The following is a 71,214-nucleotide window of genomic DNA, read 5'->3' as shown; positions in this document are numbered from 1 at the left end:
CAGCGGCTTCCGGCGACATCAGCACGATTTTCGGTGACCAGAGGTGCGGTGGCACAGCTTGTGACAACGGCGGAGGCGTACCAGCTCCCCCTCCTTGCGAGACTCTCCTCTCTCTAGCCATTGTGTTGTTTCTCTCTCCTCTGCGAGCTCCTCTCTCTCTCTCTTCGAAGCCACATACCTACAGCCGCGACGGCAACAACGAAGCTCCCCTTCCAGCGGCAGGGACGGTCTCCAGGGGCGATGGCGAGGACGGCGGGACAGCACCTCCTCTCTCGCGCCTCTTCCTTTCTCCTTCCTCCATTCCCTATTTCGAACTCCTTCTCCCTCTCCCTACCTGATCCGTGGCAACGACGGCAACGTCCAACTTCACCGGTGTCACCTCCTTAGCTTCTCCCCCTCTTCTTCCTTTCTTCTCCCTTTCTATTTTTTCTTGCTATTTTTCTTTCTTTCATTCTCAGCAGGGTGTGTGTATGTTAGGAGAGGGTTAGGGTTTAGAAAAAGGGATAAAGGGTAGTTTAGATATTTTGATAAAATTAGAGAGTATATGTAAAATGTTTCAAAAAAATTTTAGATGTTACAAATATAATAATAATAATTGTGATGAAAAATACTAGAGAATTATTAAAATTTATTATTTTTTCATCAATTAGTCATCAATATTTAAAAATATGGGATAAAATATGTTATTAAGTTATTAAGCTAAAGAAATTGAGTTAATGACTAAATAATGATAAAAATAATAAATTCGGATGGCTCCTAATATTTTTTATTATGAAAATTAGAATGAGACCCACACGATGACGGGAAAATAAATTATTTATACTATATAGTATTTTTTAATAAGTATTATATTATTTAAAAATTGATTAGATAATATATAAATTACTGTTAAATTAGAGTATTTTATATTAAAAATATTTTGCATAAAATTTATTTAAAAATCTGCAATATAATTATTCAACTAAAATGTAATACATTGAAATTTATATTATTTTAAGAGTTTAAATTTATTTATTTTTAAAAAGGCCATAGGTTATTTATATTAGAGTTATACAAAATTATATCTTTATTTTTTATTTTTATTTTTAATTTTTTTTACTTGCTATATTTTGTCTTCTAATGCAATTTTCTTTGGTTTGCAAATAACTAAAGAAAAATAAGTGAATGAGAATGAAAAAAAAATAAAAATGTAATTTGAAATTATGAATTAATCTTATAATCATAATATATTTGAATGTATCTAATAATAAGATATGCTAAATTTAAACTTATTTGAAAAAAATGTTTACAATTAATATTAAAGATTGAAAAATAAAATATAATAAAAAATTTATCCAATATGTATAAATAAACCAAATAGTATAATAATAAGAATCTTAATTTGTTTAAATTATAAAATTTAAATATTTGTAATTAAAATTTTTTATAATTATTATTATTATAAAATTTTTAATATATATTTTTATTATATTTAATTAATATTTTATATTTCAATTGAATAATAATAAATAAAAAGTTTTTGTTTTAACATCCACCTACTAAAATTCCATACAAATTTTCTCTTACTTTCAATTAAAGAGTACTAAAATTCCAAACTAACTTTGGAGCATCAAATTGCGTGCCAGATAGATAGGAAGGGCAGGGAAGTCAAGTCAGTTTCTCACAAAGCAACTTGGTGGAAAGTAGCTGCATAATTATCGAACATGTTTTTAATTTGGTCGACTTATTATTTATTATTTATTAATGACTTACAACTAGCAATACTTTACCTGCTTGACTCACCAAGTCAATGTATGAAGAAAAATCAAAACTATAGTTGATGCTTTACTTGGTTTATTCACTTTATACCTAATTGCTTGTAGTTAAGCATTTTAATTCTCACAGATGTGAAACTCTGCAAGGACCATTATCATATTATCATGACGGATCATGATGCAGAATCCTGCTCCTCACAATTCATATACGATGTTTTTCTGAGCTTTAGAGGCTCCACAAGATGTGGATTCAAGGATAATCTCTACACCGCTTTGACCAATAAAGGAATCACTACCTTTAGAGATGATGAGAATCTTAGAGTTGTTGATAGAATCAGAGATACTCTTCTTGAAGCCATTAAAAGATCCAGGATGTCCATTGCTGTGGTGTGTCAGAACTACGCCTCTTCAGCATGGTGCTTGGATGAACTTGTCCAAATCATGGAGTGCTCTAACAAGGGAACAAAACAACCAGTTTTCCCAATTTTTTACCATGTGGATCCATCAGATATAAGGCATCAGAAGAATCAATATGACCAAGACATGAAGAAGCATGAAAGCAGATATGGCAAAGACTCGCACAAGGTACAAGCATGGAGGTTGGCTTTGTATGAAGTTAGCAATCTAAGCGGAAAGCATTGTAAAGTGAATCGGTGAGTAACCTTTAGTTCAGAAATTAATCTCTAAATGGATAACACAATGGTAAAGCGCAGATAAATGGATGCATGGTGTGATGTCTATAAATGTGGACCTGTGAAGATCAGAGACCTACAAAACGCAGATAACGTTTTGCAGGAACAAGAAACAGAAAACAAAACGCAGGCTGCGATTGGCGGAGAAATGGAACAAGAAATTGAAACATGTCCTGCATGCCGACAGGACCAAAGCTTGACCAACTTCGAACTGAGCAAAACGCAGAATGCGTTTGTCAGTGACCAGAGCAAAACGCTGGATGCGTTTTGCAGGCTCCATACATGCATGCGTACTACCTGTTTTGGGAGGGGGTTCAGTTGGGTCCTTATAAGTGAGAAACGCAGATTGAAGTAGAAGCATAGTTACTGAAGCAAAATAGTTACTAAAGATACATTTTAAGGGAGAGTGAGTGTAGGAGCTGTGAAAGAGCTCGGTGAAGAAGAGCTACATGGTATAAGGAAAAAAATGGTTGCGATTATACCAAACTAGAAGATCATATTATTGAGTATTTGGATCATCCCCAATTCGTAAGTAAATTTTTTTAATATTTAACAATAAATATATAAATTTATTTGAATTTTTTTTATTTGTGTTGTAATTAGTAGTATTGAGGTTATTAATATTATTATAATTAATATTTTGTTATTAGTAATTTTGCGTTGCGTTTTAAATTTTTTTAATACTGTTATTATTATTATTATAGTGGATCTGTTAATGAAAATAATTTATTAATAATATTTAATAAGAATAATGTGTAATAAATTATTATTTTTTAGTGATTTACTATTATTTTTTATGATAGTAATAATAATAATAATACTGTCATCAACAGTAAACGGTTTTGTTAATAATGTTTACGTTGGAAAAAAATTTATTATTACAGATATTATAATAAATGATTTTTTTCAGTAATATTTTGTAATAATAATTAATACTGTATGTTAATAATAACAAATCTTGTAGGTTATAGTTATTATAATAAATGGTTATTATTATTGTTATTATTGTTATATTTGGATAACTATTATTATAATTAGAGTGTTATTATGATTATTTTATAATACTAGTTATGATAGTGAGAATAAGTTATTATTAATTTTTAATAATTAATAATACTGTTTAATAAATAATAGATAAATATTCGTATTTTTTAACAATTTATTATTATTATTATGTTTTAACCGGTATTATTTAGAATTTAATAATTATCATTTTTTTTTCAGGCTATCAGAAATTTGTTGCCCAGAAAACTGGATCCGCCAGATACGTTGAATGAGGTAGTTGCAGCGACATTGGCATTGACTGGTTTCAACACATTTCGCGAGTGGGCGAAATGAGAGGTCATTCTGCACTACTGAGTGCTTTGGTGGAACGCTGGAGGCCGGAGACTCACACGTTTCATCTTCCGGTCGGTGAAGTGACGGTAACACTGGAAGATGTGAGCTATATTCTTGGTCTCCCGATTAATGGGGATACTGTTACGGGTAGATCAGATAGCAGCCACCAGTTTTTGGTGGAGAACTGCATTGCGTGTTTTGGTCGGGAGCCCGGTCCGGACGATCACGTGTTGGGAAAGGTTAATATTGCTTGGGTCCAGCGGTGCAGAGACACCGAGCCGTGTGATACTCAGGAGTCTCTCGAGCGGTACGTCCGAGCGCACATTTTCTGCATGCTCGGTACAATTGTGTTTCCGGATAAGTCGACCGTTTCACTGAACTCGAAGTTTCTACCGCTACTTAGGGATTTTTACCGGATTTCAGGGTATAGTTGGGGAGCAGCCAGTCTGGCACACCTATACAGATCGTTGTGTCGTGCCTCACGATACAACTGCAAGGAAATGGATGGCCCACTGATACTGCTTTTTGTTTGGGCGTGGGAGCGTATGCCGTTCCTGGCACCTATACCCCGCGATCAACTCGGCAATATTGATGTTCCACTAGCGCGACGGTATTGGCTTTTAGCGTTGTTGTTATTGTTATTATTATTATTAAGCTTATTCATATTATTATTATTATTATTATTATTATTATTTTGTTCTTCTTATTAATAATGTTATTATGTTTTCGTTAGGTGGAGTCATTGGCGCCGACATATGAGATATATACGGCGGCCCACTACGCATTTTAGGCGAGGTCTCAACGACATGGGAATTGACGACGTAAGTTGTACCATTAATGTCCAATGTTTTTATTCAGAAGAATAGTTTTTCTAATCGACCTCTTGGTAACTATTATGCAGTTTATATGGCGGCCATATATGGGAGTGGGGATTCCGGATGGCCTCGAACCCCATATGTTCATGTGCTCCACTCAGTCGCCTTTAGTGTCATTCGAGTGCATAGAATGGCACGCGACAGATCGGGTTAGACGACAGTTCGGGATGCAGCAGCTACCACCAGGCCCCGCGTTCAACCTTGGTCGTGATTACTGCAAGCGGCTGACAGGAGCACAGAACCATGACTGGGGACAGATTTACAGTCAATGGGTTAACAGATGGACATTTGACCGCTATAACACATTGCAGCTAGGCGAGGAGATTATTGACTTCCATCCTCTCCCAGTGTACTACGACTGGTACACGCAGCAGTATGGGATTCACCTGCGGCTGTCAGATAAAGTTCCAGGCGGAGAGTTTGGCGCCGATGAACCACAGCAGCAACAGGAAGAACCAGCTGGCCCTCACCAGGGAGTCCCGCCTCATGAGCAACAGGAACGTGTATTGTTTTTAATTCCTAGTATTATGGTTATTAGGTTTATAAATAGCTATCAGTAATTAGTATTAATTGTATTTACTTGTTAATTAGGTGCCGGCATATGAGCACCAGCTTGGACCTGCGCACTGAGGACATCGGCTGTGGCTATGTCCCTCGCGTCCACATATAATGCACCGGCGAGGACCACGCATCTCACGTGAATCCATCTCATTCAAGTAGCGGGTGGACCTCGGTCTTCCTTTCGTCGCGCGCCTCAATGTCCAGTTGGCGATCACCTTCGCTCCTTCGTATCTATCCCATGTAGATGGGTCACCCATCAGAACAAACTCGCCTCTGTAAACCTTGCAAATTTCAGACATCTTGTACACATCGTTTACATACACTTGCCAATCGAGACGCTGATTGGCGCAACATGCAAGCACGTGGCGACATGGAAGTCGCTCGACCTGGAAATGGCCACAGTCGCAGTGTCGTTGCGCAAGGTTGACCATGTAAATGGTACCATCTTGCATTTCGCGAACCTCAAACATCTCATTGCGCCTGTCAAACCGGTTGACCACAACGTTTCCTGCACGTCGGAAGCTTTCTTCAACTCTCTTTGTTGCGAACTCTGAATACGTAAATCCGTTGCGGAGACGCTCATGAGCCTCGGTACTCTTCCGAGTGAACAACTCATTCAGCCGATAGAAAGTTGACCGGACCAAGGCAGTCACAGGAAGGTTGCGTGCCCCCTTCAGGACAGAATTTATGCACTCTACCAAGTTTGTCGTCATATGTCCCCAACGATGACCACCATCGAATGCCAACACCCATCTCTCAACATCGATCTCATCGCACCATTGAGTATATGCCTCACCCCGCTCTTTAAGCATTTGGTAGTTTTTGTTGTACTCCTGCTCCGTTCTAGAATAGCCTGTTGAACAAACCATTTAGTCGTAAGCAGATGTCACAAATTTACTCTGAATAGAACCATAATAGCGAGTTGATATACCTGTGTTCACCACGAGTTTATGCAAATATGGAGTCTTGAACCTCCTTAAGAAGTTGGAGCCGATGTGCCTGATGCAGTACATGTGCCACGCCCTTGGTGGTGACCATGCACCGTTACTGTGAGCTATTGCAGCGTCGATGGAGGTATGGCAATCAGAAATAATGCCCACCCCATCAATGGTGACAACATATCTCCACAAATTTGTTAGGAAAAACTCCCATGTGTCTGCCGTCTCACCCTCGACTATGGCAAAAGCAATAGGCACAATGTTTTGATTCCCGTCTTATGCAACCGCTACCAGAAGTGCACCTTTATATTTTCCATACAGGTGCGTGCCATCAACTTGCACCAGTGGCTTGCAGTGTCTAAATGCTACAATACATGGATAGAAGCTCCAAAAAATGCGATGCAGAACTCTTACACCTTGAACCTCCTCAGTCTCACGGTAAACGGGGAGCGTTTTGATTTGAACACGAGACCTTGGCATTTTTACCGTCATTGCTTTCAACCATACTGGCAGGGTCTGGTAAAAAACTTTCCAATCACCGAAAACCTTGGCAACGGCTTTCTGCTTTGCCAACCAAGCCTTGCGGTAACTGACATTGTAGTTGAACCTGGATTGAACTTCTGCAATTACAGACTTCACCTTTATCGAGGGGTCTGATTCGACCAACGGCCTAATGACATCTGCAATTGTGTCCGAGTCCAACTTGGCATGATCTTGTGATATCGTTCCCACGGTGCACGTGTGCTTGCCATTGTATCTCCTGATCTCCCAACAAGCTTTCTTTTGAATCAAGCTAGCCCGGATTAGCCAATCGCACCCTGCACCATACCCCTTGCATTTCGCATAGAATGTTTGCGGCTCAGACTCATACACAGTGTAATCAACCCCTCTAGAGATAGTGTAGCTTTTGATTGCAGATATCACCGACTCTCTCGATCCAAATTCCATGCCAACACTAAACTCGCCATCTTCCGCCGCAGCGTTGCCTTCACCTACGACATGCGCACCACCATCAGTCAAACGAGGCATATAAAATAAACACTATAGGAAACTTGAGTTAATAATCATAACATACCCGTATTCGCATACTCAGGAAATTCTGGGTCATGCATGGCTTCCAGATCTAGAGTCCTCATAAAAGACGGAACACCAAACGGGTGCTGGCTTATAATCGTATTCGCTTCATTTGGCACCTCCGGATTGCCTGCCAAGTCTCCGTCATCGTTCTCGTCATTGACTTCATAGTTAGCTTCGAACTCCTCTTCACTGTCATTATTTTCTTCTTCCCAATCTATATCACCAAGCTCATCAACATTGATCTCCTCGCCGACCGCGCCCGACCCTGACTGCTGCTCAAACTCAACGTACAACTCTATCATCGGCACGTGAAATCGGGTTTGTTGATAAATACAGAACATCTGCTGCATACTGGCATCGTCAGTAATGGGCATTAATTGAAACTGTACTAGCCCACCAAATACTTGCACAGGACTTCTGTATAAAAGGTTGCTCACCCTTTTCAAAATGTGGCTTTGAATGTTATTACAAAGCCCATTTTGCAAATCGACAAAGCTCATGGTACATGGAACAGCAAATGATAACGGACATTCACAAACAAAAGTCACTCATTCATGTGTGTTTGGTATAACTTCACCGTTATAATATACTCGCAAATTTGCAATATTTTCCATAACTTCAACCTCACGTACTCCGATTTTTTTGACACAGCTAACTGCAAAAAAAAAAAACTAACAACTACAACATATGTATTTGAAAGAGAAGAATGATGAGTAGAATGGGAGTGAGGCCGTTGCGCTGAGGAGTGCTTCGTATTTATAGGCAGGTCTCTTCAAGAAAAAATTTTTTTTCAACAGACGCGACCTGCGTTTTTCAAAAAGCAATCTGACAAAGCGAAAAAACGCTGCTTACGTTTTGCGTTTTCCAAAAAAAAGAGCTGGCCCTCAGCTTACATAAAAAAAATTAATTTGGCCCAACACAAAACGCAGGCCACATTTGGATTAAAACCAGTTTAAAAAAATTTTGAAAATCCTGCACCAACCAAAACGCAGGCCACGTTTCTTTCCTTTCCTGCACAACAAAAAAAACCAAAACAGACCAAAAGTAAAACGCATCTTACGTTTTACACCTGTCATCATAGCAGGGAAAATTTTCTCCATGCATCCATTACGTTGAATATCACCAGGCTTTAATCCATATAAAAAAAAGACCCCCTTTAGTTCATGAAGTCACCTCAATGTTATATCGTTAGCTTCTATTGGTGAGTTTTAGCCTGAGCCTTGACTAATGAGGTGCAGCATTAGCCTCGTCCTTTTGGGTTTGCTGTCACGTGGAGAGTGTAACGCATGGATCGCTTTATTCACACCTGTGAATAAGTGACGTATTCATCGTCAAAGGAGAGTCTGCGTTTGGGGAATAATTCATAATTACCCAAATTATATATGCTAAAATTTGTTTTTCATGGGATAGGTTTTTGGAGGAATGAAATTTGGGCTTTTGATGTAAGCTTCAGAAAATAAGGACCACATCGTTATTGTTACTTAAAAAAAGACCAACCATTATAAACAATGGTTCTAGACAAAAAAAAAAACAACTATTATTTCAGGCCCTCAAAATTGAAAATAAAAATAAGATGCATTTCTATTATTATTATAAAGGATTATCAAGTGTGAAATTTTAAATCGTCTTGTTAAGTTAGAATGACTTTCACAAAAAAAAAATTATTAGCAGAATCATAATATCATAATCATAAAGTAAAACTAAATAACTAATATCCATCTACAAACATATTTTTTTCAAATTTTTAATGAATAACTAAAGAAATATGCATTTTAGAATAAAGCTATAAGCCTATAACACCTAATATAATATATTAATTTGGACGGATAAAAATATTTTTACATTCTATTTTAGTGATTTCATATTATTTAATTACTTGTATGTATCTTTTATGAGGATTTTTTATTTAAATGAATATAAAAAAATAAATTTTAATTTTAACAATTTAATTATGACTATTAATCTAATTATAATTTACTTATGTTTGTAATTGAATGATTAATTTACAGTTTTTTTTTCAAATCATTATTTCACAAAATGAAAAGTCTTATTATCTGGACATTTTTTTGGTGATTAATATCTAGGCTTGTAGATCTAAATATGTCGTGGGCCTGTTATTTTTTGAAGGAAAATTTTTGTGAATGAACTTTGCCGTTGTTGTATACCAAAAAATTGATTGTACTAGCTCCCCGCTCTGGTTTGCCGTGCTCCTCTGGTAGCGAGGTAGATCTCCGAGCATGAAGTTTGGCTACTGGGTAGAGGTTTTCGATTCATCAACAAAACCATGGCCTTCCTCCGTGCTAGCGATGACAGACGTGTTTTCCTCCGAAGTTGCAGGAATCGAAGACGCGCAACACAGCGCAGCGAATAGGAGTGCAAGCCGAGTGAGCGGCGGCGGCGGTGCAAGCCAAGCGAGGCCGGAACAACCATCTATATCTCTCCGAAGAGCAGGGAGCAGCGGCGATGATTGACTCGGATCCAACGAACGATGGTATTCATCCTTTTATGGGTGTGGGTTTTTTAGTCTAAGTCTCAATGTTTGTTTTATTTATAATTTAACCAGCATTCAAGCAATGTTTTGCCCCATCACTTAATTAGTTGTGTGGACCTTTTATCATCTTTGTCTTTTTGGTTTGTTTGTTCTCAGCTTCAAAAGCAATGCATGGAATGAATGGGCCCATCAACACAAAAAAGGGAAAGAAATGAAATTCATCTCACTTGAAAGATTACAACATCATATTTAACATTAGATAGGGTCAAAATGAAATTTTAAAGAAGACCCACAAACAAAGCAGCAACCTCTGCCAGAGAGGACAGGCTAATACTGTGCTTCATTGTGACAGGCACTTCCTAAAACTCACCGCTTCTATTTTCACAGCTTCATTACAAGGTTTTGAGCAATTATAGCAACTTTGTTTCATTTATTGTTGGTGTATGTATATAGTTCTTTATATAAAATGAGTACATCTTGAAGAGATATTTCTTGCAGCTATGAAAGTGAGATTATCAAGAGTATTGTTGAAGAGGTCTCGGCAAAGCTTCCTCCTGAACCACTATATATTAAGCATCCAATTGGTTTTGATTCTCACTTTGAAGCGGTGGAATCACTTTGGAATATCAAATCTCATAATACCATTTGCATGTTGGTCATTTATGGAGATGGTAACAAGACCACATTTGTTGGAGAGTTGTTTAACAAGTTCCGGCATCAATTTGAAGCTGCGATATTTCTTGATAAAGTCTCTGAAAAATCAAGAAGTGTTGATGGCCTAGAAAACCTCCAAGTAGCACTTTTGTATGAGATGGGTGTGCATAAAATGAAAATAATGTGATTAAGTGTAATTTATTTAGATGTAATTAAAAAATAATTGAATACTATGTACAGTAAAAAATTAATATTATTAAAAGATAAAATTAAATTAAAATTTATTTTTATATATCGTTTTTGTCCCTAACGTTTTTGTTCTATTTAAGTTCCTAATATTTTAAAATCGTCTCAATTTTGTCCCGCCGTCAATTCTGTTAATGTATCCCTAACGGCAGGACAACATTGAGTCAATTTTGAAACGTTAGGGACTTAAATAGGACGATTGAAACGTTAGGGACAACTTTGGGATTTACCCCAAACGTTGGGGACAAAAATGATACTTTACTATATATATATATATATATATATATATATATATATGGACGTACTCTTTATGAGTTTTTTTGTAAGTTGTATGGTATCTATGGATGTACATTATCGAACGAAAGTATTTTTGAATCGGTATTGCGGTTTAAAGTTTTAAACAGGCTCATATTTTAGAATTAAATAGTATAAAAGTCGTTGTAATGTCCGAGCTATCAGAGTCGCGTAGCTAGAAGCGTGAGCTTTGGTAGTTAGGGTGTTACAATTATCAAAACAGATGCAAGATATAAGAAATAAAAGCTCAAAGATAGAGTTACCTCCCTTTTCATCATCTTCTAGGCTACGTAGAGCATCGTCTCCAACATCAAACTCAGAGTAGTTGCTTGTCCTCAAGCAATAATAAAAGACAGTGGTGATGGAATTATGAATAATCATGATTAGCTAGTAAATCAAATAAGTGATTCAGAAACTTATTCAAATAAAATAAACAAAATTGAAAACAAAATAAAACAAAATTAAAGACAAACAAGAAGGTTACCGACGGTTGTGTTGGCTCCCAACAAGCGCTTCTTTAACGTCATTAGCTTGACGGTTGATGCTTGCTACTTGAATCCTCTTTCTCTTCTTCCAATTGGTTAAGAGAAAAGACTTTAATCAATAAGAGGAGAAAAAGGATACCATCCGATATGAGTTCCTCCCAACAAGCGTTTTTTTACGGTCATTAGCTTGATTCAGATCACTTTTTAGGATAGAGGCTAGGTTGATTTTTGTTGGATGTCTCCTTCTCACGGATATTGTCTTTTGTTTCTTGACCACGATCCTTCTTTCCGGGATTTCCTCGATTGCCTTCACCTCTTCTAGCTCTTCTTCTTTTTTGGGACTTAAGTGTTGTGTAGTGTTTAGAAGGATCCTTTTATCAAGAACTTCTTGAATTAATAGGTCAATTAAATCAACTTCCATGTAGCTCTCTGATTTACTGGAGTATGGACTCCTTTGATTGATTCTCTCACTTTTTTTGTAATGTTTTGCATTGTTTCTCTTAGGAAGAAATTTGCTTGTTCCTCTGTCACCTACTCAATAATCAATTTCACATGTTTTTCCAAATTGTTGATGGAGATTTCTTGGCTTTTAAAATTGATTCTTGTTTCATGTGTGCAACCTTGATTGTATCGAGCAATCAGCAGTGGGTTGAGACAACTCAAACGGTGTTCTCTAGTTTTTCTAAGGCAAGCTCCAGAGGTGATGGTTCTGGATATGAATAATTAAGAGGTGAGGTTGAAATTCTTGCATAAATTTAGCAAGGAATTGCTCTAGTTTTCCATAGCAAGCTCTAGAGGTGATGGTTCTTGATATGAATAATTAAGAGATGAGGTTGAAATTTTTTGCATAAATTAGCAAGGAATTGCTCTAGTTTTTCCATGGAAAGATCAAGAGACGATGGTTCTTGAGGGATGAGATTTGGAACATTGAAGTTTTCTTGTTCTTGACTTTTCCAACCAAAATCTGAATAGTTCCTCCATCCACAGAAATTTGAATCATTCCTTAGGTGTGAGTAGTAACTCATGTGATCTCTATTATTTTCCTGGGCATAAAATAGGTAGCGCATGCATTTGTCCAGAGTTTAGACACCTGATCGATGGTGTTGAAGATGCAAATTCTTTTAGCCTCAATGCTCACAAATGGTTTCTAACGAACTTGAATTGTTATTGCCTTTGGGTTAAAGATTCGATTTCTTTGATTAAATCGCTCTCAACTAACCGTTTGTATTTGCATAATGCTTCCAAATCAAAGCGAGTTGTGGATTATAAACATTGGCAAATTATGTTGAGTAGAAGGTTTCTTGCACTCAAAGTGTGGCTCGTTCTTCGAAGCTACGACATTTCGAATCTCAAAATCTTCTTAAGGAGCCATGTTGAGATGACAAAGACCTTTAAGGAGCTGGTGAAGTTGCACAAGAGGTTTGAAATTGTGGTTCCTAAAAATTTTGCTATGGTTTGTTTTAGGGTAGTACCCTCAGTTGCGAAGATCGCTAATGGTGATGCAAATCAAATCAACAGAAAATTGTTGGATTCGATCAATGATTTTGGATGAGAGTACACGAGCCATGCTATGGTGGAAAGAATCTTTGTGATTCAGTGTGCTGTTGGCGCAACTTTGTAACAAGAACACGTGATTATGGCTTGAAAGGTGGTGCAAGAGCATGCAAATGCAATTCTAAATAAAATTACTAGTGGCTACTTGGAATAATACTATATTATTATATCCAAATTATTATTCGTGTATTTAAAATTTAAAATAAAAATAAATCAAAGTTGCGACAACAGTACATCGAATCACAAAGATTCCTTCCACCACAACATGGCTCGTGTACTATCATCCAGCAATATTCGCAACTAAGGGTATAACCCTAAAGCAAACCCTAGCGAGGTTTCTAGTAACTACGATCTCGTACCTCTTGTCCAACATCACCAGCTCCTCACAAGGTTTTTCCCATCCCAACATGGCTCCTTAAGAAGTTTCTGAGATTAAAAACGCCGTGGCTTTGAAGAACAAGCCACACTTTGAGCGCACGGAACCTTCTGCTCAGCGTAATTTGTCAATCTTTGTAATCTACAACTCGCATTGATTCGGAAGCGTTGTTATGCAAATACGAAGGGTTAGTTGAGAGCGATTTGATCAAAGAATTCAGATCTAAAGGCAACAATAATCTAAATTGGTTAGAAACCATTTGTGAGTGTTGAGGCTAAAAGAATTTGCATCTTCAACGCTACAAGCATACGCGCTACCTGCATACGCAGCATCCACGTAGATCAACATCTCGTAATCTTTTGCCACATGGCATAGCACTCCTACTGGATTGATGGCCATTGTAAAAGTCGTTCCGACGGTTACGTAGCATGGAACCAATCGGTTACGGAGATCCTTCTGAACGGTTGTCAACAGCGATTGTGATAACAACAAGAATTAACTCGATATCGAAGTCTTAATGGCTCTAAAGTTGTTTGGATCAAACCCTGCAATATGAGCCGTACACTAAGAGCTTTCCGATATTGTTTCTTCCTATCTGATTTAGCATTTTGTTTTTGGTGGCCACAAGTGTTGCCAATATTGCCTCGTGCTTAACATGACACCACCGTTCTAACCCTGAAGAGGAATTTTCTTGGTAGCCTGAGTTCTTAGCCGGGAAAGAGGGCCAGTTGAATCCAACAACGTTGAGTCCGGTACTGAACATCTTGTCCATGAAGCCAGCAGTACTGCCACTTGATGAAAAAAATGCAAAGAAATTAGAACTCGGCCAGTGTGTAATTCTGGGGATAATGTGATATTTCACTTCATGAAGGATGATTTTGATGGACTCAAGGCCAACACAAGCATGAGATGGAGGTTTTTTTTCAAGATATTCAGGTTTAACTTAGACTTAGAACTGGATGGTTTCTAATGTTATCATAATAATCAACAATAAAATTAACTATCATGTGTCTTGCCTCCTAAATTTTTTAACATCCAAAGGGTTATTCACATCCAAAGGGTTGTTCATGGTGAATGAATTATAATTTTTCTTGCTATCTATTTGAATTGTTCTAATATGTTCTTTGTTTTGGAATGGCTATATGAAATTAAAAAAATATATTCTATATTTTTTTTTGTGACCGAATATTCTACATGTTATACTCGTTATGGTTGCTTTAATTTTTTTTTTTTTGGTTCTATGGAAGAATTTTTTTTTCCATTCAGAGGTTATTTTGTACTACAAAAATTAAAAAGACCAATCATTCTTGGCTTCAATTCTTTTATTAAAATCAATTCACTAAATGTGATTTTTGTTAGTTTTTGAATAATTTTTTATCTTACAACCATTATTAAAATAACCTTTTTTGTTAGTTTTAAAAAGATAAAAATACTCTTTTAAAAACATTTATAAAAAAAAAACTAAAATACTTGTTTACATTTAATGTTATTTAATTTTTACTAAAAATTATATATTTTAATTTAATTTTAAAATACTAAAATATTCTTTTTTTTTAATATTAGATAGACAAAAATGTCCTTTGGTTTTTTAAATATGGTTTGATTTTAAATGAATAAACTATTAGTTTAGTTAATCTTAAAAAGGCTAAAGTATTCTTTTTAAAAATTCATTTTGAAAGACTCAAATACCTTTTTAAACTAATGTTGTTTAAATGAATTAAAAAATAAAAAATTGAATTTGATTTTAAAACACTAAAATACTTTTGTAGTGAATTTTATTACAAGTCTAAATAAAATACAGTAAAAAGCTGTTTTAGTCCTTTACTAATCAAACTCTAGTATTTTGTACAGTCAAAGATCCTTAATCTTATAGGGTATTTTAGTATTTTTAACATTAAATCCATTTTATATTTATAATACAAGTAAACGACATTAATATATTCTAAAACATTATTTTATTCTTTTTAAAATTAGCCCTTAAAAAAATATTCCATTCTTTTAAAATTAAGTTGTAAAAGAGTTTTTAGACTTAGAATTAAATAAAAGAGTATTTAGTTATTTTAAAATTAAACAAAATTAAAGTTTAAAAGGTTATTTTAGTCGTTAAAAATTTATTGAAAGGATATTTTTATATTTTTGCAATATTAATCAAAAAAATATTCCAATCACTTCGTTATTAATGTCAACAGCATGTTAGTATAAGAAATTATATAATATATTTTTCGAAAAATAAATAAAAAATAAATACTGATATTGATTAATTAAGATATATATATATATATATATATGTCACTTGCTTATTCGTTTATATTTTTATTTTATTATTGATACATATTAATTTATTGTCATATCAAAATAATTATCTAATATTTTTTGTGATAAAGTATCTTATTCTCACATTTATGTGGGATAATAGAGTCCATGATATTTTATAGATATTTTAATATTAAAAAAAGTTTTTTTAATACCAAAATCTGTTGTCTATTTTTTATTTTTAAACTTAAGAAAAAAACGTATAATTTGCTTTAAAATGATAAGTGCAGTTTATAATTTTATCAAATATACCAACATTTAAAAACGTAAGAACACGTTTTCTTTTATGCATCAGCATTACACACACACACACACATATATATATATATATATATCGTGTTATTTATGGAGTTTTTTCATGAAAATTTATCTATTTCATAGTAAAAAAAAAAAAGATATATTGAAAAAAATAGATACATTCAAAAAAATTATTGCTGTGTAGATGTAGCCATAATATTTTATTTAATAGGCTAACTGGTAGCTTGGACGCCTCACGTAAATGGTCCATGATGTGAAGTTATTATCCGTTACACAATGCTACTCTAATGACCATTGAAAACTAATAATATAACACATTTTTAGTATTATGTTCTTTGAAAAAGTAGTTACATATTTAGGTTAGTAAAACTTTTATTTTATTAAAAATAATTTGTAAAAGCTAAGCTTTTTAAAAATTATAATATCTATATTAATTAAAAATTATTTCAATAAACACAAATAATAATTGTGTTCGATAAAATAATTTTTAAATTTTAAAGTTTTTATAATAAATATAAATATAAGAGTTAAATTTAAAAATTAATTAATATATAAATTATATTAAATTTTTAATTTTGATAAATATAAGTTAAATTTTAAAATTTTTTATCTTAGATATTTTTAAAATATTTATATTTTTTAAAAATTACAAACATAAATATACATTTTTTTAATTTATCAAATATAAAATAAAAAATTTGTGTTTTTGAAAAACACAATTATACTTTTACTTTTATTTTTAAAAAACTACTTCTAACAACGTAACAAATTATTCTCTTTAGGCTAGTCTTTTGTAGTTGCATTTTATTTATTGGGCATTAAGCTCGGATGTTAATTTATATATGGTTATACTACTATACTATATACTTGATTTTTACTAACATTTAAAAATATTACTAAATCATATAAAAATATTATTTATATATATTAATAATATTTTAATAAATATTAAATATATTCTATGTTACTAAAATTTTTTATTAATATTTTTTTAAAAATTTAATAACATTTAATAAAAATTTTACAATAAATATTCTATAATAATATTATAAAAAATATTACAATAGACTATTTATGGTAATACTTAAAAAAATATTATAAAAAAGTACTACAATAAATCTTTAGAAACATTTATAACTATAGTAACTATTTATTATTTTTATATTTTAAAATATAATGTTATTTATTTTTATATACAACATCGAAAAAGTATTATCATTAATTTAAATGCAAAAAAAATATTGAAAATAAATTCATAATAAATAAAAGTATAATAATAAAAAACCAATATTTTTAAAACCGAATCGGACCAGTCAGTTCAATTGGATTAACTGAAAACTGATTTTTTAATCGGTTCGGTTGAAGTGAAAAATGATTCTGAAAAAACCGGTAAAAGAACCAGATAAATCGATAGTTAACCGATAAACTACTGAAACTCGACCGATTTTTAATGAGTCAGTGGTTCAGCTGAATACCCAAAACGACGCCGTTTAATTAAGAAAGAATAGAAATCCCTAATTCTCTACCTCCCTCCTTTCTCTTTGACTCAAAAGTGAACCAAATCGTAACCCCTTTTTCACATCAGCACCCAGCCACCATCCACTCTTCATCATCGAGCTCTTCTCCTCGGCGAGAGGGTGCTGTCGCCGTAGGTAAGGACAGATAGTGCTGTCGTTGCTCAACGTTCCTCTTCTCGCCCTATTCTCGTCATGTGCTCGCTGTCAACTTGGTTCCTCCCTCGACAGAAGGTCTGCTTGGAGCTACTGTTGGTGTCGTCGTCTCTGCCCTCGTTGCCAAGCCTGTCTCGGTCTTTGAGCCCTCTCTCTCCCTCTTTATGAACGTCTCTCTTCTGCTGCTGTGGACTTTTTGCGATCTCTCTTTGCCGCCGTAGAATTACGGTGTTTGATTATGTTACTCTTTTTTCAATTAATATTAGGAAAGGTTGCGTAATATTTTTTCTAGTAGAAATACTATGATTTAAGTAAGGTATTTTGCTGGAAGGAATGTTACATGTCGCGCCATTTGAAGAATCAATGCAGATACTCATTTGTCTTGTGGTGATAATGGATGTTTCTTTTTATTTGGATGTTTTTTTCATTTGGATGTTTTTTTTTTGCATTAGCGGATGATTTTTGTTGAGACATTTGAATGTTTTTTTTTACACTGGTGAATATTTTTTTTCCGTGCTGTGGCGTCGAGGTGGAGGCAGGATGAAGCGCAGTGAAGTGTGTTTAGGAGCATAGGCAAAATTTGGAAGAGAGGAATTAGGATTTGTGTGGAGGTTATTTGTCTAATCCTAATTATTCAAAATCTAATTAATTCTAATTATTTAATTTTTTATTTTTAAAAAAATTTAAAATTAAATATTAAATGAAGTTTAAATTGACTAATTTAGGTGATGACTCCCTATACTTTCTCTCTTAATCTTTTATTAAGATGTGGTATATGCATTAATGGAAAAAAATAAAAAAAAATGGTATAATGTGTATAAATCAATGTTATGTAAGTTGGTGTATCATAAAATATAGCTATACCCGTTCCAAGTGATAGTATTAATATTTACACAAAATGTAGCCAATAAAAAAATCACTTTAATTTCTCTGGATCCAACAAATTCAAGCGGGCAAACGGCTTTCGCCATAGCTCCTCCACAACTGCAGTACCTTGGCCGCAGCCGCTACAACTAACCCTAACCACCACAAAAGTATAAAAAGCCATTTTTTCCTTTCTCTTCCTAATGTCTCAACTAGATAGATACTATAGAAAAATTTTTAAATATTCTTGAAACACTAATATTTCAGTAATTTTAATCGGTGACTTTAATTAATATATTATGTATATATTTTTATAATTAGGATCAACGGTTGAAATTACTGAAACATTAGTGTTTCAATCTTTCCATACTATAAACTATAGACTATATAATATGTAATTCCAATATTGCATAAATGAGCAAGAATTTTTTTTTGTTTTTAGTTTTCCATAGTATTCCCCAACTCGGCAGGTCAAGGACTAATTCACTGCGGTATTGAGCTCCATTTAAGGGTTTGCCGCTGGCTTAGTCCATGTCAAAAATTATGACCACATTGAATCACCATAGCTGGCTTGGTCCATGTCAAAAATAGGCTTGGCTTGTGAGTCCATAACTTTGGATGGTGGGGATCCACTATTAGTTGGGCTATTTGGGCCCACCCCATTAGAAATGTAATTGGGTTGGCGCATTCTAAGGTGGACCACCTCAGCTTGGGCTATGGCCAATTGGGTTTGTAGCACATCAATTAGTCGTTGAGGAGAAGAAATTGCACCAACAGTCCACAACAGGGTCTCGGACTCGAGCATTGGCCTCATGCACCATGCTACTCACTGCATCCCTTCTTTGACGCATTGGAAGGTCCTGCAAAGCATTGTTGAAAAAATTTGAAATTTTAAGTAAATTAAACACATAAAATATAAAATTGTAATTAGGTTTAAATGATAGAATTATATGATTTAGTAAAAATTTTTTAAAAATTGATTGATCCATTCAAAATTATAATATCAAAAAATTTTAATAATTAAATTAAAATTCCATCTACTACGTTGTAAAGTCTACTATAGTAATTTAATGTGAAAATACAAAGTGATAAATAAAAAATGGTAAATATGGATACTTCTATAGTTTCTTTATGTCTTCCTAGAAGAGATGTTAATGACACATTCTATGAATTACTTATAAGTAGTAATTATATAACAAAAATCCATAACAAGTTATTGTATAGTTTTACAATTAGAATCACATTATTGAGACCATTTTCCATTGTAGCTACCAAGCTCCAAAGATTCCACTTAATCTCTTTTAATTTTTTAAAGTAACCGCTAAATTACTATTTTAATTTGATTATCTATACTGAATTACAAGTTTACAACGATGGTTAAACTCTTATTTATATGCCTAATCCCTAATTAATACCAACTAATCCTAATGGACTCATTAATGGTGAGGCTGTAATACTATCACATAATTATTAAAAGAGAAAGTTTAGGGGTCTAGCAGATTTTGTAGTTTTTAATAATTAATTAGCCATTAATAATATTTTTAATGGTGTGAGATTGTATTTAATGGTGTAAAATTATTCAATTTTCTTTTGATGATTAAATGCCAGCTAGAATTTAATAAAAGTGTTGGAATCCGGGATGGGCTGGTTAGGCGAATAACTGGGGAGGAGGCAGCAGAGCTGGAAGTGATGCCAAGTGCAGAAGAAATAAAGGCTGCAGTATGGGATTGTGAGTCTTCAAAAGCTCCTGGGAGTGATAGGTACAATATGAATTTCATTAGAAGTGTTGGGCAGAGATTGGGAGGGAATTCACAGAAGCAGTGTTGGGATTCTTCCAATCAGCTGTGCTACCTAGGAGCTCGAATGTCACTTGGGTGGCGCTGGCCCCGAAGTTCGTTGGAGCTACAGAGATAAAAGACTTTCGACCGATTAGTATGGTGGGGTACATTTATAAGGTCATCTCTAAGGTCATGGTTCGAAGGATGTGGCATGTGATGCTAGGTTTAGTGGGCGAGACTCAGACTGCTTTTGTGCAGGGTAGGAAAATCCATGACGGGGCTCTGATAGTGTGTGAAACTGTGCATTGGCTAAAATCAAGAAGACGTAGCTCTGCAATTATTAAACTGGATTTTCAGAAGGCGTATAACTGGGTCAAATGGAGTTTTGTTGACATCGTTCTGCAGAAGATGGGTTTTGGAAATCGTTGGCGGGGGTGGATCAAGGAGTGTGTATGTTCTGCGTCCATGTCAGTCCTAATCAATGGAGCTCCAACTAAACCCTTCAAAATGGAAAGGGGGCTACGGCAAGGAGACCCTTTATCTCCCTTTCTGTTTGTGTTAGTTGTTGATGTTCTTCATCGAATGATTGAAGAGGCGGTGAGGAATGGCCGCATACTTCCGCTATTGGTTGGACGGGATAACATTGAGTTGTCACACTTACAGTTTGCAGACGATACTATTCTTTTTTGCCCTCCAGAGAAAGAGACCATCAAGAATTATAAGCGTCTACTGCGGTGCTTTGAGCTGATGTCGGGGTTGAGCATTAATTTTGAGAAGTCAAGTCTCATTCCGGTTAACTGTGAACAGCGATGGACACGGAGATGTGTTGCTTGCTGGATTGTAAGGAGGCAACCCTCCCTGTTCGATACCTGGGCATCTCATTGGGAGCGAATCCGAGGCATGTGAAAACGTGGCAACCAGTGATTGACAAGGTGGAAGACAAGCTGGGCCTGTGGAAAGCAAAGACACTCAATAAGGCGGGTAAGCTGGTGCTCATAAAATCTGTCCTTAATAGCTTGCCTATCTATTATCTGAGCTTGTACAAGATGCCAAAGGCAGTAGCAGAGAAGTTGATTTCCTTACAACGGCGTTTCTTGTGGAGTAAAGAGGATGGGAGAAGGGGGATGCCACTAGTGAAGTGGGAGGTAGTGACAGCACCTAAAAAGGTGGGTGGTTTGGGAGTTGGAGATGCAGTGCTTCGGAATACCGCTCTTTTGTTTAAGTGGTGGTGGCGGTTTTCGAAAGAGGAGTGCCCCCTTTGGAAAAAAGTGGTATGTTCTTGTAATAACATGAACCCTTCTGAGATGCTGCATGGGCAACCTGTTCCCACCAGAGGGGGTCCTTGGAAGGATATATGTCAGCTTCAAATAAGGGAGCCACAAGTTAGAGAGACAATGATCAGAGGCCTATCAATGGAGGTTGGGAACGGTAGAACAACTCGGTTCTGGGAGGACGTCTGGCACCCTGATGGGCTCTTGAAAGATTTGTTTCCAAGACTTTTCTCGGTCTCGAATCTTAAAGGATCTGTTATAGGGGACTGCGGGTTCTGGGATGGGCTGGAGTGGATATGGAGCTTCCAATGGAGGAGACAGTTGTTTCAGTGGGAGCTAGACCTTTTGAACCACCTTCACGAGACACTACGATCGGTTAAGCTAACAATGGAGCGAGAGGACAAGGTGATTTGGAAGTTTGACAGAACTGGTATTTTTTCAACTAAATCCTTTATGACGGGGCTGCAGGAAGTAGTCCTCCTGGAGGAAATCACTAGTTATAGCTTCACTAGTGTTATTTGGAGGGGATTTGTCCCGCAAAGGGTTGAACTGTTCGCTTGGTTTGTCTTGGTTGGGAGGGTGAATACTAAAGAAAGGCTTTCCAGGCTAGGGGTTATTGGCCAGCTCGATAACATGTGTCCTTTATGTTGCAAGGCTGTTGAGTCGGCTGTCCATCTGTTTCTTGGCTGTGAGCTCACTTGGCAGGTGTGGTGTGCATGGCTGTTTGCCCTTGGAAGGGCTTGGACTGTACCAGGTACACTGAAGCAACATTTTGAGAGCTGGACGCATGCTTCACATCGAAAGGTTGAGAGAAAGAGGTGGTTGGTTGGATTCTTTGCTGTGATCTGGGCAATTTGGCTAGAAAGGAATGACCGTATCTTCAATAATCATGCCTCAGGAGTAGAGGAAGTCATCAACAGGTCCTTTTCGCTATCCGATGAGTGGATTGGTGGTACTCCCTTTGGTTATTGATGGCACTGCTTGAAGAGGATGAGGGGTTGATGGGTTTCTATTTACGTTATCTTATGTTTATTATCTCTGTTGGCTCCACCTTGTTGTGTTGAGCACTTTTTTAATTCAAAAAAAAATAAAAGTGCTGCCCCCTAGCACTCCTCTTATTAAAAAGTTAATCTAATTTATTTCGAGGGAAAAATAAAGAAAAGAAAAGTAGGGTAGCAAAGTAAAAAAGGACAAGAAGATTGAATTGATTCATCCAACATGGTTTTTGATAAGGAAGTAAGCAATTTTATTCACAAATTGCTGTTTATTTTAATTTAGATTAGATATATTGAAATGATTTGAGAGACAGGTTCACGGGGTGCATCAAGGGGGATGTAAACTCAAATTTCTTTTCTTTAATGATGATAGAAAGTGAAGATCTAAATCTTTTTAATTTGGTGCACGATGATGTGAATTACAAAATATAAGTTGGTTGATATGTCATATCTGGGGTTCATTATAAATTTACAATTAGTGCTTGATCCTGACTTTGGATACGAAAATCACATGTTCAAGGTCTCATTGGCAGATTGGCTAACCCAATTGACTATTTATATGGTCTCTTATCCATGGGAGGTATCTTTTCCAATAAAAAAAAAATAGATGGTGTTAAATTATGATCTTTCACTTTTTATTATTTTTTTTGTATTTATTTTTGGTCATATCTATAAAATTAATAGAGATCATACTTTTTTTCTCAAATGTTAAAAAAATTGGAGAGAATACATTTCACTTTTCATCCACAAAGAGCCATGACAGAAACTGAAAAGAAGCCAAAGAAACCAATAAGAACACTCCACTTGAGCATCTTCACCTTATCCACTATCCAGTATCCAGCACCACCCACCACCAATCTTCCATTTCCAAATTTAAAAACCTTCCCTCACCGCACTCCTTCTTCACACATTTCACACTCCGAACTCCCAACAACCACAACAGCATGTCTCTCACAATCCCAACTAACTACCTCTCCAAGCCCCGCCTCAAACCCTTTCTCACAATACCAAAATCCACCACCATAATATGCAGCGCCACCGCGCCAACACCCTCCTCCTCCAACACCAGCACCGACACCGCTGACTCCAAGCTGAAGGCCTTCTCCGCCGCCCTAGCCCTCTCGTCCATCCTCCTGTCTGCTCCCCTCCCCGCTGCCGCCGATATCTCGGGCCTCACTCCCTGCAAGGAGTCGAAGCAATTCGCGAAGCGGCAGAAACAGTCGATCAAGAAGCTCGAATCGTCGCTGAAGAACTACTCTCCCGACAGCGCCCCGGCGCTGGCGATAAAGGCGACAATCGAGAAGACGAAGAGAAGGTTCGAGAACTACGGGAAGCAGGGACTGCTGTGCGGGTCGGACGGGCTTCCGCATCTGATAGTGAGCGGAGATCAGAGGCACTGGGGAGAGTTCATAACTCCGGGGATCCTGTTCTTGTACATCGCCGGGTGGATCGGGTGGGTTGGAAGAAGCTACCTGATTGCGATTAGGGACGATAAGAAGCCGACTCAGAAGGAGATCATCATCGACGTGCCACTCGCCACACGCTTGGTTTTTCGGGGATTCAGTTGGCCCGTTGCTGCTTACAGAGAACTCTTGAACGGCGAACTTATCGCCAAGGATATCTAACTCAACAAACAAGGAATCTATCTCTTCCCTTCTTCTTAGGGGATTTGATTATGTGTTAAATTTGGTCTGGTTATTGTTTGTGGCTATCGGAAGCGCTTCTAAGAGGTGAGCACGGCTCGCTTTGGTTCGTATTTATTGTAAAAATTAGAATCGAATCGATAATGTAATTAGTTTGATTTGGTTTGGATTTGTTTTTTTGTATATGTACTCGAACCAAATTAAACCGATTAAGAACGGATTGGTTAGCTTTGGATAATTGGGTATCCGATAATTTTAAAATTCATAAAAAAAAACCAAATTTTTATCTTAAAAATTCAACAAGTACAATAAATATGTAACATCAATAGAAATAATCAAAACATGTTAAATACCAAATACATTAAAAACTAAACTCATTAAAATCCAAACATACTAACAGTGAATAATTTTTGTCTAATAAAAAAGTCATATATATTTTTTATTTTTTTATTTAATTAATATATGATCGAGTTCGCGGGTTGGTTCAGGTTCTGCATCCCCAAAACTGATACCCGAACCAATCACTAACAAAAATCATCGGTTTGGTTCGAATTAGATCCACTTATCCGTTGGTTCCATAATCAATTTAATTGAGTACCCGCTATCCGTGCTCACCCCTACTTAAAATGATACAACCCTGGGGAGAATTTGGTGGTGGCTTTTTTATAATTTTGTTATAGTATGAAATTTTTTTTGGACAAAATAAATAAATAATTAATCATAAATAATAATAATAATAATAATAATAATAATAATAATAATAATAATAATAATAATAATAGTGAGAGTACTTAAAAATATATTAAAATATATTATTTTTAATTTAATAAATAATATTAATTTTTATTATAAAAAGAATATTTAAAAAATTATTAATTTTTATATGTTATTTTTAATTTAATAATATTAAATAAATATTAATTTTTATTATAAAAAATATTTAAAAATTATCAATTTTTATATATTATTTTTAATTTAATAAATAAATATTAATTTTTATTATAAAACAGAGTACTTAAAAGTTATTACTTTTTTATATGTTATTTTTAATTTAATTATTATGATATGTTTGATTATTTTATTGTAGTTACGATGATTGATGTTTTTTTTATAGTTTGGCTCTAAATTTAGTCTCATTAATCTTCGTGGTTACGAGAATAACACGAAAGTGTTCTTAAAATGATATAATTCTGTTTGATAGGGGAATTTAGTGGTAATGATGGTGGAATATTTATTATGCGCACCTCTGTTGTAAATTTGAATTAGTTGTTTGTGTGGAATGTATCGAATGTAAACCACAATGAAAAATTAATCTGAGTTTTTGTTCTTGTTGAGTTCTATTTTTATTGTATTTTAAAACATATCAAAATGCTGAATGTATATTAAGTTAGAATAATTTGATCTTGCATGCTATCAAAATAGAATTACACTGAATTGAACTTAACAAGTCAGAACAATTTACAAGATATCAATTTTCTACTTAATTTTACAAGACATTTATCTTCGTACCAGACTAGTTAAAACTGAATCTCTACCCTAAACCCAATTAACTAGCAAAATACCAATTACAATTAATCTAAGAACATCGAAAGCATCACCGCCAAAAATATAAACATAACTCATAAGCAACCAATAGCAACAATCAAGAGATGATAACATTGCAATCTAAATCCCATAGCACTTGGATAATGAAAATCCCCTTGAACTCCCAATGAGTACAACCCCTAAATTCCAATTACATCATAACGCTCTCTTATTTTTAAGAGGATCAACCAACGGATACATGATAGCATCTTCATAGTTACTGTGGTTAAGTCCAAGAATGTGCCTTATTTCATGCATTGCAACCTAAACCAAATCACACGTGTCACCAGTATGAATATTCTTATCTTCTTGTATTGGATCCTTAATGCTCCAATCCTTATCTGCATTAACATGGAGCCTTCCATCAATTGGCGGAAAAGCGTGGGCAACAATGATTTTGTCAAAGGGCACGCCATCACCGTGCTCGCCGTTGCCGCTGTAGAAACCGATCGTGATGTCGGAGTATCCTCAAATCTTCTTGAATGTGAAGGGTCAAACATCTGACCATTTTAAAAATGCTAGTTGGCTTCTCTCAAGTTTCTTGTGGCACAACCGAAACACCTGACATTTAGTGACACATCAAAAAACTGTTACAACAGAAACAGAGTGAAAATAACAAGTTTTATACTATTGTGCATAACTTTTAAGCAAAGTTTTAAAAATCGAAACTAAATCGATGATCAAACTGATAGAATTAGAAGTTCAAAAATTCAACCGGAGTTTAATAAAAATTGAACTTGATATAATAAAATATATAATTTTTTTTAAAAAAATTTAAACAGGTTAATCGCAAAAAAATCGTTTGATTGGTTATTCGTTTTCTTATTGGTTTGCTAGTGGTCGATTCCCAACTAGTCGGTTAGGTCTGTTTCTTACATGTAAATTAAATTAAATCTAATATTAGGAAGCAAAATATGATATTATTATTTGTGACTAACCTGATGGGTCAAAACTGTAGGTGAGGTTTCTCTTATTATGGGTTTGCGAATAAGTTTTTCAGAGACTTTTAGAGTGTAGTATTTTTGGAACTTCTTGATTGCTCCCTCAAAATCAGCATGGTCTTGTTCTTGTAGGTATTCAAATTCCTTTAGATACCTTCTAGCTCTAGCAACTGCTTCAACATCTAGTTTTAATTTCTGATCATCAATGGAATCAAAGTTTGGTTGCAAAAGTGAACATTACTATCGCTTGTTGATCTTGGGATTCTGGAGTAAACATTCAAAGGGTTTGCTAGGAGGACCAGGAGGAGAAGGATCATGCAAAAAAGATAAAACATTATTGTAACTTTATATTAACAAGAAGCAAATTTATTAAACGATGATAATATAGGTAGCTTAATTATGTGTAGAGGAGGATTAATTAATGGGGTTTATATATATAGTGAAATATAATCGAAATCTGAAGTTAAAAGTTTTAATAATCTTATTAGTTAGTACGATTATGATCTTATTATTACGATATGATATGATGTTATTCAATTGAAAATTTTAGTTAGTCTAAATTTTTTTAAAGATGAGATTTTTGAAGGATATGTGTATTTTATAGTAAGATGTACTCGATCATTTTGAAATAAAAAACTTACCCGTTTCTAATTCAAATAGCATATATTTGCTTTAAATGCTTTTGAATTTTGATTAAATTGCAGAGTTAGTTGCTGAGTTCAACTAAAGAATTAGTTTTTTTACTTAATATTAGTCAACTTTTTAAAAATTATTTTTTATATTAAATTTTAAATTTTAAACTTCAACTCTTAAATGTAATATGAGGATTAAAATAAATTTTATAATGAAAAAATAATTACGGCTGATTAATTAATTAAAAAATTATGCTACGTGTACACTAAAATTAGCTACTAAAATTAGTAACCGATATAAAATACATATTGAAATACAAATATATATTGAACAAATAGCATTTTTGAATTAAAAATAATAGTACTCCCACGTAAAATAAATAATAAGGAATCCATGGCCTGAGAAAAATACAAAAGGGAACAAATTAAAGAGATGAAGATGTACAATAAAACATCATGAAATCTTCTTTGTCTTTACCAAGTTTTCAATGGTTGCTTAGAAAAAAAAAAGCCTCCTGATTGTGACACTTGCTAGATTGAGATGAGAATTTTGTAAGATAAATATATTAGTATAATAACTTATCTTTTGTGTATTTACTTTGTATTTATTGTTTAATTATTATAAGATTTTTTAAATTTTTAATATGAGTAATATTCTTTTAGACAATACTTAAATTATTATTATAATGACAAGACTAATATTAGTTAATCTTTTACGTATGTTATTTAAATATGAAATTAAATTTCATATTCAATTTTTTTTGTTCTCTCTTAATAATATATATTAACAAAAAAATTTCTAGCTTTACTATTTTATCTTTTTAAAAAAAGGCCAATGTTTAATACAAATAATTATAAAAATATTTTGGTAAATAATAATAATAATAATAATAATAATAATAATAATAATAATAATAATAATAATAATAATAATATGATAACATGTTATTACTATTCTTGCAAAAGTACTTGCTTATGTATAAGACCCCTCCAAAGTTGTTTATATTTTACCTTTAAATATTTAAAGTTGTATATCGTGTTCAAGAACTAGATGTAATAAAAAGCACCACGCGTTGTTGATATTATATTGTCCAAAATAATTAGCACTCAATTTCACCTCTTATTTGATGTATGCCCATGAATAGAGCTTTACTTTTTCTGAGAAAGCGACTTCAAATAAATAATCAATAATGTTTGTAAGAACTAACAAACAACCCCTTGTAACTTTTGAGTGGAGGTGGAAAAGAAAAATTAAGGTTAATGTGTTAATAAATAAGATTGAAGAATTTATAGTTCAATCCACGATGCCAGAAAACTAAAGTTCTATTCTTTGTGTTGAAGCATATAATTAAAAAGACTTAGTAGATCAACATAATTAATCAACATATATATAAACACTACAAACCAACCAAGAAAATAATAAACACTACTAAATCCTTGTGAAGAGTCATCAATATACTAACTCCAATCGTTTTTTTAATACTCATAAAATTTGCAAGAGTATACTTGCCAAAATTATATGACATACTAAAATTTGATATGATCAGTTTATAATCTTTCAGATCTTATTTAGGTCTATAGTCATATACACAAAAAAAAATCTGGTTTAGCAAGTTCAGAATATATAGCAAAAAGTGAAAACTCAGGTGATAACTAAGATCTATTAAATGATAATTTAATTAAATTTATTAAATTATTTAACGACTCTTAGTTATCAACTTCATATGAAGTTAACTGTAGTTGAGTTTAATTGTATTTGAGTTTAATTTTCACCGTTGCAAAATAACAAATACATTCTACCCTATGATAATGTTAACATCTATTTGATACGTGCTTTAAATGTTCGTGATATGAAGAGTTCAAGTATTATTTAAAAGATATTAGTTTACATTTTTAGAATATTTTAATTTAATTTGATATATTTTAATTTTTGTTTATTTAATTACTAGATTTGGCCTTATGTTTATGGGCTTTAGGGTTTTTCTTGTTTTAACCTAATAAGAGATTATAAATACCTCCTTAGCTATTGTAGTCACAGTATAGAATGATTTAGAAGTTTGAAAATCCCTTTTTGGTTTTGTGATAAAACTATAGTGTGGACAATTGAGATTGAGGAGTCCCACTCTTGTTACATTGGGAATTTGGTAGAAGATTGAGGAGTCTCTTCGAATCAATTCCCAAACTATGGCGTAAGTTAGGTTGAGGAGTTCCTTTCTTGTTGCGTCAAAAAATTGAGTAGAAGTAGAGTAGTTCTCTTTGTACTCAATTTTCACCGATTTTTTTATTTCAATTTCAATTTTAATGTATTTTTTTTATTTAGTTTAAATCTTTATCTTTTATTTTTTTATCACTGCTTAAAGACATAATTGGGAAGAAGATTAAAAGAGTAATGAAGGATTTAGGTAATATATCCACAAAATTTTAGATTCAAATAATCATAACTAAGGGAACTATTAAGGGGTAATATTTTAAGCGTAAAAAGGTGGAAATTGACTAAAATGGATTCAAATATAAAAGGAAAAAAAGTGTTAGTTAATTACCTAAGCATCTTGTTGACATTGCTGGCACCAAAGATTCTATGAATATGAAGAGTGTTAGGAGATCAACAAATTTTGTGTTTTGTAATCATCAATTAGCTATTAATAGTATTTTTAGTGGTGTGAGATTACATTTAATAATAAGAGATCACTCACTTTTCTTTTGATGGTTAAGTACTAGCCACAAAACATAAAAGTTGCTGCTCCTAGACTTTCTCTAAAAGATATAGATTGAACTTGGAAGAAGAAAAACACTGCTTAAGAAAGAAAAAAAAAAGTGAGAAGCATGTGGGGGGAAGGAAGGAGGGGTAGTGGGCGGCCTGCATTATAATAATAAATAATAATAATTATGTTAATATAATATAATATAATTTATAATGCCAAAACAGCATAGAGGGAGCCAAAGGCAAAAGCAAAGAGCACGAATATGGTACAAAATATATTAATATATAGAAATGTTTAAGTAAGACTATTCTTTAGAAAAATATATGCTTATAGACAAAAGGAGATATTGTACGAGGATTTTCTTCTTACCAAGATAATGATAGCCGCTGAAGTTAATTGTAATTTACAATATAATTAAAAGATTTTATTAAAAAATAAAAGTTTATTGTCTGTTGTTTGGTTAATAAATTACTATATATATGGAGTGAAATTTAAATTCCCAACATTTATTTAAGCGAATAAATAAATTGATCATTTGACTAATTTAAATTGATTAAAAATTCAGTTTATTTAATTCCACTATTGTGTCCTCTTTCTATAAAAAAATTTCTCTAATCTCTATCAATTTTCTTTTATGAGGTGACACTTTAGGGTGCCATTACATTTTATGATTTTTTTTTGGGTTAAAACTAAGGAATGTGCTTTACAAATTTTTTAAAAAAATTAGAAATATGCTTGTTTGAATTTATTCTTTTAAAAAAGAAACCCTAAATTTTTATTTACTGTTAGTTATACTTACCAAGTACCAGCATAACAAACTTAAGCACATTGTGATGCACATTGTCAATATTGTTATATCTTAAGTCAACTCTGGGGCCTACTAGAGTAGTTACACTTAGTCAATAGTCAATAGTCAATATGCTTTAGGGTTGACAAAATAAATGACTTTGCGTTAGGGACACCAACTATAATAAGATTTTGAGTGCCCTGATTTAGGGGGTTATTTTTTTTATGAAAGTAAAAGTAGTGATATATTTTAATATTATAATTTTGTGTTTTTTAAAATTGTGGAATGTATATAAATTGGAGAGTCTTATTTCTGTATCTTAAATTTTTTAATTTTTTTTAACAGAAATAGGACAGTCCAATTTTTGTACTTCTAATAAATTGGACGGTTCGATTTCTATACCTCTAATTAAACGGTTCTATATTTGAGAATAACATTCCAACAGTCCACATTTTAAAAAAATACCATTACCACTTCCATATAAAAACAAAAAATTCATAAAGACACAACATTATTGAAATGGCATATATTCATTATTCACCGAGAGAGAATAGATTTTAGCAAAAGCTAACTAATGATATTTATTTAAATAAAGTTTCTCAAAATCTTTATTTGAAGTTGAGGTTAGTAGTGTGAGATGGGTGAGTGTTTTGTTGTTGAAATAATGAGAAGACAATAATGTAATGCTTTTGTTCAAAGGAGAGGAGGTTACGATGCTATTTGAAGCAACCTACCATCAATAATGAAGAATGGCATTGAACGAATGGAATGATTGCAAGCCTTGAGAACTTTAAAGGGAACCAAAATGAATTCTTAGGCAGGTGAGTTAGGTAAAGTAATGATTCCCCATTTCTACTTTTTCTCAAATATGTGGTATATATAAAAATAAATTAGAGGATACTAGATTAATTTATGGGAAATTTTCTAGTGTTTACACTCAAAATCATTATGCGAGACTGTTAATAGATAGTTATAAAAATTGGATTAGTCGGTTTGATCGAAAAATTAGAAAATCGAATCTTAAATCAGTTCGATTTATCTTTTGGACTGTTTAAGAAAGAGAATCAGTATGAAAATTTTTTTAAAATGTTGTAGCTAAGCTTTATTTGAACTAAAAACCTTAATGTTGTATCATCTTTTCCTTGTCATTCAATCATCATGCTTCTTATTATTATATATGACAAATAGTAATTATACAGTATATATTCAATTACATAATTTAATTTAATTTTGTATCTTTTATTTTTTAAATTAATTATATTTTAATTATGTATCATTATTAATATAAATATAAATTTCACTAAATTTGTTAATTTGCTTGATTTATTTCAATGCTAGTATTGTGATTAAGGTTATTTATTTTGATACTCGTGTTAAAATTTACTGATATTATACTTAGATGATAGGCTTTTGTGAATTAATTGTATTCTTATTGTGTTAAATTAAGATATTATTATAGTAGTATCGACAAATTTTATATTTTTTTATATTATTTATTTTTAAAATTTGAAACTTGATTCTTCATAAAAAGTTAGTGAAGATATGTATTTCAAATTTTAGTTTTAAGTTTTTGACTATTTTATATTTTTTATTTACGTGAGACCAATTTTACTGATTCAACCAGTAATTTATCGATTGAATCAATAAACCAATTCGATCACCAGGCTTATTAATATTTGTGAATTTGCTCCAGAATCCGAGGAGCTGACCGAAATTCTGCTCCAAGCTTTTGATAATGTCATGGCCGAGATGCAAGAATATCAAGCAAAAAACAAAGAGAAAAGTTCATTATCTCACGAAGAAGCGATGTTGAGTCATGTGAATGACCTTCAAAGGCAGCCACGTGTTAGAATAAGAGGCCGTCCCAATAAAAGACTGGGATCAACCATGAAAAAAAAAGATTGCAAACGCAACAAAGAAAAAGAAAAAGGCAGCTCCAAGCGAGGTAACATTGATTTGCTTTCAATTAGGGGAAAATTCGTTTGTGCATTTTGCTAATATATGATTAATTTTGTCTTTTACAGTTGAACCTTTTAGATGGTGGATCAATGATTCAGTCAAGTTTCAGCCTTTATGATGCACAGGATATGAATTATCCCGGAGAGAATTATAGGAGTTTTAGTTTTTATTAACATAAATTTTCATTTATGTATGAGCAAAATTCGGTTCATTGAAGTTATAAGAGGGTTAATTTCTTATTGATGTTATTCTTTATTGAATAGTCATTTTTTTGTTTTTCAAATTAGCTTTCTGCAATTATGTTATGTCAAAGAGTTTAGGTGTTTCTAAAATTGAATAGATATATACACTTTTTTCGGTTCATTCAGTACATTAATTTCGGTTCATTTGTGTTTTGGGGGCTTTTGATGTTTGATAAATACCCTGAATCCATTTACTGTGAACCTATAAAAAAATAGCAGCCCAGACAGTTCCAACAGATATATACATTAACATTAGATTTCGATTAACATTCACATATATACATTAACATTAGATTTCCATTAACATTTACATTAATATTCACATATATACATTAAAGAAGAAGTGTTTGCTTTTTTAAACAAGTTAAACAAATTAGTATTAATTTCAACGAGTCAAAGAAACTATAACCTATTTACTGTCTATATCTCCAGATGTGAATTTACAAAAAAGGCTTGAGAGGGCAATAGATGGTTTAGGGAGTTTTATGGCTTCAGATGCCTCAATCACTTGGTCTCTCAATTTATTTATTTTGTGCAACAAATTGGTTGGACCATATTCGTGCCTGAAGGCATCAATTTCTTCCTACAAATTAATTGAAAGAAATTACTTAATTTGAACCCAACTGAAATAAGAAATGAACCAAATTTTATTAATTTAGAAATTATTTACTTGTTTCCAGTTTTTATATTGATACTTCCCTTTTTTAATCTGTTGAGGATAAATTGTTTCCAGCCATTTTATCACGTATATCCCGCAATCATAACTAAGAAATAAGTAAAATATGATTAATAGAATACACAATAAAACATATTAAAAATAGCACTATAGCAAAAAAAGATTTTTACTTTGTTCATTGACCGCTGATCGTGATATATTCTACTTCAACTCCCTCTCCGTCCTCCATCAAGGGTTCTGTTCCAGCATAAATCCTCATCTGGAATACTATTAATCCCTGAAAAGGATACAAAAAATAAAATCAGGCACAAGGAGTGATTGAATAAAACGTGATAAATATTCAATCAGCAAGAAAAAATATTTTCTGCATACAAATGAACTCAAGTGAACACTTAACAATCAAGTGAATATAAATCACCAACTCCAATGAACCGAATTCTATTCATATTTGAATAAAACGTGATAAATATTCAATCAGCAAGAAAAATATTTCTGTGTGCAAATGAACTCAAGTGAACACTTAACAATCAAGTGAATGTAAATTAGCAACTCCAATAAACCAAATTCTACTCATGTTTGAATAATTTACAACAAAAATATGTATGATGTAAATAACTTACAACAAATTTGTTCAGCGTAATTTTTATTTCAAGTATTTCATCTTTCTTTTTCTTCGCGGGGTCAAGCACATAGAATGCCTTCTTCTTGACATCGGCAATCTACAACCACCAATGTCTTTCGTTGCAAACCGGTGCAAATAGCTAAAGTTTAGGAAAATGATAGAATATTTCATTCTAAATGATAGCAAACGACAGAATTATTAAAGAAATTTTAGAAATCACAACTTACAAAGATGTGATGCCAATTTTTTTCTGTCAAGAAAAGGGAGAAAGTCCGTATATTTATTGAAAAGAAATATCACTATTAAAATTTTAGCATGCTCAACGAATGAAGAACAATTAAAATTTAGATATAAGGTAACATCAAATTATGGCATATGATACAAATCTTAATTAAAGAAAATATACTTAATGAAAATTGGGAAACCAAGTTTAACATGAGAATAAATAGAGAATTGATATACAGGATCTAAGGTGAAGAATTGAACATCAGGAGAGCTATCATAGAGAATTTTAAAATTCGTCTAAAAAGGTTGGGATTGGTTGTATGTGGTATCTGCTTAGCTAAACTATGATACTTTAAGCTGTGGGGTGAAAGATCGATAATGAATCTTCGATAGAAATAGAATATAACATGCTTTAACTATAAAATTTATTTTCAGTGAAGTCTTTTTTCTTGATAAATCTATTTACAACTGGCTGAGACTATATAACAAAATTTTGTAGTGTGTAAAAACTTTTCATGCACATCACCCTTCCTTATGTTGACTTTTCTCTTGATTGGAAAAAACGAAAATGAAGGTTGGAAAAGCAATAAAACAGCACAAATGAAAATATATATATATATATATATATATATATATATATATATATATATATATATATATATATATATATATAGAGAGAGAGAGAGAGAGAGAAAGAGAGAGAGAGAGAGAGAGAGAGAGAGAGAGAGAGAGAGAGAGAGAGAGAGAGAGAGAGAGAGAGAGAGATATTTTCAAGGTTTAAGAATTTAATCATTAATGCATGGTTATATTCCTTTTAACTTGTAATGCTCAACAGTAGTAGGACTTTGTGATCACTATGAAGCTAAAACTATGTTGTGCTTTAGTCATTAGTTAATTATTTCTAAAGTTGTTGATGCTAAATCGTGTTACAGTTGAAGAAAATGGTTCAAGGATCTCTAAAAGGACATAGAGCAAATGCTGACACCCTAGCAACTTCCTATGTTGAAACTACTAATAACATTCGAGATGTATACTTATATGAGATCTATCCTTATATGAGAGCCATGCAACAAACACTACAAAGGAATCCAACAGCAATACAATAAATAGAACATTACCTAACGATGCCAAAGCACAAAGTAAAAAGGCAGAGCGGGTGGTGCATGATGAACTAGGCGTATAGTTGCTACTTGCTGTCCGTAGATAAACTTAACTCCTTTCAATTTATTCTGATTAGATTCACCTTGAATGAAAACAACAGTAGATATAGTTTAGTTTCTATTATGTCAAACACTGCTAGTTGATTAAATCATAATGTATTTATGTTAAATTTTTCTCAGTCCAATTTTCATTAATTTTCAAAAAAAATTTTCCACAGTAAAAGATTGTTTATATAGGGAGAAGAAGAATATAATATATTAGCTACAATGCAATATTAATTCAAACTAAGATGTATGTAATATTAAGCACAGAAAGAAGAACAGAATTATGTAGCAAAGTTAACATAAAAAAATTAAAAGAAACAATAGAGCGGATACAAACCTCCACAGTAACTACAGAAATCACAAAAACCAAAGAAAAAACAAACAATTCATGCTGCATTACTTAGAAATATCACTTGCTCTTATTGGATGCAAAATTGAGGATAAGAAGAAAACAGGTTAAGACCTTTTGGCGAAGGGCAATTAGAATCCTGGCAAGAATAATACGGTTCCGGATTTTCTACATCAACGGAGAAAGACGCCTCTGTACAACAACAGTCCAGACATATCAGATCAAATAATAAAGAACACACACAACTCATCATTGCAAACCATTACGAATCTGTCATTGGAAAAAGAAAAAAGAAATACCCCTAGGTGGGAGCGTGTCTCTTGAGAGTGATCTGATGTTGTTACCTGCTATGAAGATCCAATTTAAATAAACAAAAGTGATATTAAAAAAACCAAACAATAGTATGAGCAGGGATATTAAAATTTTGGAAAAGTATAGGGTACCAATATATTATCTGCCAACTTATTGCCAACAATAATTAATTATTATATTTTAAATACATGTATAAAGAGACACATTCAGAAAATACATCTATAAAGACACTTCCATTAGACACAGTCATAAAAAAGATATTTTTATTAGACACATCCACAAAGACACTTCTATTAAATACAATCATAAACAAGAGTTGGTAGAAGTTGGCAGAAATACTGTTGGTAACATAGCGGGATTGTAAAATTTTATACTTTCATTTTCTCATAGAGCTTGTTGGGCGGTCTGTTGTAAAATGCCCAGAAATGCCTACAGTTGTAGCAGCTTCCGCCGGCACAAATGCCGCCGAACCTACCTCTGCATCCGCCTCCTCCCTGATTGCAATCCTTGACCCATTCCACCACGGCTGTAGCATGCATGACCGTCATCACATCCTCTACCTTACCTACTACCACGACGAATTCTACCGTGACCACTAGGACCCATGCTTCCTTAGACTCCTCCACCACCATAGCCGTCGTTGCCACCGCATCCACCTTCGTAACCCCTACCACCACCGCTGTTGTCCCTTCCACTGCGACGACTCCCCTGAAGGTTGGAGCCATCAGGTACAGTGACATTAACTGCTTTGAAACTCTATAATCTTCACCTTCAAGTTAGATTAGGAACAAAAAGATTTGAAGAAGAAAAAGAGATCAAAAAAATAGTATCTGAGAATCAAGACACAAACTGAAGAGGAGGAGGAGGAACTAAAGATGATGATGAAGAAGAAGAAGAAAGAAAAATAGAAATTGAGAATAGAGAGAGAATGTAAATAATGGAAATGAATCTTTTTTTCAATTTTGATTTTAAATTCAAAATTCAAAATTTGAAATTTCATACTTAATTGTTGTATTATGGCAAGTGACAACAATAACACGGGATGGGAGAGATGAGCTTAATATAGGATGAAGGAATTGTTAAGAATGAATCTAGAGCATGCCACGTTGAATTTTCATTACGGAAGAAATTCTCTTTTCAAGGATAATTATAAGATAGGATAGGATTAACTCAGGTTGAGTTTATTTCAGGAAAAATCAATGTATTTGTATTTGGTCTCACTACATGCCACATCCATGGTAAAGAATATAATTGAAAAGATATCATTTTATTCATTTAGTCTCACTACATGTGAGATTTTTGGATAAAGAATAAGATTGAATAGATATCATTAAAGTGAACGCTTGTATTATTTATTTATTTTTAATGGTCTATGATATGACTTTCATATATTATCTAGTTGAACTTGAACCCCAATAGGGGTTCTTCCCCTCATAAATTTTCAGATAATTACAAGCTATAACGCATAAATATTAATAACCATAACCCTCAAGAAAATTCAGCTTCTGGAAGGTTTGTTCTTCGTCTTTGAGACAAGTTTGGTGATGAGTATTATTGATCAACGCCAGATGAGCCAACACTGGATACAGAAGAATTGGAGAGCGTGCTTGATACTCTTATCAGAATTTTGCATTTGATTTCTTGATACCGGAGCATTTGCATTTTGTGATTCTGACCCTCTAGGTGTTGAGTTCGCCTGAGCTTCTTCAGCAAGACGTTTAAGAATGTTCATAATTGTCGGCAGCGACTTCGACGAAAGGGATAGAAGACCAGGCAGCTACAAAGAAAACATGGTAACTGACATCATCTCACTAGCTCGCTCTTATGTTAGTTACTACTTTTACAAATCATTTCCAATATTGCAAATTAAGACAAACAAAATTGGGGAACGAATATAATCATCAGGTAGAAAGGATTTCTATTTCACACGTAAAGTTAGAAAACTATAAAACAGGAAAATAGGTTCCAACCCATACCACAATTATGAAGAGAATTGTCTCTGATAATCACCTAATTAGATAAACCCTAATTATGATAATAACAAAGATACGAGTTCAGACTTAGGTGATGACTTACTTTAGAAGAAGCATAAATTCATTAAAACCAAGGATGACCATAGCCATTATAGCCCATGGAGGAGGTAGCCAATTGTTACTCCTCTTGAAGGCCTCCTGAACCCACAGCCAAAATAACAAAAAAGGGATTATAGATGTTACTCCAATAATTAATGCCAATTCGGCTTTGTAGAGGATTATTCAGTCCAGCAAAAGAAATTGCAGTCCAATATTATAATTTGCACACCAAGTAAAAACCATCCCCTCTTTCTCAGTAACTAACACACAGCATATATTTACCATACATACCCTAATTTTAGCCAAAATATTAAAATCAGAGAATACTTATAAACAGACAATTTGATTAAAAGTTTGAAATTGCACCAAAAGTTCAGTTAAGAAAGGTAAGAGAAAAAAGTTAAAAGTAAAGAATAGTTTTTTATGCTTTTACTTGAGCTGAAATAGCCTGGGTAACTGTATATTCAGTTTCTCCCTGGAACTGTCTCCACAAGGACTTGCACTGCACTGGAGTGATAAGTGTGTCTTTTGGGTGAACCTACATTTTATAATAGATGCTCAGAAATAATAGCTTTCTCTACAACATTAATAGGAATACCACAAATATTCGCATATAGTACCTCCTCCCATGTGCTTGAAGCCAGTAGATTTGTAGGCCCTTCAATTCTATTTTGGGAAGATATTGCACCAGCAGGTCTATCAATGAAAGATGAATGAAGTACATTTTCAATGCGATCTGGCTTCTCATCCTCCAAGCATATAGCAGCCATATCTGATAGAAGCTTCAACGACTGATACAAGGTAGAAAAAACATTAAATGGTGTTAAATGAAGTGATTTCTAACATACTTGCAAGTATAGGAAGCTGAAAATTTATCATCAAATTGGCTATTAATTACCGCAGATCCAGCATCCCTAATAATAGCTGTCAGCTGATATCTTTTTTCCCAATCCACACTCTAGGGAGTGAATCAGCATCATGGTTGAACACTGTAGAGAATCTAAAAAGTACAACAATACCAGTAAGCTTCCAAATAAATACTATACTACAGGCATCCTACAAAAACAAATGGGGACAAAAGACAATAACAACAGGCCTTATCCTACTAGTTTAGGATTTACTGCCAATGAAACGAGCAAGTTTTATTTTTAATAATTTATCCTAATTTCTTGTCCTGAAAAATTCTGGCACTGACAAGACAATAACATCCTCTTACTTGAAAAAAATTCTGGCACTCCTATATCATTCAAGAACTTCACAAATACATAGCAAAGCATCATAACTAGTTTCAATCCTTACAACTATCTAATTTCCAAACTCCAAAAATCAATCAGTTTATAAAATAAATCTTGCAAATTGCAACACAAACACATGATTGGTACATAGATTAAAGAATTGACAATATTTATATTTAGAATATTGTTACCTATCCTTCATGCGAATCAGAATCTTCCCTGACTCTTCTTTTGCTTTATTTTCCACTATTTCTTTCACATAGTCCCTTAAGCTGTGTTGCATTCTTTCAAATTTTTCTTCATCCAATTCAAAACCAGAAATACAAGCTGAAAGTTCTGATACGGCAGCTTCAGTCTCACGTTTAAGAAGCTTCCTTATTCAAAACCAGAAATACAAGCTTCCTTATTGGAAATTTTAATTATGTTGTTATTTCTGAAAACTTTGTGTCACGCACAGATGAAGCATGTGACTCAATATCGTGACGCAATTTGTCTTTAACTTTTGATGCACTCCAACTAGCCTGTCTCACAGCAGCATCTGAAAAGTACAAACAAAATTACAAAAGCACCAAATAGAAGTGAGCAGTTCACCAGCAATATGAAAGTTTTACATGATTACCAAGAAGGAAAGAGATTTCAAGTAAATCCATATGAGAGAATATGTATCTTTAATGTGAGAAAATACGAGCATAAGATGCTAATGTAACTCATTTGAGAAAATAGGAATATAAAAAAGTATCTATCATTAATGATTCATGCACGTCCTTAACACAATGACAAGAAAACTGATACCATCCAAATCTTTAAAGAACTTGATATAAATCAAACAATGTTACTGCTTATTGCTTTTTCCTCCATTTAAAGTACTTGAATTCTCCATATGTGTGGAGTGATGTATTATTAACTAACGGTGGAAAATATAGCATTTGAGATTTGGCAATAAATTCTAGAATATGCAAATAAAGTTACAGGTGACAATGTATATGCAAAGAACGCATTCTATTAGACTATATACCAGCAGATCCTTTTTCAAACTCTAGCATAATAGACTCAGTCCACATGTGAACAGATGAAGCAAATCCTTCTCCGTTGTTCAGTGATTGCTCTAGCTTAGCCTTAAAATCATCTACAGCTTTAGAACGTAGGTGCCCCAGCAATGTTGTATAAGCAGGGTATACAAACTGAAAAGTTGAGGGAAAAAAAAAGATCATATAAATTTTGTGTATCACACACAATATGGACACTCTGTCCATCTTCAGAATCCCTTAACAATTTGTTAGCACAGTCCATCATTTTCACTACTTATTTTTTGATCAATAACCAAGTGCACTTGTGTATATTAAAGAATGTTGTTGCATTGTTACTTTTATATGATTGAACTCATTTGCTTAGCTTAAGATTTTAGAATACTGAGTTACAGAATCATTTAGACAACCCATATTGCCAGTATTGAAGTTTAGTATAAATGAATAGAAATAAATCAATAAAGCAATTAAAAAGTAGCAGACAGTCTTACATCCAATGCCTTGGATTCTAATTGCTTTCATTTTGCATTTCTTACAGATTCATCAAAGAATATTGCCTCCTCATCATATCTATTAAAATCAGATGTTATCCACATATTAAAAAGAAAGATTGGAACTGTATAAGGTGATTAAATTACCCAAAACAATGATGTCTAAATGTAATACAACATCAACTAAATATTAAGCTTTAATGAGAAGCTGAATCCTTCTCTACCCAAGTGGAATGAATCTGCCACCCCCCCCCCCCCCCCCAAAAAAACCTCCCTCCTCTTTTTTATTCATTTGGAAGTGCTACTATTCGGAAGATTCAAACCTATTAAGCTTTTGAAAAGATAGGAAAGACCATAATCCACTTTTTTATTTTATTCTCTTCTCACATTATTATGTCATTCAAACTCTAAATAAGGTAAAGACTTTAGCAAAGTAGTGTGACCCTTTCTCAGTGATCCAGAAACGAAATGTATCTCAATTTAATTCAAAAATTATTACATTTCAATGGTAGGAAACTGGAAAAGCTCTTAATTTGTACATCAAGTAGCTACTAAATACAAGAATATCTTTGAATACTAAACTCCCGCATCTGAAACTTACTGTGAAAGGTAGGAATCAATAATGGAGCTCAACCTTTCCCCAAAACCTCGTACTGGACCTGAATTCAACTAAAGAATTAGTTTTTTACTTAATATTAGTCAACTTTTTTTAGATTATTTTTTATATTAAATTTTAAATTTTAAACTCTAACTCTTAAATGTAATGTAATATGAGGGTTAAAATAAATTTTACAATGAAAAAATAATTACAGTTGACTAATTAAAAGTTAGTTCTTATACTTATTCTTAATTATCCCCTCTTCAAATATAGGCCCTCCTATGTTAACTTTAAAATTAAAAGATAACAGATCAAATTATGTATTCATGCATCTAATTTTTCAATTACTATTGTGTTCTATTACTTATTAAACATGTCTAAACTTATATTTTTCTTAATCTTTCATTAAGAAGATGTGGATTAATGTATGCATTAATGAAAAGAAAAAAAATGAAAAAAGGGTCTAATATTTATAAATCAATGTTATGCAAGTTGGTGTATCGTTCACTTTGCTAAAGGCAAATTCAATTCATCAAGGAGCAACCAACAATTCCAGACAAGACAATCACACAATAAATTTGTCTTTCATATAATGTCAAGTGATAGTATTAATATTTACACAAAATGTGGCCAATGAAAAAATCACTTTAATTTCTCCGGATCAAACTAATTCAAGCGGGCGAACGGCCTCTGCCATAACTCCTCCACAACTGCAGTATTCCGGCCGCAGCCGCCACAACTAACCCTAACCGCCATAAAAGTATAAAAAGCCAACTTTTTTTTTCTTTTTTTCTCCTCCGTACGAAAAAATGGAACATCATATTCTAGGTACGCATAAGTTGTGTGGAGCTTCTTTGTCTTGTAGTGAGAGATATTTTGACTAAAATAACCTTGAATATGGTTATGATTTGTCCCTAGTGACCAGCTAGATCCAACGAGGATGGGTAATGGCTAAAAAATGGGGGGAGGGGGGAATTTACCTATTTAAAATAAATGGAGAAAAAATTTACTCAATTACAACAATTGAAAATTGGTTACTTGCCTGTCTTGATTTATTTTTATATAATTTGTGGTAACCTTTCACGTTTTACAACTAACACATAAACCGTGTTAAGCTCCAACGGTTTATGAAAGAAGCATAATAAACATAAACCGTGGTAACTTTTCATGGATTATGAAGTGAACATTGGGAGGCGTAAACCGTGATAACCTTCCACAGTTTATGAAGAGATCAGTTAAACCGTGGTAATCTCCCATGGTTTTTGAGTACCTATATATATACATAATTCCACAATTTTTGAGTACCTATATATATACATAACCCTAGTCGGCTGCAACATATGGAAGACAAAAGCATTTCTAACACTCGTTAAATTTTAAAAATATAAAATTCATGTACTCCTCATCATACTTGCAATATTAATATGATTAAATATAATTTTAAAAAATAGTATAAACATAGAACTTGAGCTTATATATTCTTTATTCATAATTGAAAATTCACATTTGTCATTTTTCATCTTTGTTTTAAATTTTCTCTAATAATAATAATTGTTCCTGTGTAGATCTGAACGCTCTGAGGTATAGCTCGTCCTGCTCTTGTTCAGGCCGGCTTTCCTTGGAGCAGAAGAATGGAACATCGTCTACTTGTCGAGAGGGCGGCGTTGGGCACCTGCAAAGAGACTCCAACGCTCAAGTAAGTAAGAGTGTGAAGTAATTCAGAGTCAAAACTGAATGTCTTGCGTACCTGTGACTAAGTGAGTCACTTGTATATAATGGAGTTGATGAGGACAGTTATCTGTATCGTTTGTTACCGGTTTGGGCGGGGTCTTCATTGGTGGCCCAATATTCGGGATTTTTAGTAGTTTCGTGGAGAGATTTGCGGGGGAGTTGTGTGCTTATCCTAGTTCCGAGATTATTGGTATAGATCGATTTAGGCTAACGGATCATAGCCCCCAAGGTTGACCTGTTTCAGAAGTCGAGCTATAAACAGGTTAAGCTTTTATGAGTTATAGCTCGGAACCAGGATCTAATGTTGGTTGTTTGTCACTGGCGACTTTGGAGTATAGTGGTTTTGATTTGCCGAGATATAGCTCGGAGCCCCCAAGCTTAACTCATTTATTGTCGAATTTGAAAAGAATAAAAGGTCAATCTTTTGAATTTTCGCGGTAATCCTTTTGGAAGTGGCTTTAGAAGAGAGAGAGAGAGAGTGTGTGTTGAAAAAGACAATTTCATTTAATGCGTGTTGGAAATTGGAACGACGGTAAGAGCTGGCCATTGATTTGCGTTTTTGGTTTTATCATCTACGGCTGGGGATTGTTTTTGAATGTGTAACGTTTACAGGAGGTGTGGGGTAGTGGGCTGGTGGGCGATTTTTGTTGGACTCTTTGAGTATCCGCTTTTAGGGGTTTTTTTCCTTTTCACTTGTGTTTGCGGAAAATGAGTAAGAAAGGTTAGTTTGTCTGTGTGCATGTTTGTTTTTCGAGATGGAGAAGGGAAAAAAGGTTGAGATAGGGACAGCCAGTAGTGGTAAGAAGGAGGTTAAAATTGTGGAAGATGTGTGGGTTTGGGACCATGCGAATCTATTTTTGTGGGTGGCGGAGTCGGTCAATGGGTATGCTTCGGTGTTTGACGATGAGCAGAGTGTATCGCAGTTAGTGTTAGTCTCTTCGTGGGTTAGGGAAGGTAGTGATATTAAACTTAGGTTTGTGACATGTAGTGCTAGTGATCGCGCCTTTCATTGCGGGGAAGGGTTTGAGTTCTTCTTCATGTATAGTTGTGTTTTTGTTGACTTAGGTGTGAAGTTCCCTTTTTCTGAGTTTGAACATGGCATGTTGATGCAGCTTAGGTGTGCACTGTTGCAGCTAAACCCTAATTCATGGGCATTTGTTAGGGCTTTTAAGATTCTGATGGGGTATTTAGAGATTGAACCCTCTTTGGAAGTCTTTTTTGCGTTGTTTCAGTGTAAAGGGGTTAGACGTGGTTGTTGGTTGAATCTTGCCAGTGCTCCGAGTCGTGCCATTTTCAGTTTATATAGGTCTTCTTATAAGGGTTTTAAATCTATGTTTTTAAAGATTGGTGTTGCTGAGGGTGAATTTCCCTGGTTTGTTTACGAATGCATGTTGGAGAGGTTTTCTTTATTCTGGGTTCTGAGGCCTAGACAGATATTGGATATGGATGGGATGGAGTATAGGAATGAGATGATTGTGAAATTTTTAGTTAATCATATTTTCTTTTCGGGTTTGTTGTCGGTTGTTGAACTTTTTGAGTTGGAAATGGATAAAGATGCATTGGCTGGATATATAGGTAATTGTTGTGTGTAGTTTGTTTGTATGTGGTTGTTTATGGTTTGTAATATCCTTTCCTGTTTATTTGTTTGCAGTTGAGAAGGCTCCCAAGGTGACTTCGAGTAGCTTGCGAGCTTATTTTCGGACGAAGAACGTCGAGAAGCAGGGTTCTAGTAGCTATATTATGGCAGAGAAGGGTGCTGAGATTAATCAACCATCTCGTAAGAAGGTTAATTTTGAACAAAAGAAGGGGTGAGGTCAAAAAGGATAGGCCTGTGAACCCTGCCGAGGGTAAGCTTGGCGGGAAGGATATTGATTTGGAGGTAGTGAAGCATTTTACTGAGAACCAGAGGGTGCTTCATGCGTACCGGGGAGATGAGGACTTGACTTCTTTTTGGAGTGAACACTTCCCGCTGAGTATGGTGGCTGATGAGTATTGTCAGAATCCGGCCGATGTCAAGCTCGTCCAGGAGGTTGGTGATATTGGAGTTTGTCAGTATCTGCAGGTATAGTATCTTTATTCATCTTTTCTTAGTAGTGTTTGCTTGTGTGAGTTTGATTTGTTTTGTTGGTTTATTGCAAGTGATGGGAGCTCGGCTAATATCCATCGGCCGAACACAAGAGTTGAAGCATGTGAGGGATTCATTTGATAAAGATACGGTTGATCAGTTGATGCAAGATAATTTGGAGAAAGGAAATAAGCTCCGTACTGCTCTGGATTTGGTTGACTCATTGCAAAATAAGCTAACAGCCACCGAAGGTGTTGGGGAAAAACTTGGTGAGAAGAAGGCTGCTTTGGAAGCTCGGTTAATAGTTCTTAGTGTTGAGAAGAAACAGCTTGAGACTAAGAAGGAAGATCATGGGCTTGAGATGTTCGCAGCTGGTTTTGAGAGGGTGGTTGAGCAGGCAAAGCTTCTGGTGCCTGGTGCTGATTTGTCTGCCATGGATCTGTGCAAAGTAGTCGTTGGTGATGAGTTGGTTGATGATGATGATGGTGTCGAGGGGGAGGGTGAAAACCCTAATGTTTAGCTTGTAGTAATTGTTGTTTTGTTTTGTGTATGTATGCTGGAACTTATTTAGGCTTATAGCCGTTAACGTTGTTTAATGGATTTGTTTTGGACCGCTGGCTTGTACTTTAGCCAAACAAATTTGGTAATGTTAGGATTTGGTTGCATGTTTCTATTACATGTTTGATTTTTGTGAAAAATGTGTTTGAATATGTGGGATTTTAGTATTATTTGTTGGTAGTATTCGGACGAATGGAATATGAGATAGAATGTAGATAATAGTTAATGTTTGTATTGTAATATGATGAATGAAAGAAGTGCGGGGTGGCGTGCCTCATTAAAACCTCTCTAGCAAAACCCTCCTTAGGGTTAAAATCTAGTAGTAGGAAAAAGAGTGCATTACCATGTTCGACTTATAGACTAACTGAAATACATTTTTAAAGAAGATGTGTTCCAACTGTTAAGTAGGATAGTTCCATCGAGCTTTTGTAATTTGTATGCTCCTTTGCCGATAACTCTTTGGATTCGAAATGGGCCTTCCCAATTGGCGCTTAGCTTGCCGTGTCCTTGTGGTTTTTGGACATCTTCTATTCTTCTGAAAACGAGGTCTCCATCTGAGAATGTCCTCGGTTTGAGTTTCTTATTGTACTTCCGAGTTATAGCTCGTTTAGTTGCTAGTTGTTGTAGTGCTGACTTGTCTCGGATCTCTTTGACGAGATCGAGCTCAGCTCTTCGGTTTTCGATGTTGTCACTTTTGCTGATATTTGTAGTTCTGGTGTTTTGTAGGGAGATCTCAATGAGTATCATGGCGTCACATCCGTATACCAACCTAAAGGGGGTTTCCTTTGTCGATGATTGTTATGTTGTGTTGTAAATCCATAGCACTTCAGGGATAAGCTCGGCCCATTCTCCTTTTGAGTCTTATAGTTTCTTTCTAAGGCCCTGTAAAATGATTTTATTGGCAGCTTCGACTAAACCGTTAGTTTGTGGATGTTCGACAGAGGAGAACTGTTGAACTATTAGGAAATTTTGTAAGAAGTTTGTGAACTTTGGATCTATAAATTGTCTACCGTTATCAGTAATAATGGATTGAGGAATACCGAATTGGCATAGTATGTTTTTCCATACAAAGAAAATAATTTTTTCGGAAGTTATTTTTGCCAATGGTGTTGCTTCTATCCATTTTGTAAAATAATCAATGGCGACAATTAAAAATTTAACCTGGCTTGGAGCGGGTGGAAAAGGTTCGAGGATATCTAGCCCCCACTTGTTGAACGGCCAGCATACGTCGGACATGTGTAACTCCTCGGCTGGGTTGTGGATGATTGGTACGTGACATTGGCAGTAATCGCAATGTTTAACTTTATTCATGTAGTCTTGTTGTAACGTCGGCCAATAATAACCTGCTCGGAGTATTTTGGCAGCTAAGCTTCGTCCTCCTATGTGTGTTCCACAAACGACTTCATGAACTTCGTTCATTGCCAGTTCGGATTCTGTCGTGTTCAGGCATTTTAGGAGAGGTCTTGTAAAACCTCTCTTATATAACTCATCGCCGAGTAGTGTGTAGAAGCTTGCCCTCCTTTTGAATTTTCTTTTGTTTTGAATGTTGTTGGGTAAGCTACCTGTTTGCAAGTAACTTATGAAAGGTGATCGCCAGTCATCTTCCTGCGAGAAACTTGAAATTGTTGTTAGCATAACACTAGGTTCATCAAGCTTAGTTGAGATAATACAGGTGTCGTAGTTTGACTTCTTGTTGTTGCTAATTTTGAAAGGATATCTGCTCTATCATTTTGTTCCCGAGGTATGTGGGAAATATTGAATTTTTGAAAATTGTTGACAAGGTTATTGACAATGGTGTTATATTTTTCTACTAATGGATCATTTACCTGGAATTACCTGTTACCTATTGTACCACTAGTAGGGAGTCACATTTGATGTTTAGCTGTGGTATGCCCATTGTGTGGGCCAGTTGCAGTCCTGCTATTAGCACTTCGTACTCTACTTGGTTGTTGCTTGCGTGGAAAGTAAATTGTAGGGATTGTTCTAATGTTGTTCCTTATTTGTCCTCAAGTAGTATTCCTGCTCTGAAACCCTTACTGTTTGAAGCTCCGTCGACGTATAGTGTGCATGGGTTGTCTTTAGGACCTTTTTCTTCTGAAGTGAGTTCTGCGATAAAGTCGGCCAGTGCTCGTGATTTGATGGCTCCTCGGGACTGGTATTGGATGTCATATTCTGACAACTCGATCGACCATTTGATTAATCTTCCTGCCAGTTCAGGTTTCATCAGTATTTGTCTTAAAGGTTGTTCAGTTCTGACCACAATGGTATGGCTTTGGAAATAATGCTGCAAGTGTCTGGCTGTTGTTACAATAGCTAGAGCCAGTTTTTCTAGCTTCGGGTATCGGACCTCGGTGTTCTGAAGGGATTTGCTGATGAAGTATACCGGGTGTTGTTGCTTTCCTATTTCTGTTACCAAAACAGAACTGATAGCATAATTGGTAATAGATAAATAGAGATAAAGTGGTTTACTAGCGTCTGGGATTCAGAGGATTGGAGGTGCTGATAGCATGGCTTTGAGTTCGGTGAAGGCTGCATTTTCGGTCTAGTGGAACTTTTCTTGTTTTCTTAGACTTTTGAAAAAATAATGTGATCGGTAGGCTATGCGGGGTAGAAACCTGGCCAATGCTGCAAGTCGGCCAGTCAATTGTTGAACTTCTTTTACCATCTTTGGGCTCCTCATGTTAAGGATTGCCTAGCATTTTTTGGGGTTTGCTTCAATACTTCGGCAAGTTAGCATGAAGCTGAGGAATTTTCCACTCTGAACTCCAAAAGCGCATTTTTCTGGATTGAGCTTCATGTTGTACCTTCGAAGTTGTTGAAATATTTCTTTTAAATCGTTAACGTGGTTTGTTTATGTGCTGACTTTGCCACCATGTCGTCAACATAGACTTCTATGTTCTGGCCGATTTGGTTTGTAAAAATTTTGTCCATGACCCTCTGATAAGTAGCACCTGCATTTTTTAGTCCAAACAGCATAACCTTATAGCAGAAATTACCCTTGTGAGTGATAAAAGCAGTTTTATCCTGGTCAGCCGAATGCATTAGTATTTGGTTATAGCCAGAATAAGCATCCATAAAACTTAAACATCGAAAGCCAGAAGAGTTGTCAACCAGTTTATCAATGCACATGAGGGGGTATGCGTCCTTTGGACAGGCCTTGTTAAGGTCTGTATAGTCCACACACATCCTCCACTTATCGTTGTTCTTTTTTACCATTACCACGTTGGCTAACCAGGTGGAGTATCTGAGCTCTTTGATTAAACCAGCATTGAGGAGCTTTTGGGTTTCCTCCAGGGAGGCTGCCCTTTTATCTATACCAAGGTGTCTTTTCTTCTGAGCTATAGGTCGGATTGATGGGTTGATAGCTAGCTTGTGACAGATGACGTTGGGGTCTATCCCTGGCATATCTACCGGAGTCCATGCGAATAGGTCGACGTTGTGCCTTAATAGCTCGGGATCTCGTTCTTCATTTTTTAGTGCGTTGCTGAGGTATGTATATTTTCCTTCCTCGGTCGTTAATTGAATCTTAGTAAGGTCGTCTGTTGGCATATGTCGTTCTTGATAGTTGGCTCTAGGGTCCAGGTCGGCCAGGGGAGGCAAATGTTTTGAATTATATATTGCTTGGACATACTGCTGTTCAGGCTGTCTTGATTGTTCGTTCTTCAGGCTGGCATTATAGCACTGCCTGGCTTCCTTTTGGTCTCTGTGGATGGTTACAAATTTGTTATCCTGCGAGAGAAACTTAACACACAAATGCACAGTAGAAACAATAACATTGAATGCATTCAAGGAAGGTCTGCCTAGAATGATATTATAAGGACTTTTGCAATCGATAACGAGATATTGTATCTCTATGGTTTTACGTCAGGATAATCTCCAAAGGTGGTTTGTAACCAGATGTAACCTCGGATGGAAACTCGCTCACCTGAGAAACCTACCAATTCTTCGGATGAAGGTTGGAGGGTCTTGTCGCTCAGTTTCATTTTCTGAAATGTTGAATAAAATAACACATCTGCGCTGCTCCCTGGATCCATCAGGATCTTCTTTAGTGGCTCTCCAACCTGTGCTGTGATGACAGCGAGGTCGTCCAGGTTGCGGTCGGCTGCCTTAGAGTCTTTAGGGATGAATGAGATTTTTGGTTTCTCTTTGTTGATGGGTTGGGATGAGGTTGACTCTATCATGGTCATCATAGCTCGGTACGACCTTTTCCTTGCCGAGTTTGTACATCCACCACCTGCAAAACCACCGGAAATGCAATTTATTATTCTGCAAGGTGGATAGATATCACTGTCTACCTTTTTCCCTTTGTATCGGGAATTTTCAGTTGCTTTAGCTTGTTGGCTGAGGTCTTCTGTGTTCTGTTTTCATCCGTAGCTATCGATATATTGGTCCAATAGTCCTTGGCGGGCTAGCTTCTCGAAGACATCTTTTACTATTACACAGTCATCTGTGGTGTGTTCATACTTCTGATGGAAGGCGCAGTATTTGGATTTACTACATATCATTAGTCCTGATATGTACCGGCCCTGTTTGGAGGTTTGATGAGTTTCGAATGTAGGATGTCTTTTATGATGTCCTCCCTTTTTGTATTAAGGGGAGTGTAGCTGTCAAACTTCGGTGTCAGTCTGAATGCCCTCTGGTTTATTTGCAGCTCGAGTGCTTGTTTCATCTCTCGTCCTCTCTATTCAAGGTAGGTTTTCCCGCTCTTCGCAGTGCTCAAAATTCCTCAATTTCGATCTGGGTTGTTGCTTTTTCTCGGAATTCAGCCAGAGTCTTTGGTTTTGCTATGACTATGGATTCTTGGAATTTTCCTGAGCGAAGACCGCTCTTTAGGGCGTGGAGGTGGACTTCAAGGTTTACGTTGGGTATTTCATTGGTTGCTTCTGCGAACCTGGTCATGTAGTCTTTCAGGCTTTCATTCGGTCCTTGTTTGATAGTGCTCAGGTAGTCAGAATTGTGGACGTATATTTTGGATGCGGCAAAATGCTTGATGAACTGGTTGGCCAGCTCATCAAAATTGGAAATGGAACCTTCAGGGAGGTTGGAAAACCAAATTAGGGCGGCTCCATCCAGAAAGGTTGGGAAAGTGCGGCACAAAATTGGGTCAGATTCTTTGTTCATGAACATCATAGTGTGGAATTTAGTGACGTAGACATTCGGGTCTCCTATTTCTTGGTAGGTTTTAAAGTCGTTGGTAGGGTGAAGTTTTTGGACATTTCGAAGCTCATAACCTCCTTTGTGAAGGGGTTGGTTCTTTTGGTGGTTGTTTTCGGGGGATTGGGTATGGTGTGTTTTGTCTCCGATGTGTGCTCATCGTTGTTGTCTTTGTCTTCAACGTTCTTGTTCTCTCTTCCTTTGCTATGGTCGTGCTGCCTTTGGCGTAAGAGTTTGGCCATTCTCTGGTTCTCAGCCATGAGAGCCTCATTGATTGCCAGGAGTTCGGCCTGGTTAGTATTCGAGGGAGCATGGTTTTGCTCGTCTGCCATATGCTGTGACCTGCAAAAAAGAGTAGAAAATGTATAGAATAAAAGGTTTGTGGGGTTAGAAAAAGTCGAGGCCCCATGGTGGGTGCCAAATGTTCCTATCTAGATCTGGACACTCTGAGGTATAGCTCGTCCTGCTCTTGTTCATGCCGGCTTTCCTTGGAGCAGAAGAATGGAACGTCATTTACTTGTTGAGAGGGCGGCGTTGGGCACCTGCAAAGAGACTCCAATGCTCAAGTAAGTAAGAGTTTGAAGTAATTCAGAGTCAAAACTGAATGTCTTGCGTACCTGTGACTAAGTGAGTCACTTGTATATAATGGAGTTGCTGAGGGCAGTTATCCATATTGTTTGTTACCGTTTTGGGCAGGGTCTCCGTTGGTGGCCCGATATTCGGGGTTTTTAGTAGTTTCGTGGAGAGATTTGCGGGGGAGTTGTGTGCTGATTCTGGTTCCGAGATTATTGGTATAGATCGGTTTAGGCTAACGGATCAATAATAATAATAATAATAATAATAATAATAATAATAATAGACAAACTGTTATGGCCCAGCCCCGTTAGGTGCAAATGCCGCCCGGCCCATAGACAAACCGATCCGCACGACCGGGTCAATGTGCAACCCGCCCAATCCACGACTCGGACACACGTCCTGATTGACAGCTGCATGACAGCTGTGGGGAGCGAAGCTTCCTGGAAGGAGGCCTCCCCTCGTGGGCCCGCCCTACTGACAAGGTATATAAGGGGAGGGTCCTACCCCTTCCCTAAGGTACGTCATTACTATTTCTCCTCTCCGCCACTTGCACACCCACTGACTTGAGCGTCGGAGTGTCTTTGCAGGTGGCACCCCCCTCAACTTCAGAAGTTCTCGGGAAGTCGGCCGCACATACCTCTCAGAACTCAGGTCCAAGCTGGGACCCATCTTCACACCCGACAAGCAATCCTACACCGTCCGGTAACCGTCCTACCGAACACAAACAAATCAATATAATAAACGTGCTAATAGCTCTCCTCTCTTAATGGTAATAGTCTGATTCTCCAAATACCAATATTACATAATGACATTAATTAACGCGAAATCACTTCTTGATCACATTGTCCTCTTATTTACTTTTATTTGATATTCCTAAAGATAACGCGAACAAACATGTAGTCCTATATTGTTTTAGGTGAAGATAGTATAACTAAGGAAGATATATAACATGCACAAAACTTTGACACATATCGAGCATCCAATGCAAAAATATTGATATGACCAAGATAGTATAACTAACCTCTTGGTCGATGTATATATATATATATATATATATATATATATATATATATATATATATATATATATATATTCAAAAACCGTGGTACCCACGGTGTATGCCCAAACTGATCTCTTCATAAATCGTGGGAGGTTACCATGGTTTATGCCTCCCAATGTTCACTTAATCCGTAGAAGGTTACCACAATTTATGTTTATGATGCTTCTTTCATAAACCGTTGGAGCTTATCACGGTTTATGTGTTAGTTGTAAAACGTGAAAGGTTATCACGGATTATATAAAATAATAAAAATGAATCAGGACATGCAAGTAACTAATTCTCAATTGTTGTAATTGAGAGTAAACTTTTTCTCCATTTATTTTAAATAGGTAAATTGCCCAAGGATGGGTGATGGCTAAATTTTTAATATTTTTAATACTACTAAGTCTAATATCATTTTTTAAATCTTAATAAACAAATTTTTTTATATAAAATAATAGAAATAACTAAATTATTACAATGTTATTTATTCATTTGTATTTTTTAATTTTAGATTTTTAAATAAAATTTTTTTATTTGAATAATTTTATCAAACTATTATTAATTATATACTTCAAATTTTAATTTTTTTTAATTTTACTAAATAAATATAATAATTATTTTAAAATTTAATTATTTTAAATATTTTTAAATTTATAATTTTTATTATTATTTAATTTATGTGGTAGAACTCAATAATTCAAAAATCGATTTGTAAAATTACTCAGTGAATCCTAATATCTTAAAGTAGTTTTTTTAATATTATTACTACTTAATTATCACCATTTCTCTATGTCTTCTAAATTGTCAGATTTTTTTTTCTTTTTCTTAAAGTTAATTTGTTAAAAAGAATTTTGAACTAAAATAAATATAGAAAAATTAAAATGGACAACTAATGATAGATTGGACTAAAATTTGGGTGAATAATTTAAAAATAATTACTATATTTATTTAATAAAATCTAAAAAAAACTAACACTTTTAGTATATAATTAATAATAGTTTGATAAAATTATTCATATAAAAAATTTTAATATAAAAAAACTAAAATTTGAAAATATAAAATCCAAAAATACAAGTAAAAATAATTTTTAATAATTTTATTAATTTTATTATTTTATATAAAAAATTTTGTTTATTAAATTGTAAAATTATTATTAAAATTAGTAGGATTAAGAAATATTAAAACAGTGCAACTATGTATCCTTTAAATATTGTCTTTTATTCAGCCTTTAGAAGAGAAAGAAAATAAAAAATAAGTAACTTCTCTAATTTTTTGAATAACTGGTCCATAAAAGTGGGTATTCAAATTAATTAAATAATAATAAATCCTTAAAAAAGCTGACTAAAGACTAAATTTTAAAAGACAAGTAGTCTTTTTCATATTAAAAATATAATATTACAAAAAAAAAGAGAGATTTATATAAGAATTAATTTGATCAATTTTTAAAATTTTAAGGATGAAAATGATGTACGTGTGTATTTTTTAAAACTAATTTGACTCTAAATGAATTTATAATATTTGTTATTGACGGGACACATTAATTAATTATCTTATAATACGTTATCATTTAATTACTAGAAGATCAATTTGATTTATATTTTATTTTTTAGAGACTAATATAATTAAAATAATTTTTTAAACTTATTTAAAGAATAAATAATTTTTAAGAATGAATTTGATTATTAATTCTTAATTAATTTATTTTTTTTTCTTTGACAAATAATCTATCTATCTATCATATATGCAGAACCATTTTGGTTAGGCGGTTAGGCCCTTGTTGCTACAAGGTTTGACAAAACGCACAAAAACTCTCTATTATCCACATCCGCTCGACTTGCGCTCTGATTCGACTTCATATAAAATTGATGGCTACGGAACCTTTCCTGGATTCAACTTGGACATAGCTTCACATAAATTCGGCTTGTCCTTGTTATGCTTACCTTTCTAACCGATTGCTAGCTCTTCGTGCTCCTATCCGGTTCGTGTCTACTAAAACTGCCTGCTGTCAATCTACACTCTTTACATTTTTTATTTTATATCTAAACGATGGGATCAAACAATTCTCTTCTCGAAGTCAAGCCATCCATTAACGAAAAAAGGCTTGCGGGCTCCGGATGGAAAGGTTCGAAGAGATATGCCAATATAGCTTCCGTGGATCTAGTGGGAATGAGATTCTATGCCCAAGTCAGTCTCTTAAGAGTCAAGCACGTTCCGGCGTCGTACAATGCCATACCGAAACCGCTTCAACACTAATTAGTAATTAGCAAGGTTTTGAAAACCGGACCGGTCATTGAACTGCTCTAATCATTGGTTCACTGATTTATTGGTCTAACCGGTCTAACCGTGGTTCAACCGAAAAAACCGTTCCTTAATAAAATAATAAATAAATTATAAATAAACATCACAAAGTATCTTTCAAATTTAAAACCCTATATAAAATATCACCAACTAAATGTAATTAATCATCAAAATACTCAAATTTACAGCAAATATGTTGACATTTAACATAATTATACTTTCTTTAAAAATAGTTGGATTGAATTGCAGTGCACAAGTTAAAAATAGAGAATATAGCCTTAATGTAGCTAAGTCAAAAAGTAAAACAAAACAGGATTCTTACGCTTGTAGGCTTCAATATAATCATTACCATACAGAAGAACTTTCTTCAAGGGATTTATGGCAACCAAAATTGTACAAGATATGATTAACAAGGTTAAATTTAAAGAACACTTTCCAGTTGTCTCATTGAGTCCAGCTAAATGAAACAAACATCACTGTGTACTATGGTAATTCTAGATCAAATCTTACTTTTCCATCAGGCAGTAAAACAACAGACTCAGTTCCAGAAGATGTTATTATCTTCACCAGCTCCCAATTCCCATTTGAAAGTTGAAGCCAACACTAAACCTTCTGAAACAATGAACTTCAGAAGTAAGGGAAAGAAATAGAAAATTCTAAACTATCCATGTCTTACTAATAATGAGAACAGAAAAACTCAATCTCTTGAACTCAATAATTACATCAGTTATTCAACTAAATAATTGCATCAGTTATCATAAACTGATTTCAAAGCCTAGAAGTAGAGTGAAATTAAAAACATGAGGCATATAATCAATCAAAAGATCAATTGCAAATTTTTTAACAAGAACAGCGGTTAAGAACAATGAAATTAATAAATCATTCACGAAATTAAAAACAGCAGCAGCATTCAGCAACAAACACTTAGCATTCAGCACAAACAGCATTCAGCAACAAGACCATATCTGAACTCAACAATCAGCATTCAGCAACAAACATTACAAAACATTAACCAATAATCACACTAAACCTCCAACCAGCAACCAGCAATGACAAAATAGCAACAAACATTAGTACATAAACACTCCAAAATAGTGATGACACTAAACCTGCATCCAGCAACCAGCAATTACAAAACAGCAACATTATCAAACATTACATACAAATTTGAACAAAAATTCCAGAAATTAAAAAGAACAAGAAGAACAAAGCATTCAAAAATTAAACAGAGCCATCACTTATCAGTAAATAGAGCAAATTAAAAGGAAGAAGCGAATGCGAAGCAAAATTAAACAAACCCATCAGTAACCAGAAACAACATTAAACAGAGCCATCACTCATCAGTAACCACTAACCATGGCAAAATTAAAAGGAAGGAGCGGATGCGAAGCAAAATTAAACAAACTAACAGAGCCAGGGATGGGGGCAAGGAGAAGGAGAGAAGGGGGCAAGGGGCTCTCAGCGCTACCGAAGCTTTGTTTCTTTTTTCTGGGTTGTAAACGAAACGGCGACGAGACGACGGCGAGCTGCTCCAAGGCTTGAACAAAGAAGCCAGGGATGGGGATGACGTGCCGCGCTAGAATAGAGGTCCTGGGTTTTGGCTCGGGAAAGGGGGAAGGAGGAACCCACGGAGGCGCCAACAACCACGCACGGCGGTAGTAGAATCATTGAGGAGGAGGCTAGGGTTTTGGTTTGTCAGTATTGTGAACTTTGCTTTAGAAGGGGATGAGATGAGTGTGGCATTCACGAATGAGAGAGGGGTGTTGGGGGAAGGAGGTGACCGGGTGAGAGTGAGGCGTTGCTTTTCCTTTTTTTTCTTTTTTCCAAAAAACTCCAAATGGCGTCGTTTTTAAGGAACCGGTCGGTTTCCGGTTCGGTCTAACCGGCCGGTTTTTGACCGGTTCAACGATTTTTAAACGGTTCTTGACAGAGCGGTTATAGATAGCGGATCGGACCGTTTTTGTTGCCGGTTTCCGGTTGAATCGGTTCGACCGGCCAGTCCGGTCCGGTTTTCAGAACATTGGTAATTAGCAAAAGTCAACTTAAAAACCCCAATTTTATGAAAATTAAACGGTGGAAACTCACCTGCAGTCGACTGTAGGTGAAGTTGCTTCTGGATGGTTGACACGTGTTACTATATGGTTTAAAAAAAACCGATTTATTTTATATAAATGGTTTATTCAAAAAATTGATTTAAGTAGATCAAATAACTACCTTTAAAATAATTTCAATTCTTTCTGCGTGTTATTCCTAAATTCCTAACAGATGAATTTGGTATGTTCTTCTTTTTCATTCTTATTGACCAATTTTTCTTTAAATTTATCTGAAACTTTTATTTATTTAATTTTCGTCAAATATATGTATACAAATTATTTGAAAAAGTAACATTTAGTATTCTGAAAAAGAAACAAAATTCACGTTTTTTTATAGGAATGGCATAAATGGTATCATCTGTCCTTTTTTTGTGTCTCTGTTTCTATCTTCTTGATTAATCCAATCAATTTTTATAGTGACTCTAGCCAAAGATGTGAACAGTAGAACTCCAAATTTTTTTTTTCTTACCAAAGATAGGAGACTCGAACCCGCAACCTCTTAATTGTGTCTTGAGAGACTATGCCATTTGAGCTATTACTCATTGGCATAGAACTCCTAAAATTGTTGTCTAATATCCAATCAATTTCATCATGAATATCAAAATGGTGTGATGACGTAAACATGTACGTATTTATTAAATAATTTTCATCATTTAAGAAATACATTTAAAATAATAAATTTGATTAAAAAATATAAATAAAAAGAACATACCTAATTAAAAGTTTGATATTAGTTCTAAAAAAGGGATTGGAAGAAAATGAACGTGTAAAAACGAAAAGAATGGAATAAAAATAACCGTTTGGTCCAATTCAAACCGATTTTTTTAAATAAATCATTTGTATATTTTTTAAACCATATAGTAACACGTGTCAGCCATCCAAAAACAACTTCACGTGCAGTTGACTGGAGGTGAGTTTCTGCCAAATTAAACCCAATAAATATTTGTTTTAAATTTCCAACCTAATCCCCTTCAAGTTCGAACTACAACACTATCCGCTCTTCCTGCTCTCTATTCCTCCACCCATGACTACCTGCTCCGCCTTACTCCTCCGATCACCACCACTCCCCCTCCTCTCTTCGAACTTCCAACCCTTCGCCACTTCACTCTCCCAACCCACACCATTCTCCTTCAAACCCAATCCCACCCTCTTCTTTAACACTTCTTCTCTCCTCCTCCGTTCAAGAACCAACCCCTTCCTCACTCGTGCCGACGACGACGGAGACGGCGGCCCCGACGACTACGACATGGACGACGAGGAGCTCGAAGAGGTCGATAACAAGAAGGACTTTGACATAGAGTACGAACCCCTGGTCGCCGCCGCCGCCGACGGTGATATTGCAATGGTGCAGAGCGAGAGCTTCGTTTCGACGCAGGGTTGGGACTCCGAGACGGTGGTAGATTACAGAATCAACGAAGATGAGTTCCACAAGATTTGCTTAGCTGACTGCGACTTCTTCATAAGGAAGCCCCCTGACCCTGACAACGATGTCTATGATTTCAGGGAGGTTAGTTAGTTAGTTAGTTAGTTAGTTAGTTTTAAAATGAATCTGCTTATTTTTTTTGGTGTTGTAGATGTATGTGACTCCTCCGGATACAGATGTTTATTCAATCCCCAAGGTGCTTGCGCCAATGCCTCAGAAGGTAATATAGTATATACATTAATGTCACTATAATTTCTTAGGTAGAATCTCACGTGCAGTTGATAGTTGCTAGACGTTAGATGACAATTTAGTCAAATCTGTCAAATCATTTAACTACTCTCAACTATCAAACCTGAGCTTCCACCAATTTCTTAACTAAGTCAAACTTTAAAATTGCAATGTAGCAATCTTATTAGGGTATGTATGGATTAGCTTATTTGTTTTTAAAATTATGAGTACTGTTGTTTGAATTTTCTTATTTTCTACTTTAGAAAATGGAATTGGATTAGGTTGTAAATGGGCATATCGCGGAGGGTTTTTCCGTAGTTTGTTTTTTGGTGAAGAATAGTCACTTAGTGTCCATTGTATGTCCAACCCGGATATGGCAACCTAATGGACTGTCTGTGCTTCTTGGTATTGGTATCATATTGCATGAAGATATGGAGGAATCCACAGTTTACAATCCGTGTTTAGTGCTTGTACCTCAATGTTCCTCGAAGCTGTGCAAAGCATTCATTCAATTTATTTCACATCTTCACACTTCCCTAGATATTTATGCATTTTACTTCTATGTAATGTTTGTTTTCCTTTTGTTAAAATCTGTAGTACATTAGATGTGCTGTAAGTGATTATGGATGCTACAACGTGACAGAGCCACCTATTGATGCACCTCGAGATCCTATGTATAAAACTGAGAGGGAAATCTGGAAGGTATGATCAACTACGTATGTAATGCTCAAATTACTGGTTTAATTTCAATATTCTTCTTCTATTTGGATCTAGTCTTAGATGAGGTATCTTAAGCTAGGTATTTCCCTGTTGATATTTTATTCAGTTGCTCTAACTAGATTTGGAAGAGAAGTAGCTGGCATAATTGAAGAACATATTTCTCTATTCACTAGATATGTTGTCTCCCTCATCATCGGACTTCATTCCTCTTACAGGTGTACTTGACAAAACACTACAAAAATCGAAGGCAGGGTGACCCAGAGTTTGTGCTGGATTTCGAGGAGATTTACATTATTGATTCTAAAACTAAGTCAATTACGAGAGCTAAAGTTGTGGTAAAGAATTGCTTGCTGATTCTTAGTATAGTTGCATGAGAAATTTACTGCTACATCTTGCAATACTTGTTGCCTTCCATATGTATCGTTCTTTCAGTTGAATTTTTGTTACTTTTATTGTCCTCATGGCTTCATTGCGAGACCTAGCCAACAAAATAATGGATAGTGCACCAGTGCTTAAGATTAATATGCTTTATGAATTGCTCTAGAATATTACTATGCCCCTTAGAAGTGCTGTATATTTGGATCTGTGGCCCAACTTTAGACCCTAGACATCTGATGCAAGACATGGAAATCCTGTTTACTACCCACCTCTGAGTTTAAGATATAAGTTATGCTTTTAGTTGCAACTTTGTATGTTCTTCACCAAGTATGATTACTCCATAACTTATCCAGTTTTACTGTCTAGCTTTTGCTTCCTTTATACTTTATCATATGCAATTTAGAAATTTTCTTCATCTGGTAAACTATTTTTGAAGAATGTCTATGATCACTTATGATTGTTGATTTGCTAATTGATTCTGGCCATGGCGCATGGCCCTGCTTCTCATTTGCTTATTATCATCTAGAAAAAGAAAAGAATCAACCCAAAACACTGAGAACTTTGGTAAATGTGTTGAAACCCAATAAACTCATTCCCATGTTTCGAATTCTTTGCCCAGATTATTGTTGTACTCATGACTTACCATTATTTAAGCAGGGCTTCCGATAAACAGGAAAACCTTATTTATTCTTCTTGCCCTGCACCATCATCTGTTTTGGTGATTTGGTGTACAAGTCTATCTGTAATTCTCTTTGCATTTAGTATTTATATTGATCATTAATATGCCTTGTGTAGGTAACAAATCCTGGAGGGAGAAATAGAGATAGGAAGACCGACTTGCTTGTTATAGCTGATCGTGGGAACTCCTTTAAGGTTATAAATCATGTAAGTATTCCTTTCCTAGATCATTTGTTCTTAGATAAATTACAATATTACACTCGCCTTCCAATGGTTAGGCGATATTCCACATGACACCGTTTTATAATTTTTATATAATATGTAAACACTAACCTCTCTGAGATTAGGTTATATCAACCCTCTTGTATTTTGTAAAATGCGAACTAACATCTGTTTTAGAGAGAGATCAGTATAATTTACCTACCTTCTGTTGTTTTTCGATATGCCGAACCTGGTTTCCCATTTTACCTGCAGAGTGAAAAGGATGACCCAACAACTGTCATAGAAAGGGAAGAGTGGACCACTTCCCGGCAAGAAATGGAGAACCATCTTAGAAAGCTAAGAGACTTCAGCATTTCCAATTGGTTCTAGTTAGTGATTAAGTGTTGGTATAAGACTTTCTTATGGATATTGATAGTTGTTAGTTGATACACACGGCATGATAGGGGGAGGTTGGGCATGGGCACAAGTATATACAGCAATTAGGCATGGAAATATTATGTAGCATTCCATTTTTGAAATTCTGTACAAGTGTCTTGATCTTATGTATATTCTGTTTGTAACTTGTTAGAAGTGCCAATGTTATGAAGGAAAAAACCACTTATGCATGTTTCTTCTATTCCTCTTCAACAAACACTGACTAGTGACTATCATCGATTCATAAGTTTCTTTTCCTACATTAAACTGTTTTCTCAAATTCAGTTTCGAAAATCAAACATATCTATGCACATTTAAGAAATTTCATGAAAGAAATTTACCTTAAGGTAACCAACAAATTGAGTGTCCTGAAATTTAGGATTTGACATGGGAAATCTTTTTCTGTTTTTTTTGTTTTGCTGTTGGAAATACAAATCTAAATTTAACACCACCACCAGCAGCAATAATAAAAAAAAGTCTTATTCCATTAGGTAGGGTTAGCTATGGATCAAACGACGTCATTGAATTCTATCATGTATTATGTCTATAATTAAATTATTTACATGTAGATCTCTTTTGACCATTTTATGTATATTTTTATTTGTTCTTTCTTTATCCACTTTTTTAATGGGATATTTTGTCAATCTTTTCTTCACATGTCCAAATTATTTAAAACAAAATTATAATATTATATTATGTTTTTAACAAAATACAAATCTAAATATGCTCCAAATTTCATTTGACAATAGTACTAATTAAACAGTAAAAAACTTCTTAAGGCTAGCATCCTCATCAGTGCCAAAACTATGTGAATTGTGAAATTGGTCCCTCCCTTTTGGTCAAGGGTGAAAATAGTAGTATAAGATCTTTGGTTGGATACAAGTACAAGTATAGAATCCCCTCCATTTCAATTCCTTCCCTTTTAGGGCATGCCTATGTTTTGCAGCCCTTACCACTCCAAGCCTACACACTAGAATCAAGGGATGTAATGACCCCATCCTTCTATCTAATCTATTCTATAAGATGTTATGAAGCTGTATCAGATGGTGAAAAACTATATTGTTTACATGTAGAAAGGAAGAGGGAACATTTCCTTTATCCTCAGGTTATACCATTGATGTTACAGTGGTTGTAGTCAACTATCTTTGAGTACAATGCTTGAACTCCTCCCTAGCCTGCATAGAGTTTTGAGACTATGCTTACAGTTTTAGGCTACTCATTCTTTTACATTGAACTTGTTAAATAATTTTTTTTTTGTCGGCGGTATCCCTCAGTCCGACAGGTCAAGGACTAATCCGTCGCGAATCTGAGCTTCATTTAAGGGTTTGTCGCTGGCCAATGGGTTGTTGCATGCACAAGGCAGAATTCGAATCTCCAACACTTGCTTAAGCAGACGAGTAAGCCGACCATTCGGCCCAACCTAAATTGGTTTTGTTAAATAAAATTTTGAACTTATTATTGACATGTTTGGAGAAGGTCAATATCATCTTTAGAATAAATTATTAAAAATATTTAAATATAAATGGGTTCAACATATATATAATCTATCAGATAGATACTACTTAATCTAAGTAATCGATTTGACTTAATAAGATTTTGGTGTTGTCATTTGAAAATATATAGCCATTATCATAACTTGTATCAACAAATCATCTATGCAATATTAGATGAAACATAAACAAAACTTACATTGATACTCACACATCATCTAATAACAGATAAATGATTGTGTCCATAAAGAATTATACTTCAAATAAAAAAATGCAACTCTTATCATAATAATTAATGATGGTGTATGCTATAATAGTTAAAGAGGAAAAATGATAAAGAGATGAATATTTTTTTATAGAGATAATTATTAATTAGATATCTATTTAGAAAAAATTTGTCATTTTATTTTTATTAATTTTTAAAGTATATTATACACTCTATTTTATTCTTTTTACATAGAAATCTCTTTATCATAAAATTGTCCAATACCGATATATTCTTCCATAAATAGAGTCTAATAGTATATTATATGAGGATGTAACAATTTTTCTATTGAAATCAAAATTTTCACACACACCTTTCTTAAAAAATTGACATGTGAAGTGATCCAAAAGAAGAAGCAAAGATTTTATATGGTATGAATGAAGTAGGTATAGGCATTGGTCATAGCCTGGCAGTTTCCTTTCAATCCCAACATCTCATATGATCTCTTCTTCTTATGGCTTTGACTGCCCTCTATACAATATATTGAACAATTGTTGGGGTTGAAATGGTGATTTTGTTCATGTCAATTATTTTGGTCTTGAGAATTGAGAGAATATCCAAACTAAAGTTTTTGTCGCAATACAACTATATATTATTGATGAGTAGTTATTTTATTTTAAGTGGAAGTTTTAATGTTATATATAAATTTTTGTTGGGCTAAAGTGAAAAACAAAATTGCCTTTTAGGAAATGTTATTTCAAATTTTCAACACTATACTATACATGTTGGCTATACTACTGTTGTCAAAGTACTTTACCCATCTCAATTATTAAAAGAATTCAACTAAAATGTCAATTTTTAAATAATAAATTTTAAATTTTAAACTTTAAATCTAACTTTTTAAATTTTAAATCCTAAATCTTAATTATAAATTCTGAAATCTCTAAAAAATAAAAATTAAAAAATAATTTAAAAAAATTAACTAATATTGATTAATAAAAAATTAGTTTCTTATATTTATTCTAAAAGTAGAGAAACCACTTTTAATTTGTAGTTACATTTTTTTTTTATATATGAAAAGAGCTAGTAGGCATACATTTACAAGGTGCACATTAAGGTCGTGTTTGGCAATATTGACATTTTATTTAAATAAAATTAAGATAGAAAAAAAATTATATATATACATACACACACGACAGAATTTGAATATTTTATCTCGGTATGTAGTATATATTGTTTTTCTTAAAAAAAATATTTCAAGAGGGAGTTATATTATGATGATATGAGTGAGAGAGATTCAATTTAAAAAGATTCATAATTTATCCATTTTATAATTATTATAATTTGAAAATTAGTTAAAGTTTTGTTTTAACTTTGATGTATTATTTATATTAAAGGAAGAGTTTCAAGTGTATCGAGAACACTAGTGTTCCAGTTGTTTTAACCGTTGATCTGAATTATAAAAAATATATATAATATATATTAATTAAAATTAACAATTAAAATAACTGAAACATCAGTGTTTTCGGTACACTGACAATTTTTCCTATATTAAAACATATAAAAACATATGAAAATTTTCAGTTTTCAAGGCCAAAGCTACTGATTTGAGGGTTGCAGTTTTATATATACTACCAACCACACAACCTTTCAAATCAGAAGCTCCTCTCAGATCAGCATTCCAAACTTAAAATCATGATTTATTAGGTTGGAAACATTTAGATTTTTTTTTTAATTCCCTTTCACACATTACTCTAAAAAGAGCTTTTTTAATATATATTCCTTGGTGAATAACGTTGATGGAATAATAAGTCTTTTTTTGTGTTGAGATTTGATGGTTGAGCAACCATTACACCACTAGTCCATAACTAGTTACCCGTCATTCATGAAAACCCTAGATTCTAGAATATAATAATACAACTTAATATTAAACACATCAAAGTACCCTCCAAAACATGCACGTAACCTTTGCTTTAATTAAGCACACCCTAGAAAATGGATAATAAAAACCCTCATAAACCCTTCCAATTAAATGACATAGGTGCATCAAGAAACCAATGGTCAAGAATATGCCTCACAAAGTTATCATTTAATTTAAAATATAATTAAAAAAATACTAAAGAAATTAACAAAATTTATTATTTTTGATTCATTAATCGATAATATTTAAAAATATAGACTAAAAAAATTAAATTAATAATTAAAAATACTAATAAAAAATAATTAATTCTGTTAGCCTTTAAACATTTTTCTAATTAAAATATATAAATTTAATTGATCCTCCCCATATAAAATTTTTTATATGATCAATACTTATTAAACACCAAATTATAAGAAAATTTAATGCACAGATACATCTAATCATATATATATTATCATCAACAAAAAATACTTAACTCAATAATTATGTATTATCTAGAAAAGAATATAAATATAAATATTTGAATATACTTTTAATTTGTTGGTGTATTACTTGAACTACATTAATAATAATTTGACTAGTTTAACTTAAACGAATTTTACAACAATATTCATAATATCGCTTAAATCATTAAACAACACTAACTAATATATATAATACTACCCCCAATCTCAAAACATGTATAGCTATAGAACATATAACACACATCAAAATCATTATATTGAAAAAAAAAAAAACACAAACTTATTTACTACTAATATACTTATCCGACCTAATAATATTGATTAATATTACAATATATATATATATATATATATATATATATATATATTATTGTAGTTGACAGAGATATAAATATTTATATATTATTTTTTATCAGTTTAAATTTTTAGAATAAATAATTTTATAATATGATATCAAAATTTTTGTTAAAAAAATAGTTTTATATAAATTTAAATTTTTGGGAGAAATAATTTTACAGGTTGATTAATAATTAAGAAATTGAATTAATTAAAAGGAGGAAGTGGTAAAATTAAAGCTAAGAAAGCAATAGTAGTTGAATTGGCTTTGTCACAAACCCTAAAGAAAGGGTTCAATTCTGTGAGACTAAGAAAGTTGATGACACAACAAACCCATAATAGAATGTTCCTCTATTACTTTTTCTTCCTTATTGCTATCTCCACTGCACTACCCTCTTCTCTTTATTATTAGTTTCTTCCTTCTTTCTTCTTCTTCTTCATCATTCATTCATTCATTCATCAACAATGGGGAGGGGTAAGATTGAGATCAAGAGGATTGAGAACTCAAGCAACAGGCAAGTCACATATTCAAAGAGGAAGAATGGGATCCTTAAGAAGGCTAAAGAAATCAGTGTTCTTTGTGATGCTCAAGTTTCTCTTATCATCTTTGGTGCTTCTGGCAAGATGCATGAATATATCAGCCCCTCCACCACGTAATAATATTAATTATTATTATTATTATTTATTTTTCTTTTTTATTTAATTTTCATTTTTATTTTTTTGGTGAAGGTTGATTGACATCCTGGACAGATACCAAAGAGCTTCTGGGAAAACTCTCTGGGATGCTAAACATGAGGTACCTTTAATTTTCATTTTATTAATAAAATACTAAATAAATAAAAAATAACCTATATTTTTTTTTCTTTGAAACTATATACTAGGTAAAAGCTAGCTATAACAACCAACTATATACTAAATTTATTTTTTTTATTATTAATTTATCACAAGAAATTAAAAATTTTTCATATGTTGTAGTTGCAGTTTTTTTTTTTTTTTTTTGCCAAAAATATGAACCAGAAATTGTGTGAGGAGATCTACATTTGGAACCTCTCCCTCTACATATCTGAGTATTATTATTATATATATATTGACAAAAGAAGAGGCTTTCAGGCATAAGAACAATAAGAACAAGACATGTCTATATCAACAGATCTGGCAATAAAAACAACATAAAAATATTCATTCATAGCTTCCTTTTCTTTGCAAACCTAAGGGTTCCAAAACATATATATAAAATATTAATAAATAAAAAATAATAAATAAATTTTCTATGATCTTCTACCTTGATTCTGAAAGTTTCTTCATTGTAAGTTACTTACATCTTTCTGAGCCAGATCTACATCATGAACTTAATTAATTAATATTTCTTATTTAGGCCTTTTTAAAAAAAAAATTCCATAGCCTGTATATATTCTTGTGTACTTTTTTTTTTGTTTTTGGTGACAAAAAATTAAAAAAAAAAAAAAGTCAAGGTTTACAAGGATGTGATTGATGTTGTTTGTTGAATGATGAACTCACAGAACCTAAGTAATGAAATTGATAGAATCAAGAAAGAGAATGATAGCATGCAAATTGAGCTCAGGTATATTTATTTATTTATTTATAATTTATACAAAAATTAATTAAATATATTGCCCTAGCTTAGAGCTTATATATTATGTATATATGAATGTTTCAGGCACTTGAAGGGAGAAGATATTACCTCACTGAATTACAAAGAGCTTATGGCCCTAGAAAATGACCTTGATAAGGGCCTCAAAGGAATCCGTGAAAAAACGGTGCTTTTTTTTTTCCTTTTCTTTCTTTTTTTTTTTCCATTTTAAGTTTCATGTATATGTTTTAATAATATAAATTTTGGTTAATAAGTTAGTTAACTTAATTATCTCATGTGCTTTTGCAACAGATGGAAGTGCACAGGATGTTCAAGAGAAATGTATGTGGTCTTCTTTTCTAAGTTTGAAATATTAATAAATTAACCTAATGAGAAATATTAATATTGTGCATAAAAAAAGGAATATATGTATATAACTAAGTTTGAAATAATATAGATTATCTTTAAACAGAAAAATGAAGTTTGTTTTAATCAAACATAATCATTTATATAATACTTAATTTAAAAACAATATTACATTATTAATAAAATTATTATTTTTTGTTAATATTTAATCAATTCTAAACACTATTAAATTATAAATCTTAAATACTAAATTTTAAATTCTAATAATATAAAAAAAATATTTATTTGAAATATCAATTAATATTAATAAAAATTTCTCTTAATATAACTTTCTTTTCTCTTATATGAACTCTTGCCATTTTCCTTTGATACTTCTCAGGGCAAGATTTTGGAGGAAGAAAACAAGGAACTCAATTTCCTTCTTGTAAGTTGCAATCTCAACATATATTATAGAAAAGATTTCAAGTGTATTACAAAATTAATTAAAATTTTTAATAATTTTAATTGTTGATCTCAATTATTATATATATGATTAAAATTCATATTTAAGATCAATTTTATTATTGAGATCAACAACTAAAATATTTTGTAGTACATTGAAATTTTTTTTTATATTATATATTATAAAACATTGCTGAATCTGAGCACTATGTTTTGTCTTTGATTCTAATTACAATTATTTTTTACTTTCCATTTAACTGTTTATGAATTTCATTTAATTATATATCCATCAAGGAAAAACTTCTATTTATTGTTCTCTTTAATTTTTTTTTTTTTTATATAATTTGAACAGCAACAGCATATGGCACTGGAAGGAGCGAGAAACATGCATGGACAATGGATTTGACTATATCAGAAGCGATTCAATTCGCACATATATATAAATATATAGATATGTTATTAATTATTTGACTAAGCAGGCATGCATATCTTCAAGAGAGTTTGTAGAAGAGTAGTGGCTAGTGGCTACTGCTATATATATAATATTAATTAATATTTATGCTCTAATTAACTCTAATTAGATTATCGAGGATCAGGTTCTACTTGTTGGCATGCATTAATACTTTGCTTGTGGTGATGATGAAGTGATTTAATTAAGCCTGCCATTGTTATTTGACTGCTGCTATTAAATATCGATTGTGTGTGTTAGTTGTGCTATATTGAGTTTTTAGTTCTTTGTTTTCTTCATGGAAATCATTGTATGACTGTGATTAATAATTTTTTTAAAAAAATATTATTTATACATTAAAATAAACTATTAAAATCAGTTACTAATATATTTGTATTTAAATATATAGTATGATTTAATTTATTTTTAATGTATATTTGTATTTTAATATGTATTTTATGTTGATAGCTGATTTTAGTGTATATATAATATAGTTATTTTCTAAGATCAAAATTTATAATTTTAACATTTTTATTGCACAGTTTGTAATTATTTTTTAATTAAAGAATAAAATATTATTTTAGATTTAAAAATTTGGATCAAATTTTAATTTGATATTTAACATTTTAAAGTTTTATTTAGTTATAAAAAGTTTGAAATAAATTTAATGTTGTCTTAATATTAAATTTGATATGAATAATTAGCATATTAAAAAATCAATATCATTAGATTTGAATATGTAAGTCAAGCAGATTACTCACTAACAATTATCAATAATGTAAAAAATTTTCTTTGATTTTGATTTTAGATCGTTAATATAATTGTTTGCTATGATTTGTGAATTTGTACAAGAAAGACTCTCTAAAAAAATAAGTGTTATAAAAAAGTTTTGTTTAAATTTTTCTAACATAGAAATAAAAAGATATAAATTAACTAATAATATTATTAATGTTTATATCATTCAATTCTTTAATTATTTAGGTCAAATTTAATGATAGAATAATATTAAATTTGTTTAAAATTTGTTGGGATAAAAATAAAATCTCTAAAATATTAGGGATTAAATTAAAATTTGACTCAAAGATCCAAATAGTATTTTATTCTCAACATAATTCAAGCTTATTTTTAATATTTTTATACAAATTAAAAAATCGTCACTCTTTTTTTCAATAGATGTTAAAATAATATTCTCTTCTCTATTTATAAAATATAAATTTTTCGCTAATAAATTAAAATCTTTTCTTTAATCTATTTTAATTCTTTTTGTTAACTCTATCTAGTTAATGTTATGTTTAATTTTTTTAAGAAAAAATAAATTATGTTTTACAAAGATAATTTTTAGCAAAAATTTATTTATTTTTGATAAAATTGTTTTACCAAAATATATTTCAACAAAATTATTTTCTAGTTTAAATTTTGTTAGCTTTTACCAAAAATAAATATAAAAGGATAAAATGATAAATAGTAATGTTAATTTTATTTAATGAAATATTTAAAAGAAATATTCCGTCAATATTTTTAATAGAATTAAGTAAATAGACTAAAGTGTATATTTGGTAAATAAAGAGAAGAGATGTTATTTTAATATTTCTCAGAAAAAGATGTAGAATTTTCTCTAAAAATTAAAACTACAGATAATTTTTTTTAAAAAAAATACTGTTCAAAACACTCAAACTTTTATTTGTCTTATAAAACTATTCATTCTTTCTAAATTGGTTGAACCCTAAATACGATGATTTATTTTACGGTTGAGGTCATTAATTTCTATTTTTCACTTAACTATATGAAACTTTTGTTTGTTTCCGATCTTTCGTTGAGAATTGTCCACATAGATCGAATAATATCCGCATATCTGCGGTAATTATCCGCATCCCATCCAAATTTTGTGGATATTATTCGATTCGCAGAGTCATCGGATTGGATCCAATCTGATCCGTACTATGGTAGAATCGGATTGCGGATTCGGCAGTTATATCCGTGGATCCGATCCGCAAATTTGCATATCCGCACATCACATATAAATAGCATAGTTTAAGAAAGTAAACCCTAATATGATATGAATTTTAGTGTGTTATTTTATGAATTTTATGATATTTTGTTTTTAATTTTTTTATGTTTTAGAATAATTAAACTTAAATCTTGTGTTATTATTTTGTTTTTGTTATTCAAGAGAACTATTATTGATAATATTTTAGGAGTAAATAGGCTTAAACAAATAAAAAATAAATTTTCTAGATTTTTTTTGTAAAAATAACCAAAAAAATCTTAAAATAAATCTTTTGAATTATGCGGATATATCCGATCCGATCCAATCCGCAACTATGCAGATATCGTATCCGATCCGATCCGATGAGTGCAGTGCGGATCGGATAGAATTTTAGGCTATATCCGATCCGATCCGATCCGATCCAATCCGTGTACAGCCCTAACCTATCAAATAATATTTTTGTTTCATAAACAAAAAATATACATAAAAAAATTATGATAGACAAAAATATACATCAAGATTTATAAAATATTAACGTACACTCTAGAGATTATTTTCGATAAAAGAAATACGTACACATCAAATATTTATAAATATCAAA

The 71,214-nt window shown here is 33.3% G+C and overlaps 7 protein-coding genes, 1 long non-coding RNA gene and 3 pseudogenes across 10 annotated transcripts; 6 read left to right on the top strand and 5 right to left on the bottom strand.

Moving 5' to 3' along the window:
- The first annotated feature begins 1,786 nt into the window (after positions 1-1,786).
- On the top strand, positions 1,787-10,660 carry LOC112767044 (toll/interleukin-1 receptor-like protein). The gene is made up of 2 exons (XM_025812933.3): positions 1,787-2,407; positions 10,225-10,660. Exons 1-2 carry the CDS (start codon positions 1,920-1,922, stop codon positions 10,565-10,567), a joined length of 831 nt encoding a protein of 276 aa, XP_025668718.1. The 5' UTR covers positions 1,787-1,919; the 3' UTR covers positions 10,568-10,660.
- LOC112767045 (serine/threonine-protein phosphatase 7 long form homolog) lies at positions 2,406-6,145 on the top strand. Its single transcript, XM_025812934.3, has 4 exons — positions 2,406-2,974; positions 3,671-4,394; positions 4,518-4,605; positions 4,686-6,145. The coding sequence occupies exons 2-4, from the start codon at positions 3,781-3,783 to the stop codon at positions 5,217-5,219; spliced, it is 1,236 nt and encodes a 411-aa protein (XP_025668719.2). The 5' UTR covers positions 2,406-2,974; positions 3,671-3,780; the 3' UTR covers positions 5,220-6,145.
- Positions 10,661-13,239: 2,579 nt separating the features above from the next.
- Positions 13,240-14,342, bottom strand: LOC140180745 (tyrosine/DOPA decarboxylase 2-like; annotated as a pseudogene).
- An 8,643-nt stretch (positions 14,343-22,985) lies between these two features.
- On the top strand, positions 22,986-24,365 carry LOC112766008 (photosystem I reaction center subunit III, chloroplastic). Its single transcript, XM_025811860.3, has one exon. The coding sequence runs from the start codon at positions 23,429-23,431 to the stop codon at positions 24,107-24,109; it is 681 nt and encodes a 226-aa protein (XP_025667645.1). The 5' UTR covers positions 22,986-23,428; the 3' UTR covers positions 24,110-24,365.
- Positions 24,366-33,253: 8,888 nt separating this feature from the next.
- On the bottom strand, positions 33,254-37,471 carry LOC112766012 (uncharacterized). 3 transcript variants are annotated; one of them, XM_072222314.1, is made up of 7 exons: positions 36,738-37,391; positions 36,351-36,398; positions 36,166-36,243; positions 35,616-35,740; positions 34,271-34,411; positions 33,821-33,927; positions 33,254-33,557 (listed from the first exon to the last, which is right to left on the bottom strand). In XM_072222314.1, exons 1-3 carry the CDS (start codon positions 37,101-37,103, stop codon positions 36,220-36,222), a joined length of 438 nt encoding a protein of 145 aa, XP_072078415.1. In that variant the 5' UTR covers positions 37,104-37,391; the 3' UTR covers positions 33,254-33,557; positions 33,821-33,927; positions 34,271-34,411; positions 35,616-35,740; positions 36,166-36,219. The 3 variants fall into 3 exon arrangements, 2 of the variants coding, with proteins under 2 accessions (XP_072078415.1, XP_072078416.1); XM_072222315.1 differs by lacking the exon at positions 34,271-34,411 and having other exon boundaries at positions 36,738-37,471; XR_003815292.2 differs by lacking the exons at positions 33,254-33,557; positions 35,616-35,740; positions 36,166-36,243; positions 36,351-36,398; positions 36,738-37,391 and adding an exon at positions 33,604-33,738 and having other exon boundaries at positions 34,271-34,444.
- Positions 37,472-37,751: 280 nt separating this feature from the next.
- Positions 37,752-46,253, top strand: LOC140181061 (uncharacterized). Its single transcript, XM_072223553.1, has 4 exons — positions 37,752-38,156; positions 43,350-43,480; positions 45,167-45,577; positions 45,655-46,253. Exon 4 carries the CDS (start codon positions 45,657-45,659, stop codon positions 46,098-46,100), a length of 444 nt encoding a protein of 147 aa, XP_072079654.1. The 5' UTR covers positions 37,752-38,156; positions 43,350-43,480; positions 45,167-45,577; positions 45,655-45,656; the 3' UTR covers positions 46,101-46,253.
- Positions 38,436-43,041, bottom strand: LOC112763883 (protein ROOT HAIR DEFECTIVE 3 homolog 2-like; annotated as a pseudogene).
- A 4,601-nt stretch (positions 46,254-50,854) lies between the features above and the next one.
- On the bottom strand, positions 50,855-51,268 carry LOC112763882 (uncharacterized). Its single transcript, XM_025809432.1, has one exon. It carries the CDS (start codon positions 51,266-51,268, stop codon positions 50,855-50,857), a length of 414 nt encoding a protein of 137 aa, XP_025665217.1.
- A 4,240-nt stretch (positions 51,269-55,508) lies between these two features.
- Positions 55,509-57,029, bottom strand: LOC112766533 (uncharacterized). The gene is made up of 2 exons (XR_003184419.3): positions 56,564-57,029; positions 55,509-55,820 (listed from the first exon to the last, which is right to left on the bottom strand). It is a non-coding gene; the product is annotated as an uncharacterized lncRNA (long non-coding RNA).
- A 1,144-nt stretch (positions 57,030-58,173) lies between these two features.
- On the top strand, positions 58,174-61,555 carry LOC112766165 (PLASTID TRANSCRIPTIONALLY ACTIVE protein 6, chloroplastic). Its single transcript, XM_025812038.2, has 6 exons — positions 58,174-58,808; positions 58,876-58,944; positions 59,550-59,654; positions 59,888-60,007; positions 60,846-60,935; positions 61,203-61,555. Exons 1-6 carry the CDS (start codon positions 58,326-58,328, stop codon positions 61,317-61,319), a joined length of 984 nt encoding a protein of 327 aa, XP_025667823.1. The 5' UTR covers positions 58,174-58,325; the 3' UTR covers positions 61,320-61,555.
- Positions 61,556-66,109: 4,554 nt separating this feature from the next.
- LOC112767432 (agamous-like MADS-box protein MADS9) lies at positions 66,110-68,895 on the top strand (annotated as a pseudogene).
- Positions 68,896-71,214: the final 2,319 nt, after the last annotated feature.

The sequence above is a fragment of the Arachis hypogaea genome, chromosome 17 (genome assembly GCF_003086295.3).
Source record: "Arachis hypogaea cultivar Tifrunner chromosome 17, arahy.Tifrunner.gnm2.J5K5, whole genome shotgun sequence".
NCBI classification, from domain to species: Eukaryota; Viridiplantae; Streptophyta; class Magnoliopsida; order Fabales; family Fabaceae; genus Arachis; species Arachis hypogaea.
Note: the sequence above shows the minus strand (reverse complement) of the source record. Positions and strands in the feature narration are given on the sequence as shown.

Coding starts and splice junctions, on each gene's coding strand:
- LOC112767044 (XM_025812933.3), top strand. CDS start 1,920: ATGACGGATCATGATGCAGAATCCTGCTCCTCACAATTCATATACGAT. Junction 2,408..10,224: donor AAGCATTGTAAAGTGAATCG/GTGAGTAACCTT, acceptor TATTTCTTGCAG/CTATGAAAGTGAGATTATCA.
- LOC112767045 (XM_025812934.3), top strand. CDS start 3,781: ATGAGAGGTCATTCTGCACTACTGAGTGCTTTGGTGGAACGCTGGAGG. Junction 4,395..4,517: donor GATGTTCCACTAGCGCGACG/GTATTGGCTTTT, acceptor TGTTTTCGTTAG/GTGGAGTCATTGGCGCCGAC. Junction 4,606..4,685: donor ACGACATGGGAATTGACGAC/GTAAGTTGTACC, acceptor ACTATTATGCAG/TTTATATGGCGGCCATATAT.
- LOC112766008 (XM_025811860.3), top strand. CDS start 23,429: ATGTCTCTCACAATCCCAACTAACTACCTCTCCAAGCCCCGCCTCAAA.
- LOC112766012 (XM_072222315.1), bottom strand. CDS start 37,103: ATGTCACTGTACCTGATGGCTCCAACCTTCAGGGGAGTCGTCGCAGTG. Junction 36,399..36,737: donor AGCTCTATGAGAAAATGAAA/GTATAAAATTTT, acceptor GGATCTTCATAG/CAGGTAACAACATCAGATCA. Junction 36,244..36,350: donor AGACACGCTCCCACCTAGGG/GTATTTCTTTTT, acceptor GTTGTTGTACAG/AGGCGTCTTTCTCCGTTGAT.
- LOC140181061 (XM_072223553.1), top strand. CDS start 45,657: ATGGGAGCTCGGCTAATATCCATCGGCCGAACACAAGAGTTGAAGCAT.
- LOC112763882 (XM_025809432.1), bottom strand. CDS start 51,268: ATGATGTTCATGAACAAAGAATCTGACCCAATTTTGTGCCGCACTTTC.
- LOC112766165 (XM_025812038.2), top strand. CDS start 58,326: ATGACTACCTGCTCCGCCTTACTCCTCCGATCACCACCACTCCCCCTC. Junction 60,008..60,845: donor TTACGAGAGCTAAAGTTGTG/GTAAAGAATTGC, acceptor TGCCTTGTGTAG/GTAACAAATCCTGGAGGGAG. Junction 60,936..61,202: donor CCTTTAAGGTTATAAATCAT/GTAAGTATTCCT, acceptor TTTTACCTGCAG/AGTGAAAAGGATGACCCAAC.